At 45.6% G+C, this 72,089-nt stretch overlaps 2 protein-coding genes and 2 long non-coding RNA genes across 9 annotated transcripts; 1 reads left to right on the forward strand and 3 right to left on the reverse strand.

Moving 5' to 3' along the window:
- Positions 1 to 7,394: 7,394 nt before the first annotated feature.
- Positions 7,395 to 13,374, reverse strand: LOC119267804. 5 transcript variants are annotated; one of them, XR_005132649.1, is made up of 5 exons: positions 12,765 to 13,374; positions 12,300 to 12,558; positions 12,105 to 12,203; positions 8,689 to 11,566; positions 7,395 to 8,588 (listed from the first exon to the last, which is right to left on the reverse strand). It is a non-coding gene; the product is annotated as an uncharacterized LOC119267804 (long non-coding RNA). The 5 variants fall into 5 exon arrangements; XR_005132650.1 differs by having other exon boundaries at positions 8,689 to 10,348; positions 10,853 to 11,566; positions 12,300 to 13,374; XR_005132648.1 differs by having other exon boundaries at positions 12,105 to 12,200; positions 12,300 to 13,374.
- Positions 13,375 to 15,940: 2,566 nt separating this feature from the next.
- Positions 15,941 to 17,061, reverse strand: LOC119267805. Its single transcript, XR_005132652.1, has 3 exons — positions 17,025 to 17,061; positions 16,607 to 16,848; positions 15,941 to 16,482 (listed from the first exon to the last, which is right to left on the reverse strand). It is a non-coding gene; the product is annotated as an uncharacterized LOC119267805 (long non-coding RNA).
- A 1,817-nt stretch (positions 17,062 to 18,878) lies between these two features.
- On the forward strand, positions 18,879 to 20,186 carry LOC119267803 (ERI1 exoribonuclease 2-like). The gene has a single exon (XM_037549248.1). The coding sequence runs from the start codon at positions 19,000 to 19,002 to the stop codon at positions 20,026 to 20,028; it is 1,029 nt and encodes a 342-aa protein (XP_037405145.1). The 5' UTR covers positions 18,879 to 18,999; the 3' UTR covers positions 20,029 to 20,186.
- A 4,941-nt stretch (positions 20,187 to 25,127) lies between these two features.
- LOC119267806 (kinesin-like protein KIN-14A) lies at positions 25,128 to 33,425 on the reverse strand. 2 transcript variants are annotated; one of them, XM_037549249.1, is made up of 20 exons: positions 33,235 to 33,425; positions 32,164 to 32,450; positions 31,825 to 32,080; positions 31,520 to 31,602; positions 31,387 to 31,440; positions 30,349 to 30,420; positions 29,690 to 29,752; positions 29,402 to 29,483; positions 29,201 to 29,296; positions 28,962 to 29,132; positions 28,748 to 28,854; positions 28,469 to 28,647; positions 28,213 to 28,374; positions 27,880 to 28,130; positions 27,445 to 27,608; positions 26,850 to 27,143; positions 26,460 to 26,767; positions 26,178 to 26,356; positions 25,953 to 26,048; positions 25,128 to 25,520 (listed from the first exon to the last, which is right to left on the reverse strand). In XM_037549249.1, exons 1-20 carry the CDS (start codon positions 33,299 to 33,301, stop codon positions 25,450 to 25,452), a joined length of 3,042 nt encoding a protein of 1,013 aa, XP_037405146.1. In that variant the 5' UTR covers positions 33,302 to 33,425; the 3' UTR covers positions 25,128 to 25,449. The 2 variants fall into 2 exon arrangements, with proteins under 2 accessions (XP_037405146.1, XP_037405147.1); XM_037549250.1 differs by lacking the exon at positions 25,953 to 26,048.
- Positions 33,426 to 72,089: the final 38,664 nt, after the last annotated feature.

A 72,089-nucleotide genomic window follows, 5' to 3' on the forward strand; every position in this document is an offset into this window, starting at 1 on the left:
TTCCTATTGTGAGATAATTATTACTTCTTATATTATCATAGATATGTGTCAACTAACTTTCCAAGTGCCAGGTTCAAGAAGCGAATACTAAATACATCTCCAGCGGTGCACCATGTTAGCACACAACATTCATTTAATCCGACCCCGATAATATTCATGGTTCACTCCCAGAATTAGCTTTCCTAGAATTTCTATAGCAACCAATAATCACCTCTGAATGGGGCTTCAACTTGTAAAAGTGACAACAACAATGCACATTCCAACAATCCATCACTTTGTGAAAGTATCTGACTTTATTGCCATCTCAGAAAACAATGATTCAGTTACAACATTAGTGCAGTACACTGATCGGTTATTCAAGAAAGGAAACAGTAAGAGCAAACAAATAGTAGCAAGTAGCAACATTAATTAAAAAGAAGAAACCTGGAACTGGCTACCAAATAATGTGAACATCTAGTGAAAAAAGTGCACTATCATTTGCGTAACATGTGGTGAGAAAATACAACGCAAATTCAAAACTGTACATCTCTGTTATTATGTTCTCTCTTTCTAACATCCTGATAGCAATATGCCCATATCCAAAAGAAAAATTAATACTTTGTGATTCTAGCAGTGAGGCAGCTTCTAATCCCCTTCAAGAGCAATAAAATCATATGGAAAATTAGCCACATAATAAATTCATATTACTGAACTCCTGAGCTCTGAATGAGAAACAAAAAGGCTGACCGATGGGGAGCGGCAGCGGGGCGGGACTGTTTTCCTGGATTTAGCGCTCGATGTGGGTCGTCGAGATGTGTAAGAGCCAATACAAAGTATATTGTAAATTCCATCAGAATTTGATTCCACCCAAGAAAATACTCACAGCTATGTTCATTTCAGAAGAAAGAAAATTAAGAATATCCAAATGTCCATTTAAATTTTGGGAAGATGACAGTTGCTGGCAACGGATCAGCCAGGAGGAGGCATGTGAGGACGTGGTCATACTGGTCGCCGAGGCACAGGACGGTGGCCAGGATCTCCTCTTGCAGGATACACTCATCTTCATGTTGGTTCAATAGTTCAGTATCGTGCTGAAGACAACATCTCCTCTTTCTCTCCATTCTCTACGCTAATATATAATGAATCAAAATGTACAGAACATGAGTAGTATATGAACGAACACTTTCACATTACTGTTGGATGGAACACCGAAGGAACAAAAAAGCAGAAAATTACCTCCTGTCTGTTGGGTCAATTGACCGAACAGTTGGCGTGCAGCCGTGTAGATGGCCGCTGGATATAGACAAGGCGATGGACTTCGCGCCTGCAAGTTGCAATGGCATGGAGGGCAGGTATTGTGTACGTCCTGCAGCACCGGCCAGAGGTCCAGGAGAGGCCGAAAGTCGGAGAGGAGGGTTCTCCATGACAGAAGTCGGAGAGGAGGGCGGGCTGTGCCGGGCGTTGGGAAGGAAATAGGAGGTCAAGCTGGTGGTGCGGGGGTTGGGTCTGGTCCGGGAGGAGCGCTGCCGGAGGTAGGGCCGCCTCGCCATCACGGCCTCCGCTCCGCGCGGCAGCGCAAGACGGCGGCGGCGGCGGCGCCGTACCCGTACGCGAGGAGGAGAGCCCGTGCTTGTGCAGGTGTGTGCGTTTTTCTCTGTTTTGCACTTAAAGTAACGTGGACGCCTCGCCCTCCTCCGGCTCAGCTCGTCGTCGTCCTCCTGTCGCTCGCCGACGAGATCGCCATGATGCCGCTCGCTCTCCTCCCAGCTCCTCCTCCTGGCCGACCTCGCGTGTGCTCTGCCCGCCGCTTCACACACCGGGGCCGCCACCTTGCCGACGTCCCAGCGAGCCTCCCGACAGCCGTCGGCGGCATCTCCACTCTCCCCCGCGCTTGGCTGCCCTCCGCCTCGCCCCGTCTCGCCCCGCCTGGAGCCCGGGCGTTTTCTCAGTTAAAAAGGAGCGCGAGTGGAATTCTAATAAATCTAAGGGTCAATTTGTAAAATCAAAACGTTTTTCCAGATACACTTAAATCGGGACCGCGGGTTGATTTCCCGGAAACTGTGGGGCTTTTCTGCAAAACGTGCAACGACGGACGACCAGAAGCAATCGGTGGTTTATTAGTACTAGTACTAGTAAATAGTAAATATGCCCGTGCGTTGCACCGGGAGAAAGAACTTAACATGTCATTCATCATGTTAGAAGCTACCGGGTCGAGCAAAGTAGGATTTTTAGGGAGGGAAGCGCAAGACGTATATGATTAACCTAAGGCTGCGAAACATGTAATCAATGGACCCTGTGCCATGTGAAGATGTATCATACGAAGGGCAACCACATTTCCTCATACAAAAACAATAAATCCACGTCGGCTCGTTGATAAAGCCGTACAGGGAGCCGACGAGAAAAATAGAGGGGGCCAAGATGTCGTCGACCTGCTCAACACGAGCCGCCGTCCTACTACACATGTGCAAATCCAATGCCAATCATTGTCATCCGCAACCGTACATTGTCACTCTTATGCGCGTCGTTCCAAAGAAAGAGATCGAGAAAGAGAGGAAAGGGTACAACCCCCCTCAAAAACGTATAAAAGAGCATAAGAGTTTCCTACACTCCTACATCCATCCCTCGTCAGAATTTCCTATTTGCTTGCATCGGCAGCAGTCAGTGAATGATATGTGTTGTCTATGCTGAGTTGCGTTATTGTGTCTATCACACCACACACAGCCGCTACCAACCACGTTGTTGGCACCAGTCATCGCGATGCAACCACACATGCTGCCATGACCGAACAACCGACAACCGAGCACACGCGCTGCCTTAGATCGAGCCTGAATGTAGTCGGTGCTAGGACACATAGCATCCAGCCAAGGTTTTGTGTTTCGTTTGTAAATTTGCCGCCCTTGAATGAAATGGGTGAACTTTGAAATTTTGGATTTTTTTTAGAAATCTCGGACAAAAAGGACAATCCAAAATTTAATTTATTTGGACGAAACATGAACAAAAAATGACTGAAATTGCACAGTTTTTTTGAATCCTCCAGCAATGGAATAAAGCAGAGTCAAACTGAACAACACCGATCCCTTGATTGATATACACCCATGAATAGCTAAGAACAATTCGATTTAGCGGACTACCATAAATCCCATAATTCAATCAGCAAGATTACCATAGTACTTAGTACTCATCTTTGTATGATTAGTACTGCATCAATCATGCTGCCAAGCACACGCATCTGCACCGGTCCCTTTCGAGTCACCCGGCACGTCTGAATCTAGCAGCTTTCAGTCGGTACAGTTGATTAAAAAAAGCAACATGCACCGCCCACTGCGTATCCCTTATCCACAACAACACATCGCCATTCCCCATCACAGACACTCCGCCTCCATCTTCCTCCTCGTCCTACCTCACCCACCCAACGCTGCTCATCCTCCTCTTCTCCATCCATCTCACCACCCAAGCGTTGCTCACCTCTTCGTGCTGTCTCCCTGTCTCCTCCACCCGCACCTAGAGTGGAGCTCCTCTCTGCCACGAGCCACCCCAGCTGCCGCCGCCCCTCTCCTCCTCTCTCTCAGCTTTTTCCTTATCCTCTCGAGGGAAGGGAGTCGCCAAAGAACAACCCGCAGCAGTCCGGCTACCTTGGAGATCGCCCCGCCGCCGGGCCGGCCACCTCTTCGTCGGCCTCGTGCTCCTCCGCGTCGATCCGAACAACCAGGCAGCACCCCCGCTGCCATGAGCTCTGACCGCCTCCGGCTGGCCACCTCTCGGTCGGCCTCGTGCTCCTCCGCCTCGATCTGTCCGCCCCGTCGCCGGATCCACGCCGGAGCAGCCGGATCTGCCGCCCCGTGCATGTCCTGCCGTCGGGAGGAGGACGCTCGAGAGGAGCGCCCATTCGTCCGGGACATGGGCCACGCAGCTTGCTCCACCCCTGCCGCAGGTCTTCAAACAACCTCGCTCTCTTTCTATCAACTCTCTCATCCTCCATGCTGTAGACAACTCAAATCCATGTCGGGCACTCCATTGCTTGGCGGCGGACAGGTCACAATCCGGCAGCGAGCTCGCGGAGGCATGGAGGTCCGACGGCCATGGCTTCCTGCGAAGGAGAGAGAGGGAGGTAACAGAAAGAACCGGAGTGAGGGGAGGGAACAAGAAGAGGAGTACGGCGGCGCTGCTCCGGTGGCCGGCCGGCGCGGGGCAGCGGGGAGGCACAAGCGTGAGGCCGCGCGTTGAGGCGCTGCGTGAGGTCGGCTGCGGTGGCACTGGACACCGGCGTGAGGAGCAGGCCGAGGTGCTTGGGACCTGCTGGTCCGGATCGAGCGAGGGGGCTCGGGGAGGAGCAGAGCACGGGGCGGCAGCGTACGGGCCAGATCGGGAGGCAGTTTTTTTTCTTTTCTCTCGCTCATATCGGTTCGGTTGACTTAAGTTGAGGACTGCGGGTTGAATACACATACATGGAGGGACTTTTTTGCAAAATCACCGACGACGTACGGGCAGAAGCATTAGCTGCTTTATTAGTAGGTAAAGACTAGGACATAAGGCCCGTGCGTTGCAACGGGAGAAAAAAATCGTAATCTCTAAAGGCCATGACCATACTTTGCTGCTTCACCAATAATATTTTGGTGAACATTTGTTCAATTTACTTAACATTTTTAATACAGGAACTTTTTGAAAACTCGTGAACATTTTTTGATTTCTCAAACATTTTTTTTCAGAATTGGGAACATTCTTTGAATCCACAAAGATTTTATGATTTATTTAACTTAGTCTAAAAGTCATATTGTTTGGAAATTTTTAGCTCAATCAGAAAATATTTGAGGGGATATTATTCTTTTCTCTTCCTTTTTCTTTATTTGAAAAATGAGAATCTGTTCGGCAATGCTCAGTGGGCTGGCCCAGTGAGCGCAACAACAGCAATAATAGTGCAGCCGGTCCCAAGGCCTAACTGGCCAAACCGTGCCAACAACTTCAAAAATAGTATTAGCAACATAGATGTGATGCCCCAAAGGCACCGAGATATTCGCTTCGGTGCTTGCAGTGCGGTTGTTATTGGCCACCGGAAGGTAGCTTTGCAGAATGAGATTCTATAGTAGCTTTCGTGTGGTTTCAGGCTGCATGTTTAGCTTGCTGTCATTTGTTAATTAGAAAACTTGCTATTCTAAACATCGTGGCACATAGATTTCTGTGTAATTGTCAAACTAATTCATCCAAATAGATAAACTGCTTCCATGCATCAAATGAAAAATGGAAATAAAACAAAATTCATGGCATATCAGCAGACCAAATGTAGCACTGATAACAACAAATTCTTGAAGTACGGGCATATATATTGATCATTACAAAGTGGGGAGGCTTACCACAAGCAACAAAACAATATTAATTATAATTGATAAAAATATTCATACAAATAACCTGAATTAGCAGTCTTTATCAAGATAACCAGATCACTACTCATCAAGGAGAAAGTTGCATGTCACTAAAAAGAACTCTTTTGGAAGTAATAGTAAAGGGCTAAAAAGAGATAATAGTATTTTCATAAAGATAACAAAAAAAAAGTAAGGTTTTCCATTTTCCACAAACTATATGGATGTTTACAAATAGAGGTCTATATTATCTTCCGCCATATACATAGAAAAATCCATTCATAAGGAGGAACCGAAATAGCTAAATAATGACCCGTAAATCTGTAGCAGAAAATGCATTTGTACAGTAACTCTACACGTTAGCAACAAAAGAAACCTGTTATCATGTTTCTTCTACAACTATTCATATGCAAAACGTTGTGGGACTACTATAGTGTATTAATGTCGCTTACAGATAAACACTTTCTAAACACCAAATAACAACATGGAAATGTTCTAGTTTGGTGCCTGTGTCCACATGAAGCAGAGAGGCGCAAGTACCGCACATCAACGTGAGGCTGGCGACAACACCTCCTCCCTGCAAAGCCGCGATTTGGTAAACAATTGTATATCTAGAAAGAAGGTAAAGGTCACAGCGGTGCAGAATTTACTCCATATCTTTACAGGGCCTAATAATAAAGCACACTGCTACCAAAGTATACACAGGGAAAGTTATAATGGGAAGTAGTATGATATGAACAGATTGATTATCTTCTGAAATAATTAGAGATCGTATATATGAGAAGTCAAACCAGTGTTGACATCATCAGCAACATTACAGTGGAATCTAAAACTGAAAAGTAGTAACTAATGGAAATTATTATTTAGTCAGAGAGACCTCTCTTTATCATTTATAAGGCACCAAGAACTGTAGCTAGTCCACAGAATAGGTAAAATTCCCATCCTAATATTCTTCACTGGTTACACATATCTTCGTCAACTATGGGAAGGCCTCGCTTCTAAGCAACCTACATAAGTTGGTAATCAACAAAAGCATCATACAGATGAAGCACACGACCAGCTGAAAAATCAGTGGCACGGCCATGTTTTCTAGCACATCACCTATACTTCTCTACAGATATGTTTCCTGCCTTATGACACGCTTGAAGTTTCCAGGCTCAAAACCATCTTGATGTTATTCACACAAGAAATACGAATGGCAGGAAAATAAAGCAATTCACAATTGCCACAAACTTAACGTGCAAATGCAAGAATCTCTACCCAATATTGCCCTCCCCACATTAATGTGACACGACTGCCTTTTCCCGTCTTTGTATATATTCTTTGAATAATCCAGCTTGCAAAACAGGTGCAAGGAATAGACTGCTTTTGCGCAATAATATTTGCAAACTTTAACCATGGTGCACATATATAAAAATGTGATGAGCATTAAAAAGGAAAGACAAAGAAGGTAAATTTCATGGATTAGTTGGCTGGCCGAACCAGCTATATGTGGCTTCCTTTCTTCTAGTCAGTGTTGAGACATTATCCGGTTCTGCAAATTTTCCCAATAGAAACTGAAAGTGAAGCAAACAACATTATATGGTCCACAACTCATGGTCTCTGCTCCGATTGAGTTCTTAATTCAATTTTCCTTTATCTACATATATTATGCAGCAGATATCAATGTCCAAAGGAACCACTTCACCTGAGTGAAGCTTCAATTCTGAAAACCGAAGTTAACTCACTAGTATTCTGCTCCTAGTAACTCCTCCTTTCCATGGTCTTCATCTACTCCTTCCGTGATGGATCCATGTCTTCTGAATATATTGACACTAAAACAATCAAGTACATGCCCTCTATTGTATAACTTCAGTTCAAACATTGATAAGAAGAACCACGTAAGGTTGATGTTACAATGAAAACAGAAAACAAAATACAGTTCATTGATCGGAATTTGTCAAACTATGCAAATGCACATCATGTCTTTTTTTAAAGTGCATGCCTTTCAGAGCAAAAACCGTAGGGTTGTAGTCAAATCAAACACCAATTTATTCTTTCTGGAAAAGCAAAAAAAACTAAATTAGGAAGAGTGCAGATAGTATGTTAAATATGATATATGCATCTCTTGTTAGCCTTAACATCACAAATTGGAATGTTGGGCATTCTGTTTGCTCAGTAAGAAAACAGCTCATAATTTAGGAAGGATTTGTTTATTAAAACCTACTTGGCAGAACCGAAGTCACGTCCTGGTGCTTGTTGAGAATGGGGAGGTGGGTGGAGGTCAGTCACACATATGACTTGTTGAAGAAAGCACATAAAGGCATATTTGGTACTACCTCGTGAAAAAATGTCTTATATAATGAGACAGATGGAGTATTATATATGAGACAATTCTAATCTCTAGCACTGATTTTCTGTACAAAACATTTACTCATTAACACAAAACGTAGCAAAAGATCAGTGTTAGCTTTTTCAAGCAGAACAAATAAGAAAATTGCAGAAAAAGGTTCAGTACAGCAGACCATATAATTAACATGCAATGAAACTTGCTTGGCTATTTCAATTCTTTTTTATCTAGTTTATTTATCTTCAAAAGAGCTCGTATTCCTCGTCTACCATATTTGAGATAGCATATTGCCATACATCAAAAAGAGCATCTCAAATATTTTCAATCAGTGAAACCTGTCTACCCAAATATGAATCTTTCAGACTTGAATTGAACATGGAGTAAACATGAATGTCTTCATGAACAAATATAGCAGACCAGTCAGAATAACATCTGCTAAAAGTGCATTCATATGAAAGGAAGTGACTGTTTTAGAAGGATTATAAAACTCATGTGGCTGAGAACAAACCATGCTAGAAAAGATTGTAGTAGTATTCATTGTTCTTCTTGTGGAAAGAACACATATCTATACCTTCCCACTCCAATCTGAAGCCAATACCCCAAAAATGCAATTGGTTCTGCTAGACTACTTGGTCCACCTTTCCTCGCCTAGCAAAAGCTTAAAAGATACACAGATAACTCAAAGAAAAGAAATGAAGGACCATTTTTTTTTAAAAAGGCAATTTGCATTATTATACCAACAGGAGGGCTAGATGCCAAAGGACAAATTGACTGCACCTTCTGAATACTCATCCAATGTATCAACTACTCTAATGTGGCTAATTCCTCAAAAAAATGATAGATTGCAGGGAGTGTTTTTATTTGTACAGGGATTGATTTTATTTGCTCCTGATATTTGCCTTCTCCCGGATAGCATTCATGTAAACCTGCCACAAAACCAATTATCAATCCCTCAATTCAATTGATGTAAGATGCAATGCAGAGATGTCTTGCTTATCTGAATACTATAACAGAGTATCTGCGTACTATATCAAGAGGAGCTTGGCGCAGCAGCATGGTTGGCTTGTCCTAGATCCAAACTGATCCCGAACGAGAGGCCGATTCTAAAGCCATGAAGGCCCTGAAATCGCCAGATCCAGGTGCATCTCAAGATGGCAGAGGAGCGGAGGAGCTGTGGGCCGACCCGTTTGTAGGGTGCCTGTTGGCTTGGAAGGGTGAGGCGGCGTCCGTGGTGGAGGAGAAAAGGAGCTGCAGATCCATGGCGTCCTTCACATCTTCGTGAAGAAGCCCTTGACGGCGACAACCATGGTGGATGGGGAACTCCCATGGCGTCGAAGGTGAGGTGTAGGGGTGGTGGATCCCGACCAGGTAGGAAGAGGGACGAACCCGGGGCCGCCAGAGACGCGGCGGCGAAGCCCTGCCCCAAACCCAGCCACAAGGGTGGCGTTGCGACCGGGCGGTAGAGGTCGGGAGCGCAGAATCTGGCCGGAGGGGAGGGAGACGCGGACCGTGGGGAGCTCTGGGGTGTGTTGTGCGGCGACGGAGCTCGCCGGAGATTGCCACAGCGTGGGTGGTGGTGGCGGCGGCAGCGACGAGGACTTGGGCGAGAGGGAGAGGAGGCGAGCCCGTGCTCCTCCTATGGTCTTTTTTTCTCTTTACAAAATCAGCTCGGACCACGGGTTGAATAATCCAAACAATATGGTGTTTTGTGCAAAAATGAAGCGTTTTTCCAGGTCCACTTAAACAGGGACTGCGGGTTGAATTCTCAAAAGTAGAGGGGCTTTTTTGCAAAATCACCGACGACGTACGGGCAGAAGCATTAGCTGCTTTATTAGTAGGTAAAGACTAGTACAAATGCCCGTGCGTTGCACCGGGCGATAAAAATGATAGAACCTGCTTGATGGGTCATTTTTCGCCATTTTTAATATCTAATTCTAATAAATGTTGAACATGGAAATTTCTTTTTTTAATAAATTCATTAAAATGTAAACTCTATAAAATAATTTTTTTTGAAAAGAATGTATTTTTGTAGTAAAGAAGTGATTTTTTGGGCGAATTTTTAAGTGTTTTTAAAAATTACGAACATATTTTTTTGAAATATTTTTAAACTGTTTTTTGTGTTAACTTTTTGGGTATTTTTGTTTGGTAATCTTTACAGATAGTTGGTAGCTTGGTTGGGAAATTTATTTTTTTTTACTATCTAGGCTTGGCCCAAACAAAATAGTTAAGGTGCATGGAAGGACCCACGAACTTATCTTCGTACCGCTGCGACCCCTAAAAGAAGATCTTCTTACTATTGGGCCGTGAGGGCCCAACAATGTGTAATTGACCCTTTCTTTTGCTACATATCTAAAACTACCATCAGGGATGCAATTAAACTAATTAATAATTGAAGAAAGAGCAGAATATATGAAACTTCAAGAATTATTCCAGCATCATGTCCAAGAATAATAACCAAGTTCAAGCCACCATGTTCAGGTATATATGTAGTCATCAACATGAAATTCTTTGGTTCAATCCAAATGCCATGTGTACATGAGCTAAATATACTTATACCGGTCTAGCACAGAAAGAAGTACATGATCGGCAATGGCAAAACCCGATACAGTATAGACTTGTATACCAAGGGAAACTGGAACAAAATGGTTTACAAAATGTACAAGCTTTACTCTCCAGACTCTGCAGGCTATAAAAACAGAACACACTCAGGTGCCGGTTCTTCAAAATATAAATTCGTAGCTGCATTTGTTCAGAACAAAGAATGAAGCATTCATAGCTTAGCCGCCCTCTGCTTCAGTTAAATAATACGTGCTAGCTTGCTTATGGATGTGCCCAGAAAATTCAGTGTGAACAACTCTGAACCTGACTCTGGCTAAAAGAACAAAATCATTGGCTTGATTTAACTTATTATGTGTTCTGCGTTATGGACACCGTGACATCAGTAGCAACTTAGTGACATGTTTCAATTGGTAAATATAAGAAACTTAGTGACGACGCGTGTTATTTGAGGATGACAATTGTTCTCTCCCATACCCTTAATCAACTCATACACTCTGATATGTAAATTCAGGCCATATACATTCAGCTTCTACCACACAAAAAATGAACCTAGAAAACCTAGCAAGTACTATTACTTTTCAAGGACCAAAAACTTGAAAGAGGAATAACATAGAAGAAACGAAGAACAAACCTCTAGTGGAAGCATTACATGCATTTGTGAGTCCAAGCATAATATCTGCAAGAAATTCAGAAAATACAACATGCCTCCAAAATTCAGAGATCTCATGACAGGTGGACTGATGCCCAATATATCTTTAGATAAAGAGGGGGGGTGAGATAAAGAATGTGCATGTTTCCCTAGGTAGTCTGATGATCCGAAGCAAATTATCCACAAGGAATAGAAAAAAAAAATCAGTAGAACATCCAAGGACCAAATGGGCAAACAATAATATAATCTTGAAAAGAAATACCAACATTAGTAAATTTTACCACGAAACAATGGCAGTTCTCTGGCACTTCTTTCCTTGTACCCAAAATAATTCCAAAAATAACAAACAACAAATTACAAAACCAGAGAAGGTAATCTGGTGTACTTTAGTCGTCGTATAGTGCTTCTACTTAGCCTAATAGGGGTAGCGCCACTCAAAAAACCAGCAAATCAAATCAATCTTGCAAGCTTTTTCTTCACTGTAACTATTCCGCAAGACTGCTCAAATATAAGCTATTTAGTGGAGCACAACTATAGTACTGTGCGATATTTAGAAATCAGCTTGTGCGCTCAAGTGCAACTCAATTGCATACCAGTTTGGTGATGGCAACTAAATCTGAAATCCAAAAGCTTAAGTAACGTCAAAGTTGAGATATCGCTTCCTTGCAGCTATGTTTCCACTGACAAATCGACTTCCTGCTAATGGAGCAACCCAATGATTAGTGGTAACATAATTAAAATACTGCAGTGATACTTTCTTGTTGGTAAGAAACTTAATTTCAGTGCTAGAGATAAATTATTTGTTTCAGCATGCTAGAAATAAATTCTTTGTTTCGCCAAAATGACAGTATTTTTCTGTTCGGGAAACTTGATGTTTCGGCAAGATCCTAAAAACAGCAGCAATAAATATTTGCAGTAGAATTATCACATATCTCGGCCTCACCATCTCAAAGCGACACATAAGACAAACAAAAAGGAAATCCAAATCGCACTTGTTCCTACTATATATCTGCAGATCACAAACCATGGCTTCACAAGCTTCCGCCACTCTAGCACATATGCCCGTCCGAGGTTCAACTATCATTATTCTCTTGTGTACAATCAGGACAGAAGCAGCATAATTTTTCTGACACTTGAATTCAAAACAACTACTAAAACCAAATTCATGTTGCTATTTGGACGCACAAATACTCTGTATCAACTAATGCATTGTGCATGGAAAACGGGAAATTACCTCTTGTTACAACCAGGAGCTTCAGGATTTACTTTGCTTGTTAATTCCACCGACTACATTGGTGTAGCTCTCTTCCTTGCCGGGTCTATTCCTCAGCTGCTGCACAAGAATAAACAACAGTAAGCGATTTAGCCAATGTGAAGTCATCGTTTTACTTGCACCTATCTTAAATCGGAAGTGAAAAAGAAACTCAACTGTGCACATTAGCAGAAATCATCGTCAACAAAGCCATAATGTACTGCCATGGGAAACAACACCAAATAAAGCATCATCAGTTCATATATGTAAGAAAAAAAATATGCTAGCAAGCAACAATGCTGCTCCCGAAACTGTAACCGTCGAGTCCCGCGAGATACATAACCATCGACCATTGTTTCGTCGCTTTGCTGCACATCAGACATACACGCCTTTGCCCAAACATCAGGGAAAGGTTTGGGCGTTGTCATCCTTGAATCTAGGGACAACCAAAAATAACAGATCAATCTCCATGCCCAACATAATTTGCAAAATCAAGTGAGTATTTCCTCTCTCGATCTCCTGGCTCTGCTCAACTACGGGAGCCGGCAGAGCCAGACAGGGGAACTTGTGTGCGCAAACGTCAATTCCATAGCAGGTCATGAGCCGGCGAGCAGCGCCCCGAGGAAGTGGAGATGGATGTACCAGGGAGAGGCAGCAGTATCTTTGCGCACAGCAGCATGAGGCAGTGACGGAGATCCTGGGGGAGGCACGGAGGTGGCGAGGTCAGTCCTCGGCGGGTTCACGCACAATTGGGTGTCCACCGGCGGGCAGCGCGCTCCGCGCGCCGCCGGACCTTCACCATTGACCACGCCTCCGGCCATCTCTCCTTCCTCTCCCTTCACTCTCTCTTTACTCCTGTCTCTCTCTCTTTCTCAAAATCTCCCTCCTCTTCTCCCACAGGTAGCAACCACTATGGATGGTGCTGCCCGAAGCTTTGCTAGCCTCCCATGGCGTGCCCCCACCTCCACTCCGGACTCTCCTCGCCAGATCCGCCCCGCCGCACCCATTACCGTGCCCCTCGAGCTCCGGCCTCCTCCCATGGCGTGGCCCGCCTCGACTCCGGCCTCCTCCTCGCCGGATCCGCCCCCAGCCGCTCGAGCCACCGCGTTGACCCGATCCAAAAGCTGGGCTTGAGCGGCGGCGCGACGGCGGGTCGAGTTCCGGCGGATTCCGGCGGAGCGACGACGGGGCGGAGTTCGGCGGCGCGCGGCGGCGTTGCAAGGCGTGGCGGCGCTGGAGGTGGATGAGATTGGGGTTCATGGGTCGTTCGTGTGGCTAGGTTTTTTTTTCTTTCCAGGTGGACCGCGGGTTGAATTCTCAAAACGGCAGGGTTCTTTTTGTAATAACGAAACGTTTTCTGAGATAGCAACTTAAAAAGGGACTGCGGGTTGAATTCTTGAAAATAGAGGGGCTTTTTTGCAAAAGTGACGACGATGTACGGGCAGAAGCATTAGCTGCTTTATTAGTAGGGAAAGACTAGCAAAAGGGCCCGTGCGTTGCAACGGGAGAAAAAAATTCATAATTTCAAATGGTCATGATCACATTTCGTTGCATCACCGAGATACAATATCTCTCTCAATTTCTCGAAATCATGAACATTTTGAAATTATGAACAATTTGTTAAACTCATGCACATATTTGAAATCGCAAACAACATACTATTACAAATTTCTGAACATTTTCTACAATCAAGAACATTTTTTCAATTTATGAATATTTTTTGCTATTTACAAACATTTTTTAGAAATTGTGAACATTTTTAAGCAATTTTCCTGAACTGGCAAACATTCTATAATCGATGAAAATATTTAGAAATTGGGTGGAATAGTTATTGAATTTGACGAACTTTTTTTGATTTAGCGAACATTTTTGGAAATGCCCGTGCCTTGCAACGGAAAAAAACTATCAAGTTATACATGTGTGGTAGATATAAAAAAGTATGAATCAAATTCACAAAGTATATACAGATCATGTCATGATGCGATAAGACACTTTTAAAATGTAATTTCAAAAACGAACAATATAATGCTCATCAAGACTTGATTTTTTAAGGCGTCACAACAAAATATTTTGTGGCTGAGCAAACTGCATTGACGGACCCTGCCTGAGCTATACTGATAAATAAAGTGTCTCGTCTGGACTTAGCGTAGCGGTGTTTACCATAACCACTATTGTGATATGAAAATAAAGCATAACTGTGTATGGAAGCAAAATAGACATTTAGTCATTTTAATATAGCTTACAAAAACAAACCCTTAGAAAGTTATGTCAATTTTGTTGGGTTCAGCGTTGTACAAAACACGGAAACCCTTTTTTACCCAACGCGAAGGACTAAATAAAATCATAAAACAAGCTATATAGATCTCCTAATAAAACCTTTATGGAACCTACAATTAGTTTTGTTCATTATTTACGGATGTGTTTTAATTTTTGTGAACATTTTCTAAAAGTTGATGGACATGATTTTTAAATTCCTGAATATGCTTTGAATATTGGCTCATTTAAAAAAATCATGAACATTTTTTATTTCATGAAATCAGTAGAAATCGTGATTTGTTTATAATTTGTGAGCAATTTTTTAAGTCATGAACATTTTTTGATTTTTAGAATATTTTTTAAATTCACAAACAGTTTACCATTTTCCTACTTTTTTTCAGAACTCGCAATTGTTTGATATTTTGGAAATCCGAAATTAATTTTGAGATAAAAAACCAAAACAGAAATAAAAAAGTAAAAAGAAATAAAAAATAGGGGGCGCCATCAATCCGAAATTTATTTTTAGGGAAAAAACAAAATAAAAATAAAAAAAAGATATAGAAAACCGGGGGCGCCACGACCCGCACATGGGCTGGCCCATTACTGCGCTTGGTAAAAAGAAAGAGAAAAAGCGTGAGAACCAGGGATCGAACCCTGGTCTCCTGTGTGGAGCATCGTTGCCTCAGCCATCGCGCTGCTCATGCATTGGTGCTATTATATCGTATCCACCTTTAATAACAGAACCCTGGAGCGATATTAGAAATTAAAAACGAATCATTTTTGCCACTTACGGGTGGCATTGGTGGGTAATTATTGCCAACTTCAAGGGAATTTTTAATGACGGACGGGCAGAAGCACTATTTGCTTTATTAGTAGGTAAAGACTAGCACAAATGCCCGTGCGTTGCAACGGGAGAAAAAAGATAATATCACACGTCTTTTCTTATTTATTACAACTCGTATTACAGTGATAAGTAGAATTATTTTTTGCCTCCATAAGTAAACTTGCTGAAATGTCTCTTATGTTTCTCTTTCTCCTAATTTTTTGCACAAAGCTCTTCCATGAATCTGCACATTCCTGGTAGCTAGCACACTGTTTATAATAGGTTTTGTGGGAAGTAGTACCGCCGTGCCCCGTGCATGGAGCTCCTTGTTGCAGCTGATATGGTTGCACACCTAGAAAGAACACAATGAAATAATATTCAAGGGATATTGCTCGACGCCAGCTCAGGTGCTTCACACTAAGGGAAGACCTTGGGCTTGGACATGTCATGCACTGTTCCAGAATCTTCATCATGCTAATGCTACAACGGCCAATAGAACCTGACTGAGGAAGCGTCGTTTTCCTTCTCAGTCCTCTGGTGATGTTTGGTGGGGCAACCTATTGTTGTTGTAGGTACATTATGTAAAGCATGTACTCTTTTTTCTTTCATTATTGTTCAGCTGCAGTTGCAAATCATCAAATGGGTAGGATGTATTTTTTTTGCCATGCCGAAAAAGGATGTAGTTATTTACCATCCTACTATCATCGGGTTACACGGCGACAAGTAAAATATCCCCTTTGGTGAAAAACAAAACATTTAGAAGTAGTAGTCCGGCTTGGACCATATTTTCTTATTGATAATCTAATATTTCTTGAAATGTAAAGCTTCTCTACTTTCACGTCCAAATATTGGGAAGCACCAAACAATATTATGTCTGTACTGGAGAAAGAAGTAGAAAACCTAAAAGGATTAAGTTATTGATGCTTGAAGGTCGTCCAGGTAATATAAGGTAAGAATAGTAGGAACAGAATTGCATCAAGTGTTACCATCTGGAATGCCTTAAGATATTCAATTAACTAAAGTCCTAGAACTTACAAAGAGGAAATCTAACAAGATAAGAAATGTTCAACTTTCATAAGTAAAATTGAACCTGACGATATAATTATCTATGTTGTGTGAAACTAAATCAATCAATTTTGGTTATTACAGGCAAAGCAATATGATAAAATGCTCATCTCATCTCCAACTTGTCTGGCCTTTATAGCAGCTAAAGTAGCACTAATTACCTCAACCTCTGCAGCAGATGCTTCAACCAAATAATTAGCACATTTGCACTATCTTCTGCACACACACACAAAATAAGTTCGAAACACATCTCAGTACGCGGTAGCTCACATTTAATATGAACAGAAGACCATCCATAGAAAGATGGTCTGCACAAGTCTAGGACAGAAATAATGCAAACCTCGGTGTCACTGGACCACAACATTCTCAGGGCTGATATCCGCATACACATCCCCATTAACAGGAGGAGCAACTGGGTTTCCAAGAACCACAGCTCCATCAGCTGTTGTTTCTGCAGTCATTTGCATGTTTGTTCATCATCGTAGCAAATATGCCCGGTGCTCATCCAGCTTGCATGTTAGCAGGAGCTGCAGTTACAAGCATTTGTTGTTTCAGCAGCAAGAAGGTCATCTAGCAGCACACCTGCGGTTACAACTACATATTAATTTTTGCGTCAACAAAAAGTAAACTAATGAACCTACAAAGGACGGTGGATATCATATTCAGAGTCCATGGGAGAAAGGGAGAAAGCAAACTGCATGCATTATGGATTATATTACTACAATATAGTGCAAGCAAGGCCATCCTTAGGCCCATACCTCTTAGGAACGTCCAATGGCATGGTCCCCTGCAGATAGCTTGGCCTCGTTGAGTAGGAGGTTGTCAGGTGCAACATTGTAGTTGGGAGGGTTATCTGTAGTTGACATATTTATAGTATAGTATTATTTACTCTTCATTCTCTTGAATCCATTAGACTTGTATGTAATACATATCTTAAGAAAATAAAATGAAACAACATCAGATACATGTAAACATGAAGGAAACACATTTGTCTAACTAAAATAAGACAAAGAAGAGATCCTTACTGTAATTGCATTCTCAACCAAGTGAAATACTAAGCCTTGCATGCCTATGAGCTCATCAAAAGGGACATCCTCGGCACCATCCATGTCATCCAGACCATCTAACATATGCTCAACTTGGGCCTATTAGAGTGATTTGGATGTTTGTCAGAAAGCTTCTTCACCCAGCTGGCAAGTCTTCAAACCGAGCATGCAAATGTAGATTCGCTTCCTTTAAAACGTTTCATGCATGATCAATAATCTATAGTCCGATGATTCTTGCCAAAAATCAAATATCAAAATTAATCGCAGGTTAATTAAGCAGTGTAGAAGTAAAGCAACAGACTATCAGTTACACAAATCATTTCAGGTTTTCAGCCACAACAATGTACAAAAAACATCAGATCTCCAGACAAATTGCCATTGGTAAGTAGCTCTGTCTAACATATGTTTAACACTAACTACTTCTTTTTGCGCCAAAAAAAACAGTAAATGCAATTCTGACTTTCAAAGCAAATATACTAATCCAAAATTACAAATAGATATTTGATCTACAGGAACACAAACACTACATTATCTAACCATGTATAAGACACCACTTCAGAGTTCAGACCATCAGTTCAAGAAAGTAAATTATGCAAAACTATTAAAAAGCAGATGAGATGCGAGTTTGGCTTCAACAATCATTAAGATATATCAGGAAATTACAAAGTTTGCTTCAGTGAATACCTAAGTGCAGAACCAACAGATGGAGTTCCGACGAAGTGTGGAGCAAGGGTGAACGGCGGGTGGTGTGCCGGCAGCTCGATCCCCACCTCATTCCCTCGTGTGCCGCACCAGGAGAGGAGCCATGCGCCCCTCGCGCGCCTGCGCGTCCCGCCTGGCAGTGGCTTTGACGCCGACGAAGTCCTCGCTCCCGGACGCCTCCATTCTCGGGTCCTTCGTCTCCGTGCGCACCTCCCGCTTCGCTGTCGCCGCCTGATGCGGACCCCGAGCGTAGCCTCCCCGCCTCTCCATTTTTCTCCTCCTTCGTCTCCGCGCGCCCATCTCCGTGCTCCCCTCCCACCTCGCCACCGCCACCTGATGCGGCGCCCGAGCGCAACGCGACCCCCTCCCAGGTCAGATCAGGCTGCAGTGAAGCTTCACATCGGGATCCATGGCGCTGTCGTTCCTGACAGAGACAAGATTTGAGAGAGAGAAAAGAAAGGGAGAAGAAGAGAGATAGAGTGTGGGGGAGAGGGTAATGGACAACGACTGGAGGTCGGCGGCAGTGGCGCGGGACGCCGGCGTGAGGAGCAGGCCGAGGCGCTCGGGACCTGCTGGTCCAGATCGAGCGAGGGGCCTCGGGGAGGAGCAGAGCACGAGGCGGCGGCGTACGAGCTAGATCGGGAGGCTGTTTTTTTTTCTTTCTCGTCATACCGGTTCGATTGACTTTATTATATGGACTGCGGGTTTATTATTCTAAATCACAAGGACTTTTTCGTAAAAACAGCAACGACGTACCACCAGAAGCACTAATTGCTTTATTAGTAGGTAAAGATAAAGATATATATATATATATATATATATATATATATATATATATATATATATATAGGTAAAGAGGTAAAGATAAAGATAAAGATAAAGAAGGGGACGACGCACCGACAGGTTCGCAACCCTAGTTTTTCGATCTGATCTTTCCCCTATCTTCGCCGCCCAACTTCCCCCCATCTCGCGCACTCCGTCGAACATGGCGGCGCGCGGGCAGGGGCAGGTGCAAGATTTCGACTTCTTCGTGGTGGTCGACTTCGAGGCGACGTGCGTGAAAGACGGGAGGATCTTCCCGCAGGAAATCATCAAGTTCCCCGCCGTGCTCGTCGACGGCGCCACCGGCCGCATCGAGTCGGCGTTTCGCAGGTACGTTCGTCCAAAACATCACCCTGTGCTGACTCAATTTTGCAGGGAACTCACCGGCATCCGGCAGGAGGACGTCGACAGCGGCGTGGATCTCGGCGAGGCGCTCTGGCTGCACGAGGCTTGGCTGAAGGCGGCGACGGCGGGGGCAGGGAGCTTGGCCGTCGTGACCTGGGGAGATTGGGATTGCCGCACCATGCTCGAGTCAGAGTGCCGCTTCAAGGGGATCGAGAAGCCGTCCTACTTCGATCGCTGGATCAACCTGAGGGTCCCCTTCCAGGCGGCGCTCGGCGGCGGAGGGCGGGTCACCCTTCAGGAGGCGGTCCGGGCGGCGGGACTGGACTGGGAGGGCCGCCTGCACTGCGGGTTGGATGACGCGCGCAACACGGCGCGGCTTCTTGTTGAGCTCATGTTGCGTGGGGTCAAGATGACCATCACGGGCTCGCTGGCGCCATCGCCGCCGATCCAGCAGCAGCCGCAGCAGCTTCTCACAAGCCCTTGCGGTGGCTCATCTGCGCTGGCGCCGCCGCCGCCGATCCAGCAGAAGCAGCAGTCGCCGCAGCTTCGCACAAGCCCTTGCGGTGGCTCATCGGCGCTGGCGCCGCCGCTGATCCAGCAGCAGCAGCAGCCGCCGCAGCCTCACATGATAAGCCCCTGCGATGGCTTGCCTGGGACGTGCTTCTGCTACTGCAGGGTACCGACCAGAGGAGGCGTGGTGTCCGTGCCAGGGCCGATGCAGGGGAAGTGCTTCTTCGGGTGTGGCAACTGGACGCCGGCCATGGGACCCGTCTGCCCCTACTTACTTCGTATGGACCAACTGAATGAACCACCCATGGCACCAGGTTCAGTGTATCTCAGCTGTTAGTGTAAATCGTGCTAACCATCAGAATCAGAGCTTAGCTCGGCTGATTCTAGCCAGTCTAGATGTGAATTTGGTCTCTGGAACCAAACGTGGCCAATGGGGCTACTCTTGATGTAATTGGTGTCTGAATTAGTATTATCAATAGAAATTCTTTTTAGTTATGTTCCTTGTCCGCGAATTTCTTCAGCATCGATCACGAATCTCGATCATATAAACCTTATATCAAGAATGAAACAAAAAACAGCCAACCTAGATTCACTGTGAAATGATAGTTTCTTGATCTGTAACAAGATTCTCAAACTCTCTCATAGATTCAACAAGACTCTTTTTTCAATAGATTCAACAAGACTTGTCATGCGTTCTTATCTTCAGTCCATGTCACTCTCAGGGGTAGTTGTATCTGCATGTGTCGGTCTGCTGCGTCTGCGGCTGTTGTATCTGCATCCTATTTGTATTTGCATCTCTTGTCTCTATTCAAATGAATTTCCAGTCTTACATTCAGAGTACCTCCTTGGTCCTTGCTGTCCTCTGTCTTTGTTCTTCCTTGTTTTTTGTGTGTCCCCCACATCTAATATGAGGATTCTAAACTGGAACATATGCGGTCTTGGTGACACTGATAAATGCTCTTTAATCAAGGATGCGACTCACTCTAGCCGTGCTGACGTTGCGTGCTTGCAGGAAACAAAACTTCAGAGCTTGAATCTTCCCTTTCAGTCAAATTCCAATGGAAATGCCGCCACACTGACCACTGTATATGCCCCATGTGATAGTTCAGAAAGGGAAGATTTTTTTCAGCACCTCAACCAAGCTGCTGCTCTTGTGGGTGGATCGTGGATACTGCTGGGTGACTTCAACATGTACAGGTCTGCCCATGAGAAATCTAGAGGACGCATAAACTGGTCAGTCATGGAGCACTTTAACAGCTGGATTAGAGAACATGGCTTGGATGATATTCATATTGCAAATCGCAAATATACTTGGTCCAATAAGAGAAGGGAACCAATGCTTGTTAAGCTGGATAGGGTGCTCGTCAACGCCGAGTGGAATTTGGGTTTCTTCCAAACTGTGGCCACTGCCATAATGGCCGCAACTTCTGATCATGCTCTGTTCATCGTGGAATTCAGTAAAGACACCACCAGAAGCAATTTTTTCAGGTTCGAGAATTTTTGGCTGGATATTGAAGAGGTCAGGGGGATTATCTCAGAAGGTTGGACTAGAGGCACCAGGGCCTTTGCTGCGACTACATCTCTTATCAGCATTAAGATGAGAAGAATTCGAGCTGCCATCCGCAAGTGGGGTAGAAGCAGGGGAAGTGTTCAGCTGCTCATGGAAAATAACAAGCATGTTGTGGACTTTTTGAATGCGGTTGAGGAGTACAGGACACTCTCTAACTTGGAGTTTTGTCTTAGAGATCATGCCAATAAGAAAGTCCAGCAGTTAATCCTTTGGCAAACTAGCATTTGGAGGAGAAAAGGGCAAAAATCTGTCAATGCACTTTGGGGGATGAAAACACCCGTTTTTTCCATGCTGCTGCAAATAGTCATTCAAGAAGGAACAAAATCAGAGTTCTTGTCAAGGATGGTATCGAATTCTTTGATGATGAGGACAAGCTCAGGATAGCAACTGAGTATTTCAACACCTTGTTCGGACAGGCCTCTCCTTCGGTACCGGTCGTAGATATCTCAGCGCTCTATGATCCGATCGACCTAAGCTCGCTAGAAGAGCAGTTTTCATGGGCTGAAATCGTCTCTGCAATCAAACGTTCCCCGAACAACCGTAGTCCTGGGCCGGACGGTTTCACAAATGAGTTCTACAAATGCTTCAAGGAAACTCTGAAACCTGATCTGCTGATTTTTTTCAGTGACTTTCATGCAAATAATGCCGATCTCTCAGGCGTCAATTCTGCATCCATTGTCTTGCTGCCTAAAAAAGAAATTTCAATGGAGATTAAAGACTTCCGGCCTATATCCTTGGTGCATAGCCTCCCCAAGCTAGCCACAAAATTCCTAACTACCAGGCTGCAGCTGTGGATACCTAAACTAGTGCACCCACTACAATCTGGTTTCCTTGCTGGCAGATGCATTGTTGAAAAAATTTCCCTCGCTGCAGAGCTTGTACAATATGCAAAAAGGAAGAAGATACCAATTGTACTGAAGCTAGACTTCAAGAAAGCTTTTGATAGTGTTAGCTGGGACGCACTGTTTGCTGTTTTGGCCGCCAGGGGTTTTGGACAAAGGTGGATCTTCTGGATCAAGAACCTTCTCTACACAAGTTGGCAAGGGTTACTTTGAATGGAAAACTGGGGGAGCCGACCCTCGCAAAGTGTGGTCTCCGGCAGGGGGATTCATTATCACCCTACCTGTTTATTTTAGTGGCAGATGTGCTGCAGCAGATGTGTTGTGAGGAGTTCAGGAGAGGCAATCTGCTACATCCGTTGGAGATGGATTCCTTTTTCCCGGTGCTGCAGTACGCTGACGACACCCTGATGCTGATCAAAGGGACTGTGGAGCAAGACGCAATCGTCAAGAGGATGCTTAAGCGTTTCTCTGACTTCACTGATCTGCAGATCAACTCCAATAAAAGCACCTTTGTGCCCATCAACATGGAGCAATCTACTAGGCAGCAAGTTTCTGAGCTGTTAGAGTGTCCGGTCTCAACCTTTCCTTGTAACTACTTGGGCTTGCCGTTGTCAACAAACAAGATCACCCATGCGATGTTGATGCCAGTCATACACCGAGTGGACAAAAGACTCTCTGGCTGGTTGGCAACCTTCTTGTCTTGGGGAGGGAGGCTTACTATGATAAACTCTGTACTTGCAGCTATACCAAATTATTATATGGCCTGTTTTCTATGGCCGAAGGAGTCCCTGGGTAAGCTTGAGCAAATTCTCAGGGGTTTTTTGTGGCAAGGAAAGAAATCTGCCCTTGGAGGGCAATGCTTGTGGCCTGGGATGTTGTTACCCTCCCCAGGGGCACTGGGGGACTCATAATCCGGGATTTACGTGCGCATAATTTGGCTATGATCTGCTGCTTCACCATGAAGGTGTTGCAAGATAGTGAAGTGCCCTGCTTTAGTTGGTTTGCACGACGATACTGTGAACGCACCATTCCAATGGTAGCAAGCAATGGAGATACACCTATGTGGAGATGCCTCAAAAACTCGATGCCTCTGGTCATCAACGCTACAAAGTGTTCGTTAGGAGACGGCTCCAGGATTTCCTTATGGCTAGATGATTAGTCAGGCAATGGCCGGTTAAGGGACTCTTTTCCCGCGCTTTTCACTTTTGCCAGGAACAAATTATGCACTGTGGCCTCTCAGTACAGTGGGCAATGGAACATTCAATTACATCCCAACCTGTCTATGACCGCTGCACGGCAACTGGATGACCTGCTGGCGAAGCTTTGCAACATACAGCCGGATCTAACACACGGTGATAAAAGGGTTTCTTCTATTCACAAGGGCGAAGCAACCATGGCGTACTTTTATAATTTGTTAACTTTCAGAGGTATGAATTGGCCGCAGGCTGCTTTCATATGGAACAGCATCATCCCCATGTGCCACCGAGTTTTTCTCTGGCTGGCCTTGCATGGTAGGCTGAACACTCAAGATAACATGGTTAAAAAGAATTGGAAAGCTATTGCATCACATGACGGATGTGATGTTTGCCCTGCCACTGAATCAATTACTCACTTGGTGCTCAGATGCAAAGCTGCGGATGTCCTTTGGAAGAAAATTGGGGTGCTAGACCTGGCTGTGCAGGCAAACAGCCTTCTGGAGTTTGTCTCATCACCTCTGGCATCATACAGAATTGGCAAACTATGGCATGTGCTTTTTGCTGTGTGTGCGGTCACTTTATGGAGCGCTCGAAATGCCTGAGTTTTTGACAATAACAGATGGCCTGATGCTCTCTTACTAAGTGAAGCAGCCAACATGATTCACCTATGGCATCATTGGGCGAAGAACTCTGCAGACCAGCAGATCATGCTTCGGTGGATGGAGATTTTTTGATAGGCTCTCGTATTCCCCATCCTGTAGCTCCTTTTGTATCTCTTTTCCCATCCCTTTTCTTCTGTTCCTAGCTCAACATGGCTTGGCAATGGCCAGCTGCATTTTTCGTGCAGCGCTAACATTGCCTTCATGCAATTGACCTCGGTCACTCAGGTTTCATACCTGTTTTGAAATGCATAAGGCAGAAATTGTTCTGCCTTTTCTTTCAAAAAAAAAAAAGAAAACTCTGTTTCCTTATAAATGGTTGATGTGAATATGTTCTCCTTTTCTTCAGTGATGTTACATAAATATTGATTTTGTTTCTCCACCTCCTTTAGAGAGTCTACCATTTCTAAATCTGTCAAGTAACTCACTCAAATTGACCTCATTTTGACGTACTGCATGCTGCACAGCTCGCTCCAGCCTGCCCGGCAATCATACCAAACTCCTTGTTTTTTTCAGATATACTATACAGGAGTCTTGCTTGTCCACTTTGTTTGTAAGTAAATCAAGTTGATTGAGTAATAAATCCATATGACCCTTCATTGCTCCCAATTCAATCTGACATGCCTCTTTTTCCCTCACTACTTTACTGAAAGAGTCAACAGCTCGCTTCAGATTCTGACTTAGTGCCAGTGTGTTTTTTGTGTATGTGTTGATGTTGGTTGTGTGTATCCTATAACCATGCAAAGGCCGGTGTGTGCCCACTGGGTTTGTATCCCTGATGCTCAATTTTAAGCTAAGGAAATCCACCCTTTGTCAAAAACCAAATTGCATCCCGACAGGTGATTAAACTAAACTAAAAGAGTCCCTGCAAAAAAGAAACTAAACTGAAAGAGGACCAGTCATGTTGTCAAATCTAATATTTCTTGCCACCACAAAAGTGTGCCCCATGGTCTCTCAAAACAATACGAGCCTCCAAGTATCTGGTTGTCTGAAACTGATGGATCAGCATAAGTGAAGACTCTAAAGCGTAAGCATCCTGACCATGCAAAGGCTATTTAGCTCATGTGAAATAAAGAAAAAGGAAAACCGAGGCCAAACGAGCAGTTACAAAAATGTTCCAGAAGTAGCCATGAAATTACATATGCCAAATCTGACACTTGGCTGCTAGGTTAATCTGAATCATTTTTGCATTGCTTTCTCGACTCATTCAGAGATTCAGAATACAACAAACACAAAACAAGCATTCTTTACTTGCTTCCATTTCCACACTCCATCCACATGTTATGTAACCTCTCAAGAAGTTTCAGTTGTTACAAGGAATGTAACCTAGCCTGAACCTGTGGGGGGCTCTCTCAACATCGCGAACCCTCGCCTGGTGTTCCTTCTTCAGCAGTATCATGGTTTGACAGAAGCTGATGACTCTAACTCGGCAGCTATCGCGGATTCATGCTCAGCTTGAGATGGAAATCTCTGACGATTTTCACTGAGGATTCACAGCCATCTCTTTGCCTTCGCAGCTGAATTCATCGGAGGTGGCGTTTTGGCTTTTCTGTCACTTGAACCTGCCAATGGAAGTTGAAGCTCTTTCAGTAAAAAACTTAGGATCATCACAACACAACGTCCTTTAAAACTATATACAGCACCAGGATTTATAGTAAAATTATATCTGATTGGGCATTTTCTCCTGCAGAGCTCTGTTTCCCACTTGCTGCATTCTTAAAGTTGCAGTGGGGAACAAGTAAAATTCAGTTCCAAGCATCAACTAGCAGCTCACTCGGAAAATTTTAAAAACTAGGAACAATATACTGACAGGAAGGGACCTATAGGCTCAGAAAGCAATGGCAAGAATCCTTGATGATTTCTTTGATTGCATATGTATCAAAACCAATGATTACTGAAGCCATGAGGAAATAGAATGCAAGCAGCTAAAAGAGGGTTATAGTGGTTTTGGCCTGGGAAGCAAAGGATTGGTTAAGAAAGAATGGAGAATTCACATTGATGTTGTTCAGGCCATCGAACCCAGGAGAATGGCAGTGGCTTGTAATTTCTGGCGCTGGCAGCACATGCAATGATTTGGCTATTTTGTACACCTTTCATCAAACGGTACAACATTAGTAACAATTTAGTTGATTACTCCTCTGCACAAGGCAGCCTCCATCATTACATATTAAGTATATGAAGTAGGAGTAAAACAACATTTTCTTTATCCAGATACTTACTCGAATCCGACTTTCCTCCTAGAGATGATCTGCGTGACATGGTCGTCGATGGAGGTGGGAGACCTGTTAGTGACTGTCTTCTTTTTAACCTCGCGTTGGTAGTAATTGGAGATGCGCCGTCATTATTTGCATTAGTTGTGATTTTGGCAGGAGTTGCTTGGGCTGAATGTGGAGTATTCCTGCAACGTGTGTCAACGGCAGAGAAAGCTTAGTGCACATGCAGAATTACAATCTATAATCGTTTGCAAGTGCATACTAATATGCTGTTCTGAATGGACCTACCTTCTTTCAGAGCCATGAATCAACTTCCCTATGCTGCTCTGAATGGATCTTCTTAAATGTGACCCTCTCTTCGCCACGCTGCTTGTGGTTGTTTTATCCAATTTGGCATCAGAAGGTTCTTCCGTCTGACTCACTTGCACACCCATGTACCTTGATCTGCATGGTGTTCTCTGGAGAGTATCCAAACCTGACTGCTTGTATTGATTATAACCATCAGGGGGTAGTTGATAAAAGGTAACCGTATCATCTGTTGTAACTATCGTCTCACTCTCATGTCCGACTGGCACTTCAGATAATGTTGGGGACATCTTTTATCACAATGAGGAAGAAGGATAAAAGGTCAGTCGTTACATCACCAAACATTATGAAGTTATTCAGAGCAAGATATACCTGTATTACAGATCTGTGGATCTTTGTGTGGTTGAAGACATCAATACTGCACTCCTTGTCACGAGCTGTCCCGTGATCTCTGTTGAACGTCATCGCTGAAACAGGTGATTTTGGAGGCTTTCCTGGTATGCTACCCTTTTCACTACTAGTAGTCTCTAGGCTTAACCTACGCGGCCTTGGTGGGGTACGCTGCGGGAGTTGCTTTGTTCTCTCACTCGTTACTGTATTTTCCTTCAGTTTAAGTGACGATCTTTCAAATTCTTTGGTTGCCAATGCCTTTTTGAGAGTTTCTACCTGAAAATATGTTGAATCTTACATACTTATCTTCTGTTTGTAAAGCAAATGAAATACATATCAAATGTAAGCATTTGGAGCAATAAAAATTCAATGTACACTAGCAACACAGAGATAAATGCAAAATTCTGTAAGGACAAAGTCTTCCATTCTTCAGTCCAATGTTTCACACAAAGATAAAGTGATGAAATAATAAATTTAAGTGTAAATGCAACATTGTAAAGGTGGTCAAATTATATTGTTGATTTAGGAAACTAGCAACAACTCTTGAATATGCAATTGGAAGCAACAGGAAAATTACCTGTTCTTTAAGCTCTCTTATATCATTGCTTTCTTTGTTTGCATGAGCAGTTCCAAGTTCAACAGTAGAAGCCCTTTGGGCAAATTTCAGTGTGCTAAGAGTTTCTACATAAGATTCCCCCTCCGGACTTATGTGGGCTAACATCAATGTCTTTGCATTTCCCCCTGTCATCGGCAATGCAAAAACAATATTATAAGATATTACAGTGGGAATATAACGTCAATGTATAACAAGGTAGGATGGAGCCAATGAAAGCACTGCTTCATTATCAGTGATTTTGCATGCACTTAAACTATGATGCTGATTATGTAGAAGATACTTAAAGAAAAGACATATAACATCAAAAGTGACCAACCACTTGGTTGATCAGTAGTATTAATATCAATAGCTAGACCAGTGAATGTGGTGAGCATGTTCCAAGATGTAGCCATATACCTAATGAACTCTGTAGCAATTGGGTAAGTTTGCTATTTCTGTAGGGAATGTGAGAATTCTTCTGAGCTAAGGCAGTGATGACATCCCCTAGGCAAGACAGTGACTTGTTAATATGCTGAGCCTCCTTCAATCTGTCCCCCGTGGCTTCTGACCTGTCAACCCTTTCACTTCCTGCAAGATCTACCAAATGCAGGCAGCTACAGCTGACATTGCCAGAAATGTCCTTCCCATTTACATGGACAGTCAAGATACTGCAAACATAAAAAATCAGTTGCAGCAAATATTGAAAGAGCACACAAAAAGGTTACTGGGGCAGATAGTGCGAACTCAAACCTGTGAGACCTACTGCTTCTATTGTTCATTGCTGTTGGACCAGAAGCACGGTGCTTTTCCCCCAGCAGCATCAAAGTCATAACATCAGAAGGGGACTGAACTGGGCACATCTTTGCATCTGGAAGGTTGAACAGACCATTGCTTGAAGACCTTATATCTAATGTGAAATTAATGTCAGGAACCAACACAGTTATGAAAATGGATTCCACTGGGACAAAAATATAACAAGAGTGGCACATCAGATATGAAAGGATATTTCGTGCTTGAAGTATCTTCACTTAGGAGATCACGAACTTGCTCATTGTATATTTCAACCATCTGCACTCGTATATCATACTTTACATCTTCTCTAGAAGTTGATATAGTGAAGAGATCGTTCAGTGCCATGTAATTGATTCCAAGATCGTTAGACGATAACCCACCAGACGGGCCGCACTAATCACCATCATGCACAGACAAAGAACAATTACATGTGATTCAATATGGTCCAGTAAAAATAAGGAGTTACTGTAGAAAATATGATTTGTCTCTATACCATTGTATGGGTTTTGCCAGAACCTGTCTGCCCATAAGCCAATATGCACACATTATAACCATCCATGACAGATCTAATCAATGATTGCGTCTCCCTGTAAATCTCATCTGGGGATATTTGAGCATGAAGATGTAAAAATTAGATAAAGACATGGGCATACAACTTCAAGTACAGTTTAGACCAATATTTTGAGGAAAAGTTTAGACCATATTACCTTGAGTGGTTGTTGGCCCAAAAATTTGGTTGAACTGAAAGATCTTGCGTGTAGTTTGTGGCTTATATGGATCACAAACCATTATCGAACCATCATTTCCAACATGTTCAATTGAAGAAATAGACTTTGAGTTCATAAGTGGTCTTATCCGGCAGAAGACTCGGATATTCCCTATAAAAAAAACTCTTAGAAGTCATCAAAACAGTAACATCCATGACAACACTGAACTATACTGATACCTCGCACTTCTTGAAGCATGTTATACAGGTTTCTGTTTTCTTTCACAGCTTGGTTATAGCCAAGAGCAGCTTTGGATATCCCTTGAATGTTATGGCCTGTAAAGTAAGTCTCAGTGTTACACCAGACCGCTAAAGCTTGTAAATGGAGCTTACTTCGAATACCTGGAACTGTGTGCTCTGGCGAAGGTTTAAGCAACATACCTAATTCTGTGATATCATCTTGGAATTGGGTCTGCAAAGACCTGAAATCAACTTTAACCTCTTGAAACATTGTCTTGAGCTCCTGTAAAATAAGTCATGTCATTACAAAGTACAAACTGAGTGCTGAGCAAACTGTTGTTGAACCCACAAAGAGGTAAAACTTGCCATGTAAGGAACATATAAGATCATTGCAGTATCTCAAAAACACGTTTATTTTAAGAAAACCTTAAATGGATGATGCTGACTATCAAACTTCAATACACTTTAGTTAGCAGCATGAGATCTCACCAAAAGTTCAGATTCCTGTGCTTCCAAGAGACGCAGTCTATTCTCATTCTGCGAGTTTGAGCACTGAAAGAAAATAATGGTATAATGCATCACAATGATGTACAAAATTTGAGCTAAGTGTCATAATTCGTCACTGAAGTGTTGCGGAAATAAATGTCTTGGGGGAATTCCTCAGAAGCTAGAGTTATTTGACCTTATCTCTACCCTATAACAACATTTTTAAACAGAGTAAGAGTGTATTCTGGTATTGTGTTCTTCAGGCTTCAGCACCGGCATTTATTACGCATCCCAGATGTGAAGTACATAGTCAAATCAGCAAAGATATATGTAGCCTTTTACCATAACTATGAGGAAAAACTGATAGAATGTCAGGTTATGAACCTGTATCACAGCCAAATACTAAAATGGCTATTCTCTAGTTGCACATTTTAAAAGTTTATTCATGAGATTAAAGGCGATGCATGAAATCTTTAGCTGCCAATATGGCATAGCAGCTACATATTGCTTAGGTGTCTTTAGGCTTGTCAACCAATGCTTTTCATTCTATTATTCTATAAACACAAAGCTTTTGCTTCTCTCTTGAGAAAAATATTGTCCAAGTCATTTCCGCTAACTTCTGCAGATAAATGGAAAAGGACATTGCAATATTTAAACATTACCTCGATTTGTTGATTTGGTTCATTTTTCGTAGCAGCCCCTTCTGGAGAAATAAGTTGAAGGAGTGGTTTGAACTGCATAAAAGGCATTGGTGTCAGCTGTAATTAGCCTTGATAAAATATTAAGAGGCGCTAAAAAGGAAAATTTCCAATTGGAAAAATCCTGATAGATCGGCGAACAGAAATGTAGACCAACTATACCAGCCTGCAAGGCCATATAATTCATTGCACAAAATGCACAAGTCTGACAACACAAACAAAAGGAACTTGGTAAGTTGGTATAACCACAGTTTAGAATTCAGAACTGAGAAATATGAAAGATCGAAGATCTTAGTGTCTGCTTGTATCACATGGTATTTTCTAAAAGCTGTGCTTCAGAGTAATAAAACAAATACAAACTCCATCGGTTTCATTCGTTAGGAGGAACCCAACCGCCAAGAGTAGGAAATAAAGTTAAGATTCCTCATAGTTCTACATTTCTACGGTATCAGTATTCTTACTTTTATACAGAACTTGTTCTTTGTTTTACGTAGAAAGATGTAGTTCTAACATCTCTCCCAGTATTACAGTGTGGTAACAGTAATATACTTAAGTTATGATGTAATAATCACTAATATATGGAAGGAAGTTCACATTATCACACATATTGGTGTGCACTAAATTGAGCAAGAATATAAGTGTGCATGAAAAGAATAAGACAACACAATTTAGTTGAGATGATGATAAGAAACGGAAAATATTTGGTGCAACAACGCTTTGAGTAGACATCAACTTATGATATGCAAAAATATACTGAGACGTCATCTGAATAATAACAGTGCAACTAATGGCGAAGGAATCACATATTTATGTGGATTCTCAACCATTTGACACAGGCATTTTTCAGAAAAGATGTCTTATACCGAATATGGAAAGACGCAGGTACTTACTGTTGCGGCCTGCCTATAAAACAAAAGTAAGCCTGAGTGCGACTAAATTGGTGAGGCTAGCGTCAACAAATACATATGGCATTTGAGAGGAAGAATTCAATAGATAAGTCACCTGTTCTTTTTCCAGTTGATTTGATAAAATAGTGCCAACTAGTGTTACTGGATCCTGGAAAATAAGTTTAGCCATATCAGAAAACTGATACATGGTTCTGTACATTCAACCAAAAAAATTGTTGACTAAGGACCTTTTTAAGAGCGTCCTGGTTCAGATTTTCCTTGCAGCTTATCATGCAATCAAGAATAATCCTCTGAAGTTTTCCAATTGCCTCTGCAAATGCACAATACATAGATGGTCGAATTATTCATCAGATACTATGTTTAACCAAGTCGCTGAAATTAGTTAACGCATGGAGCAAAACATAAATAGCACAATTAATTGAGAAATCAACTAAAGAAGCAGCATCCATACGGCGACAGAGGTTACTTACCAGCTAGAAACATTTAAGCACTATAAGTGTAAAAAACTTGCAAAGTAAAGTGCATCACAAACCTTCCATGTTAGGACCCACGTTTTGAGAAGATTGTCCCTCGGCATCAATCTCTGTCAAGTCTAGACACTTTTGAGGGGTAGAAGATCCTAAAGTGACATTTTCAGACTGAACATGAATTGCAGAGCGTGGTGCAAGAGGTGATTTCATATACTTGACTGGCCCATAGGTTCCGCTGCATTTCTTTCGCTCCTGGTAGGACTTCAGAGAATTGACACAATCAGCTATCTTGCCCACTGACCCAGCATCAAGATTGTCCTGCACAAACAACCAAATTAGCGTCGTGGATAATGGGCATCGATCCATCATCAAGATTAACACAGTAAGGATAGCTAGCAAACCTTTTCCAAATCAGAGGCCTCAAAGCTCGGCAACTTTAGCGCCTGAACAGCAACCAAGAAATTGCGGATGTTCTCAAAATATTGAAAAGCCGTCGATGGCTGGCTATCGCAGGGGGCGTTTGCAACAACCTTTGGCACAACACCTGGCTGTATTTTGTTGATGGCCTTGCATAGGACAATGCCGTTTCTTAGAGCAGCAACAAATTCTTGTTCCGATGGGCAATGGGTAAGGCCGAAGGGCCCAACCATGCTCTCTAGCCACGCTGCAGCCTGGTGCCGTCTCCATGCTTGCACAAACCAAAGCAAGAAGTACAGTGAGCCAATGAGATTTACACAAGCACAACTCCATGTGTTGGAAATTGTGGCATGTTAAACTAAACATGGTAGTATTGGCTACATATGCAAGGAAATGCAGTAATGCGGCGTTCTAGCTGCAAGAATGGCACTCTTGCATTAAAAGTATAATTAGAACTGGCCAACTGCACAATCTGGTTTAGGATTTTCCTCCGCAACTAACATTGTTTTTCTTACAGAAATGAAAGCATGCATAATAATAATAATAACCGGAATAAAAGCTGCACTTTCACTGCTTTGCACGGGTTCTTGGAGCAAAGATAGCAGCGACAGATTCAGGAATCACCGAAACATATCGCAGAACTAGGGTTGAATGCACAGCAGCGCGTCTGAGTCTGACGAACACCGATTTCTACAACGAACTTCCGCCAACAAGCGCGTCGATTTGACCAATATAGAAGCAGGAAAAAAAGAATCGTTGCACATCAGATGGCACAATATCCGCAGGATCCCGTGATTCAATAAGGGTATATCCAGAAATGGAACCGCGCGATTCCCGCGAGCCCTCCGCCAAAGTTACTAAAACAAACGCGCCCGAAAATGGCCACGCGCTCGCTTCAGCGCAAACCCGCCCAGAACCCAACCAAAACGAGGCGCAGCAAGAAAGAAGAAGAAGACGGGCCGCAGGAATCTCGAAGGAGACACCGCGCTGCAGCCTACAGGGATGAACCGATCAAGCAAGAAGCCATGGATGGGGGCGACGAGAGATCTGCGTACCAGCCTCCTCCGTCTTCCGCGACGCGAAGCGGCCGTTGCGGAACGACACCCTCCGCGCCTCCGCCATGCGCCTCCCTCCGCCCCTCACCCCGCTCGGGTCCCGGCGCGCCTCCGCGTAGGCTTCTGGAAGCTTCGATTCGGGAGCAGCGCGCCGCGTGGGGAGGGAGGGGAGAGAGAGAGGGGGGAGGGGTTTGAATTCGAAACTGTGGGGTGCGGCGGTGGGGCCTGCCCGAGGCGGTTAAAGGTGTCCGGGATCTCGACACCGCCCACCGAAGATCGGACGGACAGGGAGCGCTCTGCTGGCTCGGGGCCTGTGCGTGTGCGGCGCCGGCCTCCTGGTACTGTGCTGTGCTGGTGGGGAAACCCGTCGTCGTGGGGGCAACTTGCCAGTCAATGGCCGTGGCCAGACAGTCGGACGCAAGTTCAGGTGGTGCTCCTCCATGGGTGCACCGACCATGCCGACGCTCCTAGTACTATCGGCGGTGTCGTGTGGATGTAAACAAGATGCGCTATATTTACTAATGCAATCTGAGCTATCATTTCGCTCGATTCCAATCTGACCATATCCCGATCGTACCAATTCAAGTGGCCAAAGGTGTTTTTATGTTCCAATCTGAGCGTATCGATATCATAATTAAAGCAACTTCATTGGGGCCGCCGCCGCCGCCGTTCATTTCGTCCGTTCGGCCCCCAGGGCGCTAAAAAATAGCGGTACAGGGGTGAACCGGCGCTAGTTTGGCCCCTGGGGCGACCTAGCTTTCAGTCATGCCCCCAGACGCCGTCCCAGGACGCGGAAAATTCGAGCTTGATCGTTCTCGCTCACAAAATACGTCACACAAATCCGGCGATCGCAAGTCACAGTTCGACGATCGGACAGGCGCACAAAAAATAGAGCGGCAGAAGTTTGCGTTCGCATCACTCGGCAGGCTCTGCCCCAGGCGTCGGCAGAGTTGGCGTGTGCGGACTTGGCGGTGTCGGAGCTGCTTCTGCGCTGGGCGGTGTCGGCGCGGCATCGATACTGCTGGGCGTCGTGGAGGCGTCATCACGCGGGCTTGGCGGCGGCGTCGCGTGGGCGTCGGCGTCGGCAGCGGTGTCGAGGAAAGCTGGTTCAGGTTGAGGCCGCGCTCCGCCAAGTACCACGTCTTGACCGCCTCGTCGGTGCTCTGGAGCATGTCCGCCCCGCCCAGCAGGAAAGTCAGGTCGGTGTTTCTCTTCTTCGCGGCGACGTTGGTCCGGAGCAGGTCGAGCTTGACGGTGCTGCTCGACATCAACGCCGACCACCGCGCGTCGGTCTTCTCTTCACGAAGGACGGCCCGGGCCTGCACGTCGGCGAGGCAGTGCTTGATGGACTCGTGCACTCGAGCGGTAGCCGCGTCGACGTGTTTCCCCTTCTTGACACCTTTGTTGCCGTCCGGCCGCCCTTCCGATGCGCCAGGAGTCGGCGCGTCCGGCTTATAGGTCTCCTTCGCCTTGTCGAGGGTGCGCCGGGCTTCCGCCCACTTCTCGCACTTGTCAATGCGCTTGTAAACATGAAGGTACTTGAATTCGGCGTTGATGTTGCTCTGCCAGTACAGGGCGAACATGCGCAGCAACTGCGCGGAGGAACAAACAATTGGCAGGCATACACGGCGAAGAGAGGCGGGAGAGACCGGCATGGCATACCTGATCTTCAACGCCGGCGCCACTCTCCGGACGAGCCGCGACCTCCTCGATGACCCCATGCCATTTGTTGCACGCCCCCTGGATACGCCCCCAATGGTTCGCCATCGCCTTCAAGCCGCGCTGCATGTAGACGCCTTTGAAGTAGGGGTCGACGAGCTTGCGCTCGTCGAACTCGGCCTTGATGCGGTCCCAGTACGTGTCGATGCTCTGGTTCGTGCCGGTGGTCGGGTCGAGGCAGGCGACTTTCCATGCTTCGGCGAGGCATTCCTCCTCCTTGGACGCCCACTTGATGCGCGGCTCGCCTGACCTGGCCGCCCGCTTCTTCTTCTTGCGCCCCTTCGCCGGAACAGGCGCCGACTCCTCCTCCTCCTCCTCCTCCTCGTCGTCCTCCTCCTCCTGCTCCTGCTCCTCCTGCTCGTCCTTGCCGTAGACATAGCCGAGCTCGCCGTCCATGCCACCACTAAGATCCACCGTCTCGTCCTGGTGACAAACCCGCGAGACACGACGGCCGCGGCCGAACCTGCGGCGATGATGTCGTCCATGTCGCCCTCGGTCTCGTCCGTGTCGCCGAGGTGCGAGAAGGGCAGCGCGCAACGGCGTAGATGGGGCGTCGGGGAGGACGCGTAGGCGGGCGGCGAGTAATTGTATGGAGGGTACTGCACGCCGGCGAAGGCGGGCGAGGGCGTGCGCTGGGCCGGGTGTCCTGGGGAAAGGTGATGTTTGGGTTGAACCCACCGTGCGTGTCCCCGTCGGCTAGCTCAGCGAGGGCGATCCCCATGGCTGCGGCGACGGAGAGCCGACGCTTTGCTGGCCCCAGGGAGCGTACTGGGCATGACTGCCGGGTCGATTCATCATCCCCGCGCGAGTCGCCTCGGCCTCGGCTTGATCCGCCGAAGCGGCAGCCGCAGCCGCGCGCGCCGCGTTGTCACAGGCCTTCTTGGCGATGGCCCTGTTGCGCCGGTCGGTGGTGACATCCTCCCATCGCTGAATTTCCGCCCTCCACTCGGCGTTTGTCATGCCCGGTGGCTTGAACGGCGGCGCCCTTGGCTTCCTCTGCTTCGGCTGGGCGACGGAGGCGGTTGCCGCCGCGCGGGGGGCGCCGTACTTCTTCGGTGGCATGATGGCCGGCTGGGAGGCGAGCGGGAGGGAGATTGGCGGGAGGAAAGGAGAAAATGAGAGGGAAGTGGGGGAAAAGCGGGAAGAAACGACAGGAATATGCGCTGGACTCACCGATAGGGCTGACCCACGCGCCCTTTTTCGCTTGTGCCGGCACCCCAGGCGCCCCCAGGGCGCCGGGTTCTACATGGGTCCGCCGACACCAGTTTCGGCCCGAGCCGGCGAAAAACGGGCTTCCGGGGGGCGACTGGGCCCGTTTTTTCGGCGCCGACGCGGCAAAAATGCCTGGGGAGGGCCTGTTGGGGGCGCGGCTGAAGATGCTCTTATGTCGGCGCGGACAGAAAAGTCGGCCCAACGCGCCGATCAAAACGAACGCGCGTCCGCGTTCGTCCGCGTGCCGATCCATTCCCGGCCCATTTTTTCACCGGATTTGCGTCGGCGCGAACACAAGACATACGCACGCGCTCATCCTCTCTCCTCTCCGGGCCCGCTGGTCGGTGGTACATTGGCCTCTCTATATCCAACAACACACCCTTGCCCGCCTGCTTCGTCGCCGACGCCGCCGACCATTTTTTCCGATAGAAAAAGGATACATATATAGCTCTAGCGTACACGGATTAAAGAAAAGATCAACTACTCGTCGCTTTCCGACTCCGACTCGGTAATGTCCTTCTCCGATGTCTGAATGTAGGCGTCAGCATACCGCTCGTCCTTGAAGTCCCACCCCGACGTTTCTCGTAGTTTCAGTTTTAATTGAGCGGCCTGCTTCCGCGCACACTTGTCCTCCCGATAGGCGGCTCGCTCCGTCCTCCTCGCCTCCCTCTTCGTCCTCCATTGCTTGTAGAACTGGCACTCGTCGATGATGTCCTGCGGGAAGCGTTCGCGCCACAGCACCATGGCTTCCACGTCCATCTCGGCGATGGCGAGGCGACGCTGCCGCCTCCGGTGGACACGATGATCCTCGTCGGTGAGAAGCCGCGGGAGAGGCGCGAGATCCTGCGCCCGCTGGCTCGACACGTCGAGGAAATTCATCTTCCGACGAGGCCTCAGGAGGCACCACGCCGCCACGTCGTGCGCACGGGCCGCCTACTCTGCGGTGTCGAAGGTGCCGAGGATGAGGCGTTTCTCACCAAACTAGATCTCGGAGGAGAAGGCGCCGGAGCGACGCTCGCGGACTCCGTGAAAATCCGAAGCGCCCAGGCGGCGCACCGACATGGTGGCGCAGAGGCGGCGAGGCTAGTGAGAGGGGGCGAGACGAGTGGGCAGCAGACAGAGTGTGGAGGGAGCGCCTTCTTATAACGAGCGTCGGTCGCGGCGTGCCAAAACCAGTGCGCGCTAGGCCGATTCCCCCCTCCTCCGACGAACCTTCCCCGCGCGCTGGAGCGCCAAAACCAGGGCGACGACATGGCCGCTGGCATGATCTAAGCGCGCGCAGTCATGAAATGGATCGACACGTTGGACGCACTACTGACCCAAATCTAAAAGAGGGCGGATGCCGGACGGGCGGCCGATCCAAACGAATAAAAAGTGAACAAAAGCGCCGTCCGTTTAGTCGGCCCGTTGGAGTTGCTCTTACAGTACTGCTTGTTCATTTTCTCTATCATAATTCCAGTACTGCTTGTTCATTTTCTCTCTTTCTATTTGCAAAAGGTCTCCTTGCATCAAATCTGATTTAAGTTATTCTTTTGCTCTTTTTTTGTAAGATCTCATTGCTGCGACTTTATTTTTGCTAATGACGCCTCCCTAATCTCATGTTATATCCACGACAACAATAGTGGTATCATCATGTGGACGAGACTAACCATCGTGTAAAGCCGAAGAAGCTAGATGACCCAACCTAATCAACGTCCCAACCAAATTTCAAAACTTTACTTGCCAAAAGCAAGACGTAACAACCTACTGCGTCAGAAATAAATGAAGAAGATAGAATATACATTAAATATGTCAAGAGCATCCAAAGAAAAAAAAACTTGCCACTACATGAAGACGACCTCTCAAGAGATCCTGGGAGCCTCAACGACATGATGTCACCCCTTTGCCAACTTGGTGATGCACGAGCCTCGAAGTTAGTGTGTTGCCCACGTCGGAGCTCGGAGCCATGACCCCACATCTTCTTTGTGTTGCAATTATCCTTTAAAGTTCTCATGCCACCCATTTGTGAGACATGGCATCACCTTGAGCTGAGAGATGTGACGTCCCGCCTTCATCAGTTTGGTATTGCACCAGTCCTCGGAATTACCACATCACCTGCTCAAAGGTCATGATATTTCTTTACGAAAAAGGATACATGAACACTCCAAAAAAATCAAAGAGTCATTTATCATTATTGCGTGAATAGTTATTCTAGTGGAGCCCCGCTTAGTATTTACGTCACAAATTATCAAAGTCAAGTCAAATCAACGCAAGTATAAGCGACTAATCACGATTAATAAGTCAAATGAGAAGAGAGGTAAAGAACAAGTCAATAGAATAAAAATGTCCCGGCATAAAGAAGTCCATTAGTTGGAAGTTAGGTGAGCTAGTCTATCATGTACTATGCACCACTCCTACCTAATCAGTCGAAGAGTACCCATCCAACCTACTACCACAAGGGTAGCCTTATTCATTTGCCAAGCAAGCCTAACCTTAATTGACCCCATGTGTATGTACCCTTATTCACTCTCACTTGAATACAACCAAGGGGAGAGCGCTAGATATCGAAGATTCACTCGAGAAGCCCGAGGAGTCTCGAATGACTTGGCTCGATGTCAAGGAATAGAAGTTTGGAGTTGGCCTCGAGGATTTGCGTATGATTGTCACTGACTAAGCCTCCCTCAATTCCTTCCTGATACAGAACCAAGTGACGTTGTGCTGAGACAACTGGGCCCATTCAAGAAAATATCAAAGTCTAATGTATGACAACCTTCGCTATAAGGCTATTGTGCACCCTACTAATCATTGTTCTGGCTACATTACTAGCGACAAATAGTGTCGCCGCCCATGGGAGAGACCAACCATCACATAAAGTCAGAGAATCTAGATGGCCCGCCTAATCAAGTGTCGACCAAATTTCGAATTTCACTTACCAAAAGCAAGATGTATCAACCAAAAACACCGGTAATAAATTGAAGAAGGTAAGATCAACATCGAACATGTCAAGAGCATCAAAGATATACACGTGTGGGTACATGAACATGACGAACTTATGATGAGATCCTGGGAGTAGTGACATCACCCTCGCTTTCACCGCCTTGTGTTGGTGTTTGATAACCCACAAGTATAGGGGATCACAATAATTTTTGAGGGTAGAGTATTCAACCCAAATTTATTGATTCGACACAAGGGGAGCCAAATAATATTCTCAAGTATTAGCAGCTGAGTTGCCAATTCAACCACACCTAAAAGACTTAATATCCGCAGCAAAGTATTTAGTAGCAAAGTAGTATGAAAGTAACGGTAACGGTGACAAAAGTAACAATAACAATTTTGTAGCAATCGTAACAGTGGTAATGGAAAAGTAACTGAGCAAGGATCAATATGTGAAAAGCTCGTAGGCAATGGATCAATGATGGATAATTATGTCGGATGACATTCATCATGCAACAGTTATAACATAGGGTGACGCAGAACTAGCTCCAGCTCATTAATATAATATAGGCATGTATTCTGAATATAGTCATACATGCTTATGGAAAAGAACTTGCATGGCATCTTTTGTCCTACCCTCCCGTGGCAGCGGGGTCCTATTGGAAACTAAGAGACATTAAGGCCTCCTTTTAATAGAGTACCAGACCAAAGCATTAGCACTTAGTGAATACATGAACTCCTCAAACTAAGGTCATCACCGGGAGTGGTCCCGACTATTGTCACTCCGGGGTTGCCGGATCATAACACGTAGTAGGTGACTATAACTTGCAATATCGGATCAAGAACACAAATATATTCATGAAAACATAAAGGGTTCAGATCTGAAATCATGGCACTCGGGCCCTAATGACAAGCATTAAGCATAGCAAAGTCATAGCAACATCAATCTTAGAACATAGTGGATACCAGGGATCAAACCCTAACAAAACTAACTCGATTACATGGTCAATATCACCCAACCCATCACCGTCCAGTAAGCCTACGATGGAATTACTCACGCATGGCGATGAGCATCATGAAATTGTTGATGGAGGATGGTTGATGATGACGATGGCGACGTATTCCCCTCTTCAGATCCCCGAACGGACTCCAGTGCCCTCCCAAGGAAGAACAGGGCTTGGCGGCAGCTCCGTATCATAAAATGCAATGAATCATTTTCTCTAAAAAATTTCTCCCCGAAAGTGAATATATGGAGTTAGAGTTGAGGCCGGTGGAGGTCCAGGGGCCCCACAAGGTCGAAGGGTGCACCCCCACCCTTGTGGCTAGGGTGTGGGCCCACTGCTTCTAATTCTTTCGCCAATATTTTTTTAATTCCAAAACTTGGCTCCGTGAAGTTTCAAGTCATTCTGAGAACTTTTTATTCTGCACAAAAATAACACCATGGCAATTCTGCTGAAAACAGCGTCTGTCCAGGTTAGTTCCATTCAAATCATGCATGTTAGAGTCCAAAACAAGGGCAAAAGAGTTTGGAAAAGTAGATACGACGGAGACGCATCAACTCTGGATGAAAGAGTCTGCTGAAAACGCTAACTGAAGCCGATCGATGCTGCCTCTGGATGAACAGTGAGCGTTGCTGGAGGGTTTGGATGAACAGTTCCCGGTGGGGGTGGATGAACAGGACCCCGTGGTGTTGCCTCTGGATGAACAGGACCCCGATCGATCGAGCCGGTTGGGGCTGGATGAACAGGACCCCGTGGAGGGCTGGATGAACAGGACCACCCCGTGGAGGGCCGGATGAACAATAGACGATGGAGGGCTGGATGAACAGTAGACCGTGGAGGGGTGGTTGAACAGGAGCCCGTGGAGAGGGATGGTTGAACAGTAGTCGGTGGAGTAGCGCGTGGTGGAGGCTGGATGAACATGAGCCCGTGGATGAACAATCGCAGGTGGAGGCTGGAGGAGGTCAACGGTGGATGAACAGTAGCCCGTGGAGGCTAGAGGGGGTCGGCGGTGGAGATGAATATTATCTCGCGGAGTCCCGTTTTGCGGTACGCCACACGCTCCCGATGAACAGGACCCCCGTTTCGACAGTAGCGCTCCAACACAAGTCCGTTTCCTTCATTTTGCGGTACGCCACACCCCTCCCGATCAACAGGACCCCGTTTCGACCGTAGGAGGTCCGTTTCCTCCGTTTTGCGGTACGCCAAACCCCTCCTGATGAACAGGATCCTGTTTCGAACATGGCCGGTCAAACACAAGGCCGTTTCCTCCGTTCTGCGGTACGCCAAGCCTCGTTTCCATCGGCTATTCCGTCCAAGCCCCCCCCGATGAACACGACGTCGCATTCCATTCTGACCCACCCGGTTGGATTCCCATGAACACAACGACGACGCAGTTTCTCCGTTCCGACCCAGCCTTGTATACGAGCCCTGGCCGTACGTATGTGCGAGTAGGCGTTCGAGACCCCGTCCGTATGTACGTACGTGGCTGTATTTTCTTTCTTGCACACTGGCCGCTGTACGTACGTGTACATGCTACGTGCGCGCCTCTACTACGACACGTGCACGCCTCTACATCGACCACTATGTACGTACACGTTCGCGACCAGAATGACAACGCTACGTACACTTCAACTAGATGGGTCCCGACTGTCAGGCACTTCCTTGCGTGCAAAGATGTAGCTGGTCGGCCCCAGCAGTCAGGGGGGCGAATCATTTTTTTTCGGATGCACTTCCTTGCGTGCGAAGATGTAACTGGTGGGTCCCAACAGTCAGGGGGAAATGTTTTTTTCGTGAAATACGATGGCCCATCCGGTGGGTCCCCGCTGTCAGGTGGAGGAATAATTATTTTGCGCGCGATAAGAAGGCACTTCCTTGCTGCGGCCGTGGACCAGCTGCCAGCCTCTCCACGTACAGTCCACGTCCGATGGAAGCCATTTCTTGACCATGTTGACCACGTCACACCGAGAGCACCAGGGCGGTGGATGATGGCGAGGCCTAGGAAGGGGACGACGTGGAGCCGGGGAAGACGCGACAGTGGATGCCCACGCGTAGAGGATTATGAGGGTTCACTGGTTCACTGCGGTGTGAGGTTGTCGTCGCCGCAGAATAACAGGGGGTGTGGGTGAGTAGAGGGATGGCCTGGCCAGCAGTGGGAGTAGTAGGGGACGGTGAGGCCTCCGCTCCATCGCAGCCGACCATGGGAGGAAGGAGCACGAGGCACGACCGGCGCTGGTTTGGGCGGCTGGAGCAAGAAGACCAGAGGTTGAAGAAGCACTATGGGCGTTGGATGGACATCGTATGGTCACTGGAGCTAGAATCGTGCATATTGACTAAGTTGACAAAGCCCTCCGCCCCCGTCAACTTAGTAGGCTCATAAGTCAGCCTGCCACTATATTGGGTCCCAGCTAGCAGGGGGAGTATTCATTTTTTTTGTGTGTAATAAGGAGGCACTTCCTTGCGTGCGAAGATGTAGCTGGTGGGTCCCAGCAGTCAGGGGGGAGTGCTTTTTTGCGAAATACGGTGGCCCGTCCGGTGGGTCCCTGCTGTTAGGCGGAGGAATAATTATTTTGCGCGTAATAAGGAGGCATTTCCTTGCGGCCGCCGTGGACCCAACTGTCAGCCTCTCCACGTACAATACTCTTTCGATGGTAGTCGTTCCTTGACCACGTTGACCACGCCGTGCCGAGAGCACCAGGGCGGTGGACGACGGGGAGGCCTAGGAAGGGGACGACACGGAGCCAGGGAAGACGCGACAGTGGAAGCTTGCACGGAGAGGAGTACGAGGGTTCACTGGTTCGGCTGTGGTATGAGGCTGCCGTCGCTGCAGAATAACAGGGGGTATGGGTGAGTGAAGGGTTGGCCTGGCCAACAGTGGGAGTAGTAGGGGGCGGTGAGGCCTCCACGGCAGCACAGCCGACCACGGGAGGCAGAAGCAGGCGGCACGCCCGGCGATGCTTTGGGCGGCTGGAGTAAGAAGACCAGAGGTTGAAGAAGCACTACGGCCGCTGGATGGACATCGTACGATCACTGCAGCTAGAATCGTTTATATTGACTAAGTTGACAAAGCCCTTGGTACGCGTAAACTTAGTAGGCCCACAGGTCAGCCTCCGAAACAGTGCGCCCCAGATGTCAGGGGGAGGAACCATTTTTTGGGCGGCCGAAGTTAGAATATCCGAGATTGAAGAAGAAGCACGACATCCGTTGGATAGATATCCAATGGCCACTGCTACTAGAACCATGTGTTGACTATAAGAAGTTGACAAAGCCTTGCATACGCGTCAACTTATTTTTTTAGGGACGCGTCAACTTAGTAGGCCCACAAGTGTGTGGCAGAGAACTTATAGTCCATTTGCGATTTGTAAGAATGTACATTCCATTTTTGAATTCTAATGGAATTTACTACAACCCATTTACAGTTTGTTAAAAGTACAGCCCATTTTCTAGCTAGGACAATGATTAATAATTTCAACCAACCGTTCAAGATTTATTAAAAAAAACCAATCGTTCAAGACAGAATTCAATAAAATTTCCCACATTTTGATGGGATCCGAAATATTTTTATCCCAAAATTTCTAGTCAGATTAAATATAAATTTGTATTACGTAAAAATCCAACAAAACATTGCGCGTGCAATAATTAAAAATTAAGATTTTCAAAATCCATAAATAATATTTTATAAACTAATTTCGTGTTTGGTGCATTTTTCTATAGTTACTGCCCAATTTTTATAATTACATCTAATTTATTATTTTTAAAGCCCATTTTCCTGTTAAGCCTAATGCATCCCTCCTAGGAAAGATTGCAGCCCAGCGGGGCGGAGAATAACAAGTTGACCTTGCCTGGGTATTCCTCAAAAAAACGTATAGCTGGGCTAGCAATTTTCATCTTGAAAAAAATTAATATCTGGGCTGGATATCTGTCCTGGGCTAGACGGCCCACAGCCCGCCCAGTTAATACCCTGCTCTCCTCTGAACAACAATGAAAACATCGCCAAGAAAAACTCTGCAGTGCTCACGCCTCAAAAACACAAATACTGCTCGAACTTCTTGGTCCCAGCTGTCGGCCGCACCTTGTGCATTTCTCTCGTTTATATTGACTATATAGGTTGACAATGATGTGGGACCGTGATGTCAGGAAACCAGGAGGAAGCAAAAAAATATAGTTGTACATAATAAGGAGGCACTTGCGTACGTACGGCTATGACCTAGTGGGTCCCTACTATCATCCAGTCAAAATAAAGTCATCTCCTGAATCCTCATGTTCATTGACCATGTTAACAATGCTTGGCGCCACGGCGAGCGCAACAACTCGAAGGACGATGGAGGGGGCCTCGCGGGCCCTACGGATGGTCTGATACAGCGCCCGCTGCTCATTCAGGAAGCCAGGATCATCAGACACCTATGAGCACCTTCGAGAGACTGAGACATCATGAAACGGTAAGGTCGCGCTTGGGAGCTCTGGTTTATTTCACACCTGTATTAAGATACAAGTGTAATTTACTCGTCATCAAAAACAACGCGTAAAATACAAGCGTAATGAAACCGAGGGCCCGAGGTCTGTAAGTAAAACCGGCGGGTTACACGTGTAATTTGAGAGACCAGTGTATATTTTACTAGTCAAAATTGACCAACCAAGCGCTTCGCCCAAGACCATCTACTTTTCTTTACGAGCGTCAGTTTTACAAGCGCTTTTGGTTAAAAACGACGATCCAATCACGGCCTAAGATGATGAGTTGGTCGAAAGATCATATGGTTTCACGTCTAACCTACCCGACTTGCCGTATAGGCTATGAATGAAACATAAGACGATGAACTTCTTAAGCACAGAAACAACAGAAGAGGATGATCTTCTTAACAAGCAAATCACTAGCATTAGATCGACATGCAAAACAATACGAAGCATTATTCTCAAGAGGCACGGTGAACAGCTCATGATGCCGCATGCCACAACATTCCAAGCTCAACTTTGCAATCAAACACAAGGCCTGGCATTACATAGACAATATTCAGAACAAACTCTTAAAATATCTTACATAAGTCAACATTCATGTGACTATGCATCTCAGCAGAGTAAATATTTACTTCTGAACTGAAGACATGAATAAGAAAAAATGATCGACGTTGCTCACAGCAAAGGGCGTCCCACCCCAAAATATCAAATGCATGTCTTTTGGCTAACATCAATGAGCAAAAATTGACAAGGTTTTCCAATTCCAATATATTAAACTAATGTCAACTTTGACAAGCTTTTCCCATTCAAAATATGTAATGCCTATGATTGTGGAACGGGCAGGGTTTGTCATCAGTTTGTCATCTGATAGTCCGGTGGCTCAAGGTGACGACGAATGATTAGAAAACCATTCGATGTATTGTGCATGATGAAGTATTATGGAGGATGTCGGTGTCAAAACTAGCGGATCTCGGGTAGGGGGTCCCGAACTATGCGTCTAAGGCGGATGGTAACAGGAGGCAGGGGACATGATGTTTACCCAGGTTCGGGCCCTCTTGATGGAGGTAATACCCTACGTCCTGCTTGATTGTTCTTGATGATATGAGTATTACAAGAGTTGATCTACCACGAGATCGTAGAGGCTAAACCCTAGAAGCTAGCCTATGGTATGATTGTATATTGTCCTACGGACTAAACCCTCCGGTTTATATAGACACCAAAGGGGGTAGGGTTACACAGAGTTGGTTACAAGGGAGGAGATCTACATATCCGTATTGCCTAGCTTGCCTTCCACGCCAAGGAGACTCCCATCCGGACATGGGACAAAGTCTTCAATCTTGTATCTTCATAGTCCAATAGTCCAGCCAAAGGATATAGTCCGGCTGTCCGGAGACCCCCTAATCCAGGACTCCCTCAGTAGCCCCCGAACCAGGCTTCAATGACGATGAGTCCAGCGCATAGATTGTTTTCGGCATTGCAAGGCGGGTTCTTCTCCAAATTCTGAATATCTGCTAAGTAGTGTCCGGCTCCCCATAAATGTTGCACTTCTTGGCTTCTGCGCCCAATAAGGGCTATCTTCCACGTGTCGAGCGAATGCGAGGAGCCAGGGCGTTTTTACATTCGCCCCCCTAGCCATGTAAATAAATCGTCTATTAAAGGGATGGGGATTCTTAGATCCAATCCACACCATCCTCCCACGACGAGAATCCATCGGAGCGCGCTCGGAAAAATCCATTCCATCATGGTCGGCTGCTACCTCTTGAGCACTACATTGGTTTTCCCCGAAGAGGAAGGGATGATGCAGCAAAGTAGCGTAAGTATTTCCCTCAGTTTTTGAGAACCAAGGTATCAATCCAGTAGGAGGCTACGCACGAGTCCCTCGTACATGCACAAAACAAATAAATCCTTGCAACCAACACAAATAGGGGTTGTCAATCCCTATAAGGCCACTTACGAGAGTGAGATCTGATAGATATGATAAAATAATATTTTTGGTATTTTTATGATAAAGATGCAAAGTAAAATAAAGGCAAAGTAAATAGCAAAGGAAATAACTAAGTAGTAGGAGATCAATATGATAAAGATAGACCCGGGGCCATAGGTTTCACTAGTGGCTTCTCTCAAGAGCATAAGTTTTCTACGGTGGGTGAACAAATTACTGTTGAGCAATTGACAGAATTGAGCATAGTTATGAGAATATATAGGTATGATCATGTATATAGGCATCACGTCCGAGACAAGTAGACCGACTCCTGCCTGCATCTACTACTATTACTCCACTCATCGACCGCTATCCAGCATGCATCTAGAGTAATAAGTTAAAAACAGAGTAACGCCTTAAGCAAGATGACATGATGTAGATGGATAGACTCATGCAATATGAAGAAAACCCCATCTTGTTATACTCGATGGCAACAATACAATACGTGCCTTGCTGCCCTTACTGTCACTGGGAAAGGACACCGCAAGATTGAACCCAAAGCTAAGCACTTCTCCCATTACAAGAAATATCAATCTAGTAGGCCAAACCAAACTGATAATTCAAAGAGACTTGCAAAGATAACCAATCATACATAAAAGAATTCAGAGAAGATTCAAATATTATTCATAGATAGACTTGATCATAAACCCACAATTCATCGTTCTCAACAAACACACCGCAAAAAGAAGATTACATCGAATAGTTCTCCACAAGAGAGGGGGAGAACATTGTATTGAGATCCAAAAAGAGAGAAGAAGCCATCTAGCTACTAACTATGGACCCGTAGGTCTGAGGTAAACTACTCACACTTCATCGGAGGGGCTATGGTGTTGATGTAGAAGCCCTCCGTGATCGATGCCCCCTCCGACGGAGCTCCGAAACAGGCCCCAAGATGGGATCTTGTGGATACAGAAAGTTGCGGCGGTGGAATTAGGGTTTTGGATCCGTATCTGATCGTTTGGGGGTACGTGGATATATATAGGAGGAAGGAGTACGTCAGTGGAGCAACAGGGGGCCCACGAGGGTGGAGGGCGCGCCTGGTGGGGGTGGGCGCACCCCCCTACCTCGTGGCCTCCTGTTTCCTTTCTTGACGTAGGGTCCAAGTCTCCCGGGTCTTGTTCGTTGAGAAAATCACGTTCCCGAAGGTTTCATTCCGCTTGGACTCCGTTTGATATTCCTTTTCTTCGAAACCCTAAAATAGGCAAAAAACAGCAATTCTGGGCTGGGCCTCTGGTTAATAGGTTAGTCCCAAAAATAATATAAAAGTGGATAATAAAGCCCAATAATGTCAAAAATAGTAGATAATATAGCATGGAGCAATCAAAAATTATAGATACATTGGAGACGTATCAAGCATCCCCAAGCTTAATTCCTGCTCGTCCTCGAGTAGGTAAATGATAAAAACAGAATTTTTGATGCGGAGTGCTACTTGGCATAATTTTAATGTAATTCTTCTTAATTGTGGTCTGAATATTCAGATCCGAAAGATTCAAGACAAAAGTTTAATATTGACATAAAAACAATAATACTTCAAGCATACTAACAAAGCAATTATGTCTTCTCAAAATAACATGGCTAAAGAAAGTTATCCCTACAAAATCATATAGTCTGGCTATGCTCTATCTTCACCACACAAAATATTTAAATCATGCACAACCCCGATGACAAGCCAAGCAATTGTTTCATACTTTTGACATTCTCAAAACCTTTTCAATTTTCACGCAATACATGAGCATGAGCCATGGACATAGCACTATAGGTGGAATAGAGTGGTGGTTGTGGAGAAGACAAAAAGGGGAAGATAGTCTCACATCAACTAGGCTTATCAATGGGCTATGGAGATGCCCATCAATAGATATCAATGTGAGTGAGTAGGGATTGCCATGCAACGGATGCACTAGAGCTATAAGTATATGAAAGCTCAAAAAGAAACTAAGTGGGTGTGCATCCAACTTGCTTGCTCATAAAGACCTAGGGCATTTTGAGGAAGCCCATCATTGGAATATACAAGCCAAATTTTATAATGAAAGATTCCCACTAGTATATGAAAGTGATAACATGAGAGACTCTCTACTATGAAGATCATGGTGCTACTTTGAAGCACAAGTGTGGTAAAAGGATAGTAACATTGTCCCTTCTCTCTTTTTCTCTCTTTTTATAATTTGGGCCTTTCCCTTTTTTATGACCTCTTTTCTTCTTCTTTTTTCGTCCGGAGTCTCATCCCGAGTTGTGGGGGAATCATAGTCTGCATCATCCTTTCCTCACTGGGACAATGCTCTAATAATGATGATCATCACACTTTTATTTTTCTTACAACTCAACAATTACAACTCGATACTTAGAACAAAATATGACTCTATATGAATGCCTCCGGAGGTGTACCGGGATATGCAATGACTCATGAGTGACATGTATGAAAGAATTATGAATGGTGGCTTTGCCACAAATACGATGTCGACTACATGATCATGCTAAGCAATATGACAATGATGGAATGTGTCATAATAAATGGAATGGTGGAAAGTTGCATGGCAATATATCTCGGAATGGCTATGGAAATGCCATAATAGGTAGGTATGGTGGCTGTTTTGAGGAAGTTATATGGTGGGTGTATGATATCGGCAAAAGGTGCGCGGTATTAGAGAGGCTAGCAAAGGTGGAAGGGTGAGAGTGCGTATAATCCATGGACTCAACATTAGTCATAAAGAACTCATATACTTATTGCAAAAATCTACAAGTTATCAAAGCAAAGTATTACGCGCATGCTCCTAGGGGGATAGATTGGTAGGAAAAGACCATTGCTCGTCCCCGACCGCCACTCATAAGGAAGGCAATCAAAAAATAAATCATGCTCCGACTCCATCACATAACGGTTCACGATACGTGCATGCTACGGGAATCACAAGCTTCAACACAACTATTTCTCAAATTCACAACTACTCAACTAGCATGACTTTAATATCACCATCTCCATATCTCAAAACAATTATCAAGTATAAAACTTATCATAGTATTCAACACACTCATAAGAGAATTTTTATTATTAATCTTGTGTACCAAGCATATTAGGATTTAAGCAAATTACCATGCTATTTAAGACTCTCAAAATAATCTAAGTGAAGCATGAGAGATGAATAGTTTCTATAAAACAAATCCACCACTGTGCTCTAAAAGATATAAGTGAAGCAACAACAACAACAACAAAGCCTTTAGTCCCAAACAAGTTGGGTAGTCTAGAGGTGAAACCCATAAGATCTTGCAACCAACTCATGGCTCTGGCACATGGATAGCAAGCTTCCACTCACCCCTGTCCATAGCTAGCTCTTTGGTGATACTCCAATCCTTCAGGTCTCTCTTAACATACTCCTCCCATGTCAAATTCGGTCTACCCCGCCCTCTCTTGACATTCTCCGCACGCTTTAGCCGTCCGCTATGCACTGGAGCTTCTGGAGGCCTGCGCTGAATATGCCCAAACCATCTCAGACGATGTTGGACAAGCTTCTCCTCAATTGGTGCTACCCCAACTCTATCTCGTATATCATCATTCCGGACTCGATCCTTCCTCGTGTGGCCACACATCCATCTCAACATACGCATCTCCGCCACACCTAACTGTTGAACATGTCGCCTTTTAGTCGGCCAACACTCCGCGCCATACAACATTGCGGGTCGAATTGCCGTCCTGTAGAACTTGCCTTTTAGCTTTTGTGGCACTCTCTTGTCACAGAGAATGCCAGAAGCTTGGCGCCACTTCATCCATCCGGCTTTGATTTGATGGTTCACATCTTCATCAATACTCCCATCCTCCTGCAACATTGACCCCAAATACCGAAAGGTGTCCTTCCGAGGTACCACCTGGCCATCAAGGCTAACCTCCTCCTCCTCACACCTAGTAGTACTGAAACTGCACATCATGTACTCGGTTTTAGTTCTACTAAGCCTAAACCCTTTCGATTCCAAGGTTTGTCTCCATAACTCTAACTTCCTATTTACCCCCGTCCGACTATCGTCAACTAGCACCACATCATCCGCAAAGAGCATACACCATGGGATATCTCCTTGTATATCCCTTGTGACCTCATCCATCACCAATGCAAAAAGATAAGGGCTCAAAGCTGACCCCTGATGCAGTCCTATCTTAATCGGGAAGTCATCGGTGTCGACATCACTTGTTCGAACACTTGTCACAACATTATCGTACATGTCCTTGATGAGGGTAATGTACTTTGCTGGGACTTTGTGTTTCTCCAAGGCCCACCACATGACATTCCGCGGTATCTTATCATAGGCCTTCTCCAAGTCAATGAACACCATATGCAAGTCCTTCTTTTGCTCCCTATATCTCTCCATAAGTTGTCGTACCAAGAAAATAGCTTCCATGGTCGACCTCCCAGGCATGAAACCAAACTGATTTTTGGTCACGCTTGTCATTCTTCTTAAGCGGTGCTCAATGACTCTCTCCCATAGCTTCATTGTATGGCTCATCAGCTTAATTCCACGGTAATTAGTACAACTCTGAACATCCCCCTTGTTCTTGAAGATTGGTACTAATATACTCCGTCTCCATTCTTCTGGCATCTTGTTTGCCCGAAAAATGAGGTTGAAAAGTTTGGTTAGCCATACTATTGCTATGTCCCCGAGACCTTTCCACACCTCAATGGGGATACAATTAGGGCCCATCGCCTTGCCTCCTTTCATCCTTTTTAAAGCCTCCTTCACCTCAGACTCCCGGATTCGCCACATAAAATGCATGCTGGTCTCATCAAAGGAGTCGTCTAGTTCAATGGTAGAACTCTCATTCTCCCCATTGAACAGCTTGTCGAAGTACTCCCGCCATCTATGCTTAATCTCCTCGTCCTTCACCAAGAGTTGGCCTGCTCCGTCCTTGATGCATTTGACTTGGCCAATGTCCCTCGTCTTCCTCTCTCGGATCTTGGCCATCTTATAGATGTCCCTTTCACCTTCCTTCGCGCCTAACCATTGGTAGAGGTCCTCATATGCCCGACCCCTTGCTTCACCAACAGCTCGCTTTGCGGCCTTCTTCGCCATCTTGTACTTCTCTATGTTGTCTGCACTCCTATCCAGGTATAGGCGTCTGAAGCAATCTTTCTTCTCTTTAATCGCCTTCTGGACGTCATCATTCCACCACTAGGTATTCTTATCTTCGCTTCTCCTTCCCCTGGACTCTCCAAACTCCTCCGAGGCCACCTTACGAATGCAAGTCGCCATCTTCATCCACACATTGTCCGCATCCCCTCCTTCCTCCCAAGGGCCCTCCTTAATGACCCTCTCCTTGAACACCTGAGCTACCTCCCCCTTGAGCTTCCACCACTTCATTCTAGCGACTTTGGCACGCTTATCCCGCTGGACACGAATCCGAAAGCGGAAGTTAGCAACCACCAGCTTATGCTGGGGTACAACACTCTCTCCAGGTATCACCTTACAGCCTAGGCACGCACGCCTATCTTCTCTTCTCGAGAGGATGAAATCAATCTGGCTAGAGTGTTGGCCACTACTAAAAGTCACCAGATGTGATTCTCTCTTTCTAAAGAGGGTGTTAGCTACAATCATGTTGTAGGCTAGAGCAAAGCTTAAGACATCTTCTCCTTCTTGATTCCTGATGCCATGGCCAAAGCCCCCATGCGCCCCTTCAAAACCTGTGTTAGATGTACCCACGTGGCCATTGAGGTCTCCTCCTATGAAGAGCTTCTCACCAATCGGTACACTCCTAACCATGTCTTCTAGGCCTTCCCAGAACTCCCTCTTGGTGTTCTCATTGTGGCCTACTTGTGGGGCATACGCGCTGATAACATTGAGAACCAAGTCCTCAACTACCAGCTTGACCAAGATAATCCGGTCCCCACGTCTCTTGACATCTACCACTCCATACTTGAGGCTCTTGTTGACCAAGATGCCTACGCCATTTCTGTTTGCAGTCGTCCCCGTGTACCACAGCTTGAAGCCGGTATCCTCCACCTCCTTCGCCTTCTGTCCTCTCCATTTGGTTTCTTGGACGCAAAGGATATCAACACCTCTCCTCACCGCTGCATCAACTAGCTCCCAAAGCTTCCCTGTCAGAGACCCTACGTTCCAGCTACTTAAGCGAATCCTCCTAGGCTCGGCTAGCTTCCTTACCCTTCACACCCGTCGAGTTAAATGCGAAGACCCTTGCTCATTTTCCACTACACCCGGGCGCCGATGTAGCGCGCCACTAAGGATGCGACGACCCGATCCTTGCTCACTTGCCACCGTATCCGAATTAAGATACGGCGCGCCACTTGGGGGGTGACGGCCCGGCCCTTGCCCACTTTCCACCACACCCGGGTTCCGATGTGGCGCGTCGCTGAGAGGGTTACGCCCCAACGAAAATCTTTTGGGTTTCATCTCCATAAGAGTGGCTGAGTTTTTACATTGGCTCGCCAAGCCTATCACAACCCTCCTCCTTTACCCGGGCTTGGGACCGGCTATGTTGAGACAACATAGGCGGAGTTATATAAGTGAAGCACTAGAGCAAAATTATATAACTCAAAAGATATAAGCGAAGCACATAGAGTATTGTAACAAATTCCAAATCATGTATGGCTCTCTCGAAAGGTGTGTACAGCAAGGATGATTGTGGTAAACTAACAAGCAAAGACTCAAATAATACAAGACGCTCCAAGCAAAACACATATCATGTGGCGAATAAAAATATAGCTCCAAGTAAAGTTACCAATAGAAGTAGACGAAAGAGGGGATGCCTTCCGGGGCATCCCCAAGCTTTGGCTTTTAGGTGTCCTTAGATTATCTTCTCTTGCCACTCCTTGTTCCATAATCCATCAAATCTTTACCCAAAACTTGAAAACTTTACAACACAAAACTTAAAGTAGAAAATCTCGTGAGCTCCATTAGCGAAAGAAAATAAAAGACCACTTCAAGGTACTGTAATGAACTCATTCTTTATTTATATTGGTGTTATACCTACTGTATTCTAACTTCTCTATGGTTTATAAACTATTTTACTAGCCATAGATTCATCAAAATAAGCAAACAACACACGAAAAACAGAATCTGTCAAAAACAGAACAGTCTGTAGTAATCTGTAGCTAGCGCAAGATCTGGAACCCCAAAAATTCTAAAATAAATTGCTGGACGTGGGTAATTTATCTATTAATAATCTGCAAAATGAATTAACTAAATATCACTCTCCAAATAAAAATGGCAGTAGTTCTCGTGAGCGCTAAAGTTTTTGTTTTTTACAGCAAGTTCAACAAGACTTTCCCCAAGTCTTCCCAACGGTTCTACTTGGCACAAACACTAATTAAACACAAAAAAACACAACCAAAACAGAGGCTAGATAAATTATTTATTGAATAACAGCAAGGAAAAATATTGGGTTGTCTCCCAACAAGCGTTGTTCTTTTAAAGCCTTATAGCTAGGCATTGATAATTTTAATGATGCTCACATGAAAGACAAGAATTGAAGCACAAAGAGAGCATCATAAAACATGTGAAAAACACATCTAAGTCTGACATACTTCCTATGCATAGGCATCTTATAGGCAAACAAATTATCAAGGCAAGCAAAAACTAGCATATGCAAGGAAGCGGAATGAAACAATAGCAATCTCAACATAACGAGAGGTAATTTAGTAACATGAAAATTTCTACCACTATATTTTACTATCTCATAATAATTACATGTAGGATCATAAGAAAATTCAACAAAATAGCTATCACATAAAATATTTTCAACACGATCCACATGCATGCAAAGTTGATACTCTTCCAAAATAGTGGGATTAACATTAACTAAGGTCATGACTTCTCCAAACCCACTTTTATCAATATTGCAAACATTATTATCAATCTCATATTCATCATGGGGCTTAAATAAATTTTCAAGATCAAAAGAAGAATCACCCCAATCATGATCGTTGCAACAAGTAGTAGACATAGCAAAACTAGCATCCCCAAGCTTAGGGTTTTGCATATTATGAGCACAATTGACATTAATAGAATTTATACTATCATCATTGCAATCATGCTTTTTATTCAAAGATCTACCGTGAATTGCTTCATAAAGTAATTCATCACACTTTTCAGATTCACGAATTTCAAGCAAAACCTCATAAATATAATCTAGTGCACAAAACTCACTAGCAATTGGTTCATCACAATTGGATCTCTTAAAAAGATTAGCAAGTGGACGAGGATCCATAGATCTTAGGTTCTCTGTTTAGAAATAAATAAACAACTATTCCAACCATACGAGCAAACAAGAAACGGGCAAAAAGAGGCAAATAGAGAAAGAGAGGGAGGATAGAGAGAGAGGGCGAATAAAACGGCAAGGGTGAAGTGGGGGAGAGGAAAATAAGAGGCAAATGGCAAATAATGTAATGCGGGAGATAAGGGTATGTGATGGGTACTTGGTATGTTGACTTTTGCGTAGACCTCCCCGACAACGGTGCCAGAAATCCTTCTTGCTACCTCTTGAGCACTGCGTTGGTTTTCCCCGAAGAGGAAGGGATGATGCAGCAAAGTAGCGTAAGTATTTCCCTCAGTTTTTGAGAACCAAGGTATCAATCCAGTAGGAGGCTACGCGTGAGTCCCTCGTACCTGCACAAAACAAATAAATCCTCGCAACCAATGCAAATAGGGGTTGTCAATCCCTATAAGGCCACTTACGAGAGTGAGATCTGATAGATATGATAAAATAATATTTTTGGTATTTTTATGATAAAGATGCAAAGTAAAATAAAGGCAAAGTAAATAGCAAAGGAAATAACTAAGTAGTAGGAGATCAATATGATAAAGATAGACCCAAGGGCCATAGGTTTCACTAGTGGATTCTCTCAAGAGCATAAGTTTTCTACGATGGTTGAACAAATTACTGTTGAGCAATTGACAGAATTGAGCATAGTTATGAGAATATCTAGGTATGATCATGTATATAGGCATCATGTCCGAGACAAGTAGACTGACTCCTGCCTGCATCTAGTACTATTACTCCACTCATCGACCGCTATCCAGCATGCATCTAGAGTATTAAGTTAAAAACAGAGTAACGCCTTAAGCAAGATGACATGATGTAGAGGGATAGACTCATGCAATATGAAGAAAACCCCATCTTGTTATCCTCAATGGCAACAATACAATACGTGCCTTGCTGCCCTTACTGTCATCAGGAAAGGACACCGCAAGATTGAACCCAAAGCTAAGCACTTCTCCCATTGCAAGAAAGATCAATCTAATAGGCCAAACCAAATATATAGGAGGAAGGAGTACGTCAGTGGAGCAACAGGGGGTCCACGAGGGGCGAGGGCACGCCTGGTGGGGGTGGGCGCGCCCCCCTACCTCGTGGCCTCATGTTTCCTTTCTTGCCGTAGGGTCCAAGTCGCCCGGGTCTTGTTAGTTGAGAAAATCATGTTCTCGAAGGTTTCATTCCGTTTGTTCTTCGAAACCCTAAAACAGGCAAAAACAGCAATTCTGGGCTGGGCCTCTCGTTAATAGGTTAGTCCCAAAAATAATATAAAAGTGGATAATAAAGCCCAATAATGTCCAAAACAGTAGATAATATAGCATGGAGCAATCAAAAATTATAGATACATTGGAGACATATCAAGCATCCCCAAGCTTAATTCCTGCTCGTCCTTGAGTAGGTGAATGATAAAAACAGAATTTTTGATGCGGAGTGCTACTTGGCATGATTTTAATGCAATTCTTCTTAATTGTGGTATGAATATTCAGATCCGAAAGATTCAAGACAAAAGTTTAATATTGACATAAAAACAATAATACTTCAAGCATACTAACAAAGCAATTATGTCTTCTCAAAATAACATGGCTAAAGAAAGTTATCCCTACAAAATCATATAGTCTGGCTATGCTCTATCTTCACCACACAAAATATTTAAATCATGCACAACCCCGATAACAAGCCAAGCAATTGTTTCATACTTTTGACCTTCTCAAAACTTTTTCAATTTTCACGCAATACATGAGCATGAGCCATGGACATAACACTATAGGTGGAATAGAGTGGTGGTTGTGGAGAAGACAAAAAGGGGAAGATAGTCTCACATCAACTAGGCGTATCAACGGGCTATGGAGATGCCCATCAATAGATATCAATGTGAGTGAGTAGGGATTGCCATGCAACGGATGCACTAGAGCTATATGTATATGAAAGCTCAAAAAGAAACTAAGTGGGTGTGCATCCAACTTGCTTGCTCATGAAGACCTAGTGCATTTTGAGGAATCCCATCATTGGAATATACAAGCCATCGCAACTCCTCCTCCCGCTCCTGTAGCCCTAAGCCCGGTAATTGGGAAAAGTGTTCCGTCCCGCACAGCCAATTAGTAGAGTTGCAGACCCAGGGATTTCTCCCTCTAGCTTATATGGTCCCCGTCCGAGCCGGGCTCGCCACCTATAATGGCGGGGAGCAAGCGGAGAGCTTCCCCAATCCCTCCAAGGGGGAGCGGGTATGCCTTGTCCCTTACTTACTAAGGGGACTTGGATTTCCAATCCATCAATTCCTCCACGGGCTCCTGGAGTTTTACAGCCTCCAGTTGCATAATTTCACCCCTGCTTCCATATTACACATCACCGGTTATGTTGCCCTTTGTGAGATGTTTCTGGGCTGCGAGGCTCATGTCGAGCTGTGGAAGAGGCTATTCTGCCTTGTGCCCCGTACACAGGAGGGGTCACTTTATCAAGTGGGCGGAACCGAAATATGGTGCATCGCCGAGACCGGATACCTGTCCGGCACCCCGAAGAAGACGTCCGAAGACTGGCCTTCGGAGTGGTTTTACATGGAGGACGTCCCCCTTCTAGACCCTGTTCGGAGGGGTCTTCCCGAGTTCAACAATGCTCCTCTGAAGAAACGCCGAAGTTGGCGCACACGGAGCCCCCAGGAGGAAGACAACGGAGAAGTCCTTTACCTGATGGACCGGATTAAAGTGTCGGCTCAATCAGGATTGACAGTAATCGAGGTTATGTCAATATGCATAATGCGGGGGGTGCAACCGCTTCAATATCGAGGGCACCCCCTATGGCGTTTTAACGGGGAAGATGATGCCACCCGCTGCGGGTGTAAGGGACCGGACTCCGCTGCTGCTCTAGCAAAAATTCTGTCCGAGTTGTTCAAGGGAGAGGAAGAGGAGTTCATCCGTATGAAGCCGCGGGATGGAGTCTTCATGTACAACCCTCCAAGCTGGGTGAGCTATCACTCTTTACTCCCAACCTTCCCGCATTCTTCATCGTAAATACTCACCTTGCCGTTTCACGGCAGGAACTATGAAAAGCTGTAAGGGAGGTCAACAACCCACCTCCACAACCGGAGGACCCTGACCGGGCCCTCGATCCCGGACTCGAAGAGGATCTGGACATATTTATGGAGCTGATAAATAGGAAATTCTATCAATTGAGCTGCGATGACTCCATGGTGGCCATAACGGCCGACTATCCTGGACTACTCCCTGCATCGCATGTAAGAAAAAACCGGAGTCCCAACTTCCAAGAAATATTCCCTTTTATGCACTTCACCTACTGTACACATATGAAGTTTTACAGGGAAGGCCTTCGGGATGCCGTGCCGAACCCATAGTGACTCGCCAACAAGGGGCACCGAAGCCGGGTAGGCCAAAAAGGAAGGCGGTTAGGACGGAGACGCCGGCGCAGAGGTATGACACAAAACCTCGCTCCGTGGTTGTCGTCTTTCTTAAAATATAATGACGTCCACATTTCCTAGTAGAAAAAACGCTCGCCGGACTATATCCGGAGAGGCTGCCGATCACGCTTCCACTAGTCGGACTCCAGGGCCGGACATAGAGGCAGAAGCTAACACGGGGCGGACGCCGGATGCTCCTCCTACAGAGGATGCAGACAGACTATCCGCTACAAATTTCGAAGTGGAGAGCGCCATGAATCACAGGCGTCGCCGGGCCGTACTCCGTGACGCTTGTTTCTCCCAAGAGGCGTTCGATGCCTTCAACTCAGGAGACGCGTACATCCGTGCTGCTCAAAATGGTCTTGCCAGAGCCACAGACCAGTATGTAAAGGATATATGGGTAGGAAAATCTGACGATTATACATATCAGAAGCCCCTGAGACTTGAAACAGTTGACACAACTGATTTAAGGATCATTATTTGTGCAGGTTCTTATAGAGAAGAATTCCCAATTGTCTCAAGAGCTGGAAGAGTGCAAGGCCCAGATAGGGGCCGCTGTTGCCGCGTTGAAGGAGTCCGAGAAGGGCCCCTCTGGTAACACTTGTTTCCATTGCAAATAATACAGGTACCAGGTAGTATACGACATGCATGCAAATCTAACAATAGATGTTGCAGATGACTCCGGAGTGAATCCGGAGGCCGTGGCAGTGAATGTGGCGCGTGCTGATCGACAACTAAATGCTGGCGAGCGCGTGCTTACATGAGTCAGGCAGGAGAAAAATAATCTTCAAGACGCCAATATCCGGCTGGGCATGGAACTGAAAGATGTCCAAGCCCAGCTTGCAGACTCCGCGAAGGAGAATAAGCGGCTTCGGCAAAACATTTTTAGTAAGTTCTTGAACGAACTTTTAAAGGAGTTCGGCGAAGAAGCCGGCTAATAGAGTTATGTCTGCAGGTATGCTGATGGGTCGTCCCATGGAGGAGATGCCCGGGTCTTCGGGTGATCTTCAACCAGAGCTCTCACAACTGCACGAGCAAGTTCCACAGGTGATGCAGGGTATTGCCCAAGCCTTGTGGCCATCCACGTCCCTGCCAAGAGGCATGGGTGAGCTTATAGAGAATCTCAAGGGAGCGCGGCGACGCTTCTGATTATGGAATATATCAGCCTGCCGACAAGGTGCAAGGGAAGCCTGGGCCATGGTGAAGACGCGATATACCAAAGCTGACCCAAACCACATGGCCGAGGTCGGACCTGTGGGGCCCGATGGGAAAGAGATCCCCGTCAGTTTAGTGTATGACCAAGTAGAATTAGCCGCAAAGTATTCCCAACAGGATTTTAGGCTAGACAGCCTGTTGGATGGTATAGAAGAAGAATTTAATCAGTCTTAGAGACTGTGTACTTCAAGTGACATATGTAATGTCCCTAGCCGGATTGTAAATCATTTGTCATGGCAGACCTTTTCGCTTCGACCTCTGGACCCGATAGTCCGGAGTGTATCTGAATACCCGCTCGGTTATGTAAAAACCGGGGTATGCATGGAAACCAGGCATAGGGGTCATAAGTGCTTGAACAGACAAGTACCCAACTAGCTATGTTATATTACATGGGTAGTAAGAAACATCTTCTAGGGAGAATAGTTCCGTTAAGGGTTCCTTTCCCTGGGTACGCATGCCCTAATGTGCATGTTCGAACTGCGAAAAGAGACGCAGGCTATAAACATCTAGGGGCATGTGTTAAATTAAATAAAAGTCATATTTTATTCACCGACCAAATATTCCCTTAAGAACGCTAGCTTTCGGCTTCACCCAGTCTGAGGTACACATCCGGCTGACCCGGCAGTAACAATCGCAGAGGTGCTCCCCTTATGCCCTAGCCGAATTAACGGGAACATAGGGCGTAAATACAAGAGCCAGGCAACCCAACTTGGCCAAAACTTAAGTCATATCGATGCATATAATGGCGAAAAAGGTACATGTGGAAGAATAACACATGTGTGGGACATAAAGCCCAGAAAAATAGTTAGATTTAGCTTCTGTATAAGAAGCCCCCAGGTATAATGAGCGCGGTTAGCGCGTCAAGATTGTGTAACCAAGCACAAGTCTAGCCTTTTAGGGCCTTGAGTAGAATAAAAGGAGAGAAAGAGAGAAAAGACAGATATGCAAAAGATTGACGGAGGTAAGGATACGAACATAGAGTCCGACACTAGGCATAGAATCTTCGGAGTCTGGCTGCGTTCCATGGGTTTGGCTCGAGTCGATTGTCTGATGCCCGCAGACGGTACGCTCCACCGGTCAGAACCTGGTCAATAATGAAGGGACCTTCCCATTTGGGCTTGACCTTGTTCTTTTTATTCTCCGACAGGCGTAGAACTAATTCGCCAACATTATAGGTTTTGGCCCGCACTTCTCTGCTTTGATACCTTCGAGCCTGTTGCTGATAGAATGCGGAACGGGCTTTTGCCACGGCGCGCTCCTCCTCCAGGGCGTCCAAACTGTCCTGCCGATCGATCTCGGCCTCTTTTTCTTCGTACATGCGCACTCGAGGTGAGTCATGAATTATGTCGCAAGGTAGAACCGCCTCTGCGCCGTACACCATAAAAAACGGTGTGTATCCGATAGTGCGATTCGGCGTGGTCCGCAGCCCCCATAGTACGGAGTCGAGCTCCTCTACCCAGTGCATGTTTGATTCCTTTAAGGACCGCACTAAGCTGGGTTTAATGCCGCTCATGATAAGACCATTTGCTTGCTCGACTTGACCGTTAGTTTGCGAGTGATAGACAGAAGCGTAATCGAGCTTGATGCCCATGTTGCTGCACCAAAGTTTCACCTCGTTGGCTGTAAAGTTCATTCCGTTGTCAGTGATGATGCTGTGGGGGATGCCATAACGGTGTACAACCCTGGATATGAAGTCTATCACCGGTCTGGATTCAACCGTTTTGACAGGTTTGGCTTCTATCCATTTGGTGAATTTATCCACCATGACCAGTAAGTATTTTTTCTTATGGGTTCCCCCTTTAAGGGGTCCGACCATATCAAGCCCCCCAGACCGCAAAGGGCCAAGTAATGGGGATTGTTTGGAGAGCGGTAGGCGGCATATGGCTTTGGTTTGCAAAAAGCTGGCAACCGACACAATGTTGGACCAGATGCTGCGCATCTGCTTGGGCCGTCGGCCAATAGAAACCTGTATGGAAGGCCTTACTTACAAGGGCCCGGGCTGCGGCGTGATGGCCGCCGAGTCCAGCGTGGATTTCTGCCAAAAGCTTTTGCCCTTCCTCTTCGGAGATGCACCTTTGAAGGACTCCGGTAGTGCTCTTCTTATAAAGTTCTCCCTCGTGGACCTTGTAGGCTTTAGATCGCCGCACTATGCAGCGTGCCTCATTTTGGTCCTCGGGTAGTTCCTGCCTGGTTAGGTAGGCCAGGAATGGTTCTATCCACAGGGCGATGACGGCCATTATCACGTGGGCTAAAGGTGTTATTTCGATGGCAGAGCCTCTGATTGTGTCAGAGTGTTCGGTATCTGGTGTTGTGGCCGGGTCCGGATTATTGTTACCGGTGTCCCCCTCCCATACCACGGATGGCTTAAACAGTTTTTCCAGGAAGATGTTGGGTGGAATAGGGTCACGTTTAGCGCCGATACGAGCGAGGATATCCGCCGCCTGATTGTTTTCCCGAGCCACATGGTGGAATTCAAGCCCCTCGAACCGAGTTGACATTTTGAGGACGGCGTTGCGATATGCCGCCATGTTCGGATCCTTGGCATCGAAGTCTCCATTTATTTGAGATATTGCGAGGTTTGAATCCCCACGCACGTCCAGGCGTTGAATGCCCATGGAAACTGCCATCCGGAGACCGTGTAATAGGGCCTGGTATTCGGCTGCGTTATTGGAGTCTGTGTATAGTATTTGGAGTACGTATTGCATTGTATCTCAAGTGGGGGACGTCAGGACGACGCCAGCCCCCAGACCAGCTAGCATTTTAGAGTCGTCGAAGTGCATGATCCAATTAGAGTACACGTCGTACTCTTTAGGGAGTTCGGCTTCTGTCCATTTGGCGATGAAATTGGCCAGTACTTGCGACTTAATGGCTCGCCGTGGTTTATATGTTATGTCGAACGGGAGGAGCTCGATAGCCCATTTGGCAATCCGGCCCGTGGCATCGCGGTTGTTTATTATGTCGTTGAGTGGTACTTCAGAGGCCACCGTAATTGAACACTCTTGAAAGTAGTGTCATAATTTCTGGGCTACCATGAATACCGTGTATGCTATCTTTTGATAATGTGGGTATCGTGATTTGCATGGAGTGAGGACAGTGGACACATAATATACCGGCTTTTGAAGTGGGAATTTATGTCCGTCCGTCTCTCGTTCGACGACGAGCACTGCGCTTACAACTTGGTGAGTTGTCGCTATATATAACAACATTGGTTCGCCGACATTTGGCGCGGCCAAGATTGGGTTGGTGGCCAGGATGGCTTTTATTTCTTCCAATCCGGCTGTGGCTGCGTCCGTCCACTCGAAGTGTCCGGTGCGCCGAAGAAGGCGATAAAGGGGGAGTGCCTTTTCTCCTAATCGAGAGATAAAGCGGCTTAAGGCCGCCACACATCCAGTTACTTCTGGATTTGCTTGAGGTCAGTTGGGATAGCCAACTGCGATAGAGCCCGGATCTTAGCTGGATTTGCTTCAATTCCTCTACTGGAGACGATAAAGCCCGGGAGCTTTCCGGCGGGTACACCGAAAACACATTTTTCCGGATTGAGCTTAATGTCGTATGTTCGGAGATTGTCAAACGTGAGCCTCAAGTCATCTATTAAGGAGTCGACGTGCCTGCTTTTAACGACCACGTCGTCGATGTATGCCTCCACTGTTTTGCCAATCTGCTTTTCCAGACATGTCTGAATCATGCGCTGATACGTTGCGCCGACGTTTTTGAGCCCGAAGGGCATTGTGTTAAAACAGAAGGGGCCGTATGGAGTGATGAATTCCGTTGCGGCTTGATCGGACTCCACCATCTTAATTTGGTGGTAACCGGAGTATGCGTCGAGGAAGCATAATGAGTCGTGTCCTGTGGTAGCGTCGATAATTTGATCGATGCGAGGGAGGGGGAAGGGATCCTTTGGGCACGCCTTATTAAGGTCCTTGAAGTCGACGCATAGGCGCCAGGATTTGTCCTTCTTTGGCACCATCACCAGGTTTGCTAGCCAGTCTGAATGCTTTATTTCTCTAATGAATCCGGCCTCCAGTAACTTGGCTAGCTCCTCTCCCATGGCTTGTTGCTTAGGTTCGGAGAAACGCCGAAGAGTCTGCTTAACCGGCTTGAATCCTTTTAGAATATTAAGGCTATGCTCGGCTAGCCTGCGTGGGATTCCTGTCATGTCTGAAGGATGCCAGGAGAATATGTCCCAATTCTCGCGCAGGAACTCCCATAGTGCGGCGTCTACGATGGGGTTTAACTGTGCCCCGATGGATGCTGTTTTTGTGGGGTCCGTTGGATGGACTTGGAATTTGACTATTTCATCCGCTGGTTTAAAGGAGGTGGACTTGGATCTTTTGTCTAGTATCACGTCGTCCCTGTCCACTATGGAGTGCAGCGCGGTTAACTCCTCCGCCACAAGGGCTTCGGATAATGCCTCGAGGCCAGTGCGGCTATTTTGTTCTCGGCGTGGAGTGCTATGTTCGGATCACTAGCTAGAGTGATGATTCCATTGGGTCCAGGCATTTTGAGCTTCATGTACCCGTAATGGGGTATGGCTTGAAAAATTGTGAATGCCGCCCGCCCTAGAAGGGCGTGGTATCCGCTACTGAACAGGGCCACTTGGAATGTGATTTCTTCGGACCTGTAATTCTCCGGAGTGCTGAATACCACATCTAGTGTGATTTTCCCAGCGCAACGTGCCTCCCGACTAGGGATGATTCCTCGAAAGGTCGTGCTGCTTTGCTCAATACGGTTGCTGTCTATTTCCATTTTTTGAAGAGTTTCCTCATAAATGAGGTTTAATCCGCTGCCGCCGTCCATGAGCACTTTAGTGAGCCGAAAGCCATCCACAATTGGACTGAGGACTAAAGCGGCTGGTGCTCGGGCTGTTCGGAATTTAGGTTCGTCACTGGCATTGAAGGTGATAGCCTTGTCGCTCCATGGATTTATTGCTGCCACGTGGTAGACTTCGGCAAGGCTGCGGAGTGCTCGCTTACACCTATTATTTGAGGCGAATGTCTCAAAGACTGTCAATACTGTATTGTTATCCACGGGAAGGTGCTCTGAGGTATTTTGGATGAGGAGATCCTCACCGCTCTTGGCCACCTGCCGGAGTACCCAACATGCTCTAAGGCCGTGTGTTGATATGGTATCCGCTATACTATGAATTTTGCAGGGCCCGTTAAGCCATCCCTCCAATACGGTTCCATGCCCTGTAGTGGGCTTTTGCTTCTTTGTAATTGAGTCGGGCGACTTATGAGAGTGCACCCTTTTAGTTCAGACTGGGTGTTTTGTCAGAGCCGGATTATCCCAAAATTTTGTTTGGGTTTTCCAGGTGCTTTCCATCGCACAATACTTCCGTACTATGGCCGCCAAGTCAGCGAAGTGTGCTATGTCACGGTGACTTATGGCGTTGAGGATTCCCTTGTCTGTGCAATTGTTGCAAAAGAACGAAATTGCGTCTTCCTCGCGATAGTCCTTGACCTTGTTCATTACAAGGAGGAATCTGGCCCAATAGTGATGTACTGTCTCTTGGGGCGCTTGCCTAATGTGGGAAAGATCATTTGTATCTAGGTGGGTGGGTGGATTTAAGTCCAAACCTTGACCCAATCTGAGACCCCGGGGCAGGGGAGTTTCCGATCTTGGAAGTTCGGGATCCGGGATGTTGCCCCGCAGGTTCGGTATGCAGCCTAATTCTAGGTTCAGGGTTAGGGCGATGTCCTCCCGTGAGCGGGTATCCAGCTCGGAGAGCTCGGGAATCCGGACATAGTTCGTCCTCAGGATAGAGGGAGAATCGCCGCATCATATGAAAGATGCAACCAATATCACTCTGCCAAGTTCAAACTATATGGCGTTTCAACAAATTAGAAGAAGTACATGCTAGAAATCATATGCAAGACACAACCAATATCACAGTGGCAACTTAAAGGTGCCTTATCATAAGTGACTGATGCGGGATATGCAAGAATAGTAGTCTGATGTAAAAACAGGAACACATGTCATATTCACAAGCATTATGTGTAAAGTAAGCGGATGCAATTCAACAAAGTTAGAAGCAATACAAGCTACACATCATACGCAACATGCAACCACATATAATAGTGCCAAGTTAGAGCAAACACCTGTGATGGTGGAGTAGGGGAGATGTGCTCATCATGTACATAGCTACGTTGACTGTCTAGCCTTGCGTTGTCTTGCGAATCTTGTTGGGAGGATGGTGGAGTAGAATCTGTAGAGAACCTCCGTTTCAGTTGCTCGGAAGGACCACCATCATCCAATGCCTTGCCAATTTCCTTCAGCTTTATTGATTTTGCATTGTGAGGTCATACCGACAAGAAAAAGGAATATCATTCACCCTTCAGAACTCATTCATGCATGATACTGATGAACACTACTCTGATGAAAAGCAAAGTCATGATACGAGGATGGAATATGTACGAAAAAATGGACGGCTTGACATATTCACACCTATGATGTGGTAACTAAGCAGAAGGCACTTCAACAAATTAGAAACACTACAAGACACCATATGGAAGGTGCAATCAATATCACTCTAACAAGTTAAAACTGTCTCGTCATAGGTAGCGTTCATCAAACTAGAAGCAATACATGCTAGAAATCATATTCAAGACGCAAACCAATATCACACTGCCAACTTAAAGGTGTCCCATCATAAGTGACTGATGCAGGATACACAAGAAGAGTAGTATCATGTAAGAACATGGTGTGATAGACATATATAGTATGTACCAAAAACAGGAAAGCGTGTCATATTCACATGTATCATGTGTAAGCTAAGCAGATGCAATTTACACTAATTAGGAGCAATACAAGCTAGACACCATATGCAACATGCAACCAGATATCACACTGCCAAGTTAGAGCAAGCACCTTGGATGGTGGAGTAGGGGAGCGGAGACTTGGACCTTGTAATGCACTATCAGTACAAGGAGAATCGGTACATATGCTCTGTTTACGTTGTTGCAGAGGACCACCATCATCGCCTTCCTTACTCTTTTCCTTCCTCTTTCTTGATTTTTCCTTGTCAAGTCAAACCCACAAGAAAAAGGAATAAAATTTGCTCTTCAGAACTCATTGATGCATGATACTGACGAACACTACTTTCATGTAAGGCAGCTGCATGATAGGAGGATGGAATATGTATGAAAAACAGGACGGCGTGACATATTGACATGTATGATGTATAAAGTGTAAACTAAGCACAAGGTGCTTGAACTTGTTAGAATCAATGCAAGCTAGAAACCATATGAAAGATGAAACCAATATCACTCTGCCAAATTAAAAGGGTGCCCTAACAAATGTATTTGACCAAATTAGAAGCAATACATGGCAACAAGTTAGAAATAATATGCAACGAATAAAGGTGACTCATCGTAAGTGATTGATGCAGGATACAGAAGAGAGGTAGTTTCATGTAAGAACAAGGTTAACACATAGATGTAGTGTGTACCAAAAAATAGGAAGGCATGTCATATTCACAGGTATAGTGTGTAAACTAAGCAGATGCAATTTACCCTAATTAGAAGCATTACAAGCTAGACACCGTATGCAACATGCAACCACATATCACACTGCGAAGTTAGAGCAAGCACCTGTGATGGTGGTGTAGGGGAAGTGCGGTCTTCAGGTACAGAGCTACGTTCAATATCTTCATTTAGGCTTGTTATTTCTTGAGAATCATGTGGAGAGGATGAAATTGCATTATTTATAAGAGTATTGCGTCTCATATTAACCCACGTGCGTGACTGTCTCATCATAAGCGATAGACGCAGGATACACAAGAACCGTAGTTTGATGTAAGAACATGGTGTGATAGGCAGATGTAGTATGTACCAAAAACAGGAAGGCGTGTCATATTCACATGTATAATGTGTAAGCTAAGGAGATGAAATTTAACAAATTAGGAGCATTGATGAGGGATACACAAGAAAAGTAGTTTGATGTAAGAACATGGTTAATAGAAAGACGTAGTATGTACCAAAAACAGGAAGGCATGTCATATTCACAGGTATAATGTGTTAACTAAGCAGATGCAATTTACCCTAATTAGAAGCATTACAAGGTAGACACCATATGCAACATGCAACCACATATCACACTGCCAAGTAAGAGCAAGCACCTGCAATGGTGGTGTGGGGGAATTGCGGTGATCAACTAGAGAGCTATGTTGACTATCTTCATTTAGCCTTGCTGTTTCTTGAGAATCATGTGGGGAGGATGACACTGCACTCTTTAAACGAGTAGGGCGTCTCACAGTAACCCACTCGGGTGTCTGTCTCATCATAAGTGATTGACGAGGGATACAAAAGAGCATTAGTTTGATGTACGAACATGGTTAATAGACATATGTAGTATGTACCAAAAACAGGAAGGCATGTCATTATCAAAGGTATAATGTGTAAAGTAAGCAGATGCAATTTAACCAAATTGGAAGCAATACAAGCTAGACACCATATGCAACATGCAACCACATTTGATGGCGCGAAGTTAAAGCAAGCACCTGGGATGGTTGTGTGTGGCAATTGAGATCGTCAACTGCAGTGCTACGTTTACTATCTCCAACTGCTGACACTGCACCCATTAGAGCGCTGAAACGCTTAGTGCTTATCTTCGAATTACACTGCAGCGACTTTTGTATTTTCTTTTCTGCATTCATCAACACTGCATCAGAGTCTGAAATACCCGTGCATAAAAAAACAATAGTGTGAGTATGGGTGAAGTGTGTGCACAATTAGTACAGTGTAAAGGTAGCAGATAGCAGGTCGGTGAGAAATAAATGACGGGAGACATATGATAGCTCTACAACATGCATGGCACACTAAATTACTACCGGATTCTATGAAAATAACAGTCGACTGAAAGCAAATAGGTCAGTCCATTTTTTTGCACTGTCCGATGTACAAAGAACGGGCAGATCGCCTTCATCTACCTCCAGCCAGTCAGTGTTGACGAACTTCCTCGAAACACCAGCGACCACTGGCCCAGTATTCCTCCCCTTCCTGCGCCCTCCCCTCGACCTCACCCCACTTCCATGACTGGCACCGCCCCCCGGCCATCCATTCAAGCCCCGCCGACCTCCAGATCGGGCGCAAGCAGCTCCTGCGCCCCACACCCCTATGATAGACACCGATGGGCCGCTTCCCCGGGGAACATGCGGACTAAGTGCTCCGCACGCCTAAGCGGGTGCTGCTTCTTTTAATTGCGGTTCGACTGACCCTGAATTGAAATCCAGGCGGGCTACTGACCTCTAGCAAAGGTGAAATAGTAAAAGGGAGGAAACCTTGTGCATTTAGTATCACGCGGAAGATGCAGTAAGAAGTGCTCAACTAGTTTCTTTCATGGGATGAATACGGTGTGAGCGGAGACGTAAGATTTGCACGAATAAGGGAAGAGGAGTACCTCTTTCTACTGGCAGTGCTGTGTCCTCCTTCTATTTTTCCGACGATCTTCTTGTTGTTCGCCGGAAACCAGAAGTTGTGGAGGACGGTGCAACCTTGGACGAAACCATGGCCAAGTTGTTGAGTGTGGTGCGGTGGCCGTCTGTCGGCAGCCGGGAAGCAGATCCATGGCGGCAAACAACGGCGTAGCGGGAACTGCTCCGGTGCGGTGGACGATTGTGACAGTGGAGCCACAACAGTGAGGCGCAGGACGGCGTGGTCGGAGTGGTTCTGGTACGGCGCACGTCGGCGTCAGCGTCGGCATCGTGGAGGCAGCTCTGCCTCGGCTTCAGCTGCTAAGTCCTTGAGGGCGTTGCAGTTGCGGTTGCGTTGGACGACGACATCGGGGTACCGGCTCCGGCGTGATGGAGGAGGGCGGTGGTGGATTGGCCGCTATGGGGTGGAGGATGGAGGAGGCTGGGGTTTCGCGACTGGTGGAGAGGGCGTTTTTGCGCCCACGGAGTATGAATGGGGAAATGGAGGGAGGCGGGGAACTAAAGGGGAACAATGTTTCGGTTTGAGACGCGCTTGTTTGAAATTTGGGGAAAGTTACAAACTTTGCCCCCATCTAAAATTTCGGTCATATTGCGGGTTGGGGGTAGGACAGTCATGTCAGGTGTCCCAAATGTGGGCGGGATAGATTTTGGCTGAGCGCATGGGTAGGCGCCCACGGCGTATGAATGCTTCTCGGAGGTGGTTGAGACTGGCGTCTTGGTGAAGTTACAAACCTACGCCGGTTTAAACCTTTGGACATCGGGCTGATAGGCTACACGGGCCAGAGTCAGGACAGTAATTTCTTACCACCAAAACATTAGTCTCGCGCGGTTTCGGGTGACCAGAGGCCTATTTGGCGCTTCGTTCAATATTTGGGAGCAGAAGCATTAACGTTTTCGGTTCTCTTGAATTGAACTTTCAGGATTTGTCAAACTTCACAAATCTTTACTCTTGAAAATCCTAAAGCTATGATTATTTTGGAATGGAGGGGGTACATTTGAATATACATTGTACACGAGTATATATTAAAAATATGCAACTTACCTCAGTTCATGCATGGTTCCAGATATAATCTCCTTGGTTGCAAAAAAAGTTAGATATGCGTATGAATATATATAGCATGTTCAAACTCACAACAAAGATTGATGCCCCCTTTTACATCTGATTTACAAATGCCATTATCTCGGGTTCAAATAGATGAATGCACTTCCTATGAATTCGAATCTTTGAAACCCCCTTTATGTTGAATTCGACATGTATTCTATTTCGTAGCTAGCAATTTGGAATGTATCCATGCAAGTGAAAAATGTATAAAGTGCCTCACACTAACAACATGGAGTGCACTAATTAATGTTTATATATGAATTGCAAAAGCATCCATTGCCTGTATTTCAAACCACTCTCACTCTATGGATCGATAATATGAAATAAACACATGCACATGCTAGAATTCAATAGAGTATGGGTGTCTGATAGACCGATTTTCGTCCATACGCAATTTGCAAAAGTCATGATCTCATCCAAAAATAATAATACCATTTATATTTTAATTTAATGCGTAGAACCGCCTTTTACACGTAGATGCACTATGCCTCGCCCCGTTCTCCCAAACGCGTTATATCTCTCTCTATCTAATGCATAAGTGCACACACTTTATATGCATCGGCATTTCTCTTTCACACATGCTCACAATCTCTCTCAGGGTGTCGGGGTGTCTCACACACATGCTCTCTCTATTTCTCTCTCTCTCTCTCTCTCTCTCTCTCTCTCTCTCTCTCTTTCTGACTACTATGTACCACTCTTTTCACTAATCTCAGTTGGAAAACACTATTTCTCTCACATGCATATATAGACATGCACGGTCTCTACTAGCCCTCTATACACACATATATGTGCCTACGTGTCTCCCGCACGCACATTATCTTTAGGCCTCTCTCGCACACATTGCCCCCCTGACACACCTCTCTCTTAGTAGTTGGCAGATATGATTTCATCATATCATTCGGTAGGATATCCCTGGCTGTTAGGCTGGATGGTAATACGAGGCAAAGTTTTACCCTAGTTCGGATCGGACCCTTGCAGTTGAAGAAAGAGCCTACTCTTGGTACTGTATATTAGTGATAGGGGTGTGTACAAAGTACACGTGAATACTAGGCATTGTGCGTGTGTGTATACTATTGACGAACTAGCCCCCAAGCTTGTATAACACACTAAGGGCCTAGGGTTACAAATCATATATAGTCGGCTTATCACTAGTGGGGATAGAGTCCTCCGCGACTCTGGTAGCTTCGTGTTGTACGCCGAGTCCTCCACATGGGTCTTCGTATAACACGTCTCAGTCCAACCTATATGTGGCGCAGGATGGAACCGACCCATGAGTCTTCATGCTGACCCACCACAACTAGAAATGATGTGCCCACCACACCACACACGCAATCAGCCACTAAGAAAATAAGCATATACAAGTACAACGGTATCTAGCTCACAATACGTCTCCATATTTTGTTGATGACACTGACGGACTTTGCATTTGACGCGTGCTCCGTATTTTCTTAACGACACTTACGGTCATTGTATTTGAAGCGAAAGCACAATATGGTCACTGGACTTCAGAATAAGCTCATCACGGTTACCACATACATTTTGTCGTGCTAACCAACATGTGGTTGGATGGTTAGAGGACAGTGGTTTCTCGAGCCAACCAAGGTTAAAGTCCCGGTGCTCGCATTTATCTTGTGTTAATTTCAGTATTTTCCGGCGATGTACGTTCAGTGGGAGGAGACGTTCCACTCGACTACGAGGCACCTATGGTGACTTCGTAAAATCTCAAGATCATATATGCTGGCCCACTCTCTCGAAGGTGCTCATAGGGGTAGGGTTCGCGTGTGTGCGCTTATAGCGGTGAGTGCTTGCGCGTATATATGAGCCCTTGCGTCTGTACCATGTTAAACAAATACAAATCATGATTATACGGCCACTGGCTCACCCGTACAACACCGTATTTTGTTGATGACACAATCAATTGACCAGTCAAACGTTCCACGCGGCGCAACTAGTGTTGCAGCATCGGGGCGCGTAACCGTGGTGCCCACCTGTCAGCCCGTATATGAAAGAAAGAAATGGTAGTTTGAGTCTGTATTGTGTTAATAAAATAGGAGTACATTTTAGGGTGATCATACGGTCACTGGCTCACCATACAGCTCCGTAATTTGTTGATAACACGATCAATTGACCAATCAAACGGTCCACATTCAGCAGTGCACATTACCATAGGGCCCACCCATCA

Source organism: Triticum dicoccoides, chromosome 3A, assembly GCF_002162155.2.
Source record: "Triticum dicoccoides isolate Atlit2015 ecotype Zavitan chromosome 3A, WEW_v2.0, whole genome shotgun sequence".
NCBI lineage: Eukaryota > Viridiplantae > Streptophyta > Magnoliopsida > Poales > Poaceae > Triticum > Triticum dicoccoides.

What these genes read in the sequence shown, in the direction of transcription:
- LOC119267803 (XM_037549248.1), top strand. Translation starts at nt 19,000, where the DNA reads ATGGCGGCGCGCGGGCAGGGGCAGGTGCAAGATTTCGACTTCTTCGTG.
- LOC119267806 (XM_037549249.1), bottom strand. Translation starts at nt 33,301, where the DNA reads ATGGCGGAGGCGCGGAGGGTGTCGTTCCGCAACGGCCGCTTCGCGTCG. An exon ending in CGTGGGTCCTAACATGGAAG is followed by an intron (nt 31,603 to 31,824) that starts GTTTGTGATGCA and finishes GTGCATTTGCAG; the next exon opens with AGGCAATTGGAAAACTTCAG. An exon ending in ATTCATGGCTCTGAAAGAAG is followed by an intron (nt 26,357 to 26,459) that starts GTAGGTCCATTC and finishes CACACGTTGCAG; the next exon opens with GAATACTCCACATTCAGCCC.